The 62,448-nt window shown below is 48.8% G+C and overlaps 1 long non-coding RNA gene across 1 annotated transcript; it reads left to right on the top strand.

Moving 5' to 3' along the window:
* Positions 1-22,711: 22,711 nt before the first annotated feature.
* On the top strand, positions 22,712-26,768 carry LOC108517249 (uncharacterized). The gene is made up of 3 exons (XR_001882054.1): positions 22,712-22,763; positions 24,640-24,800; positions 26,291-26,768. It is a non-coding gene; the product is annotated as an uncharacterized LOC108517249 (long non-coding RNA).
* Positions 26,769-62,448: the final 35,680 nt, after the last annotated feature.

Raw genomic sequence — 62,448 nt, 5'->3', positions numbered from 1 at the left:
CTCTGTCACCCAGGCTGGAGTGCAGTGGTGCGATCTCGGCTCACTGCAGTCTCCGCCTCCCAGATTCACGCCATTCTCCTGCCTCAGCCTCCTGAGCAGCTGGGACTACAGGCACCTGCCACCATGCCTGGCTACTTTTTTTGTATTTTAGTAAAGACAGGGTTTCACCGTGTTAGCCAGGATGGTCTCGATCTCCTGACCTCGTGATCCGCCCGCCTCAGCCTCCCAAAGTGCTGGGATTACAGGCGTGAGCCACCGCGCCCGGCCCTGGAATAGCCATTCTTTTATTCCTCTACTTTCTTAATAAACTTGTTTCACTTTGCTCTGTGGACTCACCCTGAATTCTTTCTTGCGGGAGATCCAAGAACCCTTTCTTGGGATCTGGATCCAGACCCCTTTCTGGTAACACCATGGGTCCTACAGTCTGTGGAACCTGCTCCCAGACACCCCCACCTCACCCCCACCCAGTCCATCACCACTGCTGTCCTGTCCCGGCTTCTGGTTGCAGAGTCACACGGTAAACTGTCCGAGGAGGGGTGGTTGGTTGCTTTGTGTTTTGCAGGAAAAGGCCTGGTTGCAATTTATAAGAATCACAGACAGAGCTCTCCAGGGCTGGGACCAAGGGGGCACTTGGGGCCTGTGAGGACCAGGGACTGCCATGGCTGATGGGAGTTCAGACCCTGCGTGCCTCGCTCCACTTCCCTACCCTCGCCCCGCCACCCCTGCCTGCCTCACTCCAACCCCACTGTCCAAACTCCATCTCTTCCTGCTACTGACCCCATCTTCCAGCCTCCCCCTCCTAGCCCCAGAGCCACTATGCTCAACCCCAGCTTGACCGCTGAGCCGCACCTCCACCACACCAACCACTACCTCTGACTCTCATCCCCCTGCCTCTTCCTCTGCCCTGCCCCTTGCTTCCCACCCCAGGGCCTGTTAGTTCCTCCCACCTCATCTGCTCAGCTCTGGAGAGAAATGGGAACCCATCCCTTGGCCGAGTGGCTGCCAGTGAGAAAGAAAATGGTATTTGAGGCTTTTACTCATCAAGGAAGGGAATATCCCCCTCCTCCTCCCAGGACTTGCAAGGCAGCGCCCAGTGCCCACCCCCATCCCCCGCCGCCTTCCTGGTTTCCAGCCTCCTGTGTGGTTTCCATGGATTCCGAGATTTCCTTCCAGCACCTGAGCCCCGAAGTGAGGGGGAGGGGAGGGAGGGGAAGGGCCAGCCATCTAGGGGAGTGTGGTGGGGAAGCTGCTCCAGGACAGACCCCACAGGTCTGCTGGCCTCATCCCCTGCTCCCAGAGACCCTGAGGCTGGGCACCCAGGGGACTTGCTGGGAACTTGCTCGGGGCCCGACAAATCCCACCCTCCTTCTGGATGGCCCAGGGGAGATCATCCCATTGGGTCATGTTGGGTGAGAAGAGCTGTCCCAAATCCTGACCTTGTCCCTGACCTTGACCCCTATTACATCTCAAATCCCAAGACCTGGTCCCAGAACCCAAGCCCCGGGTTCTGACATTCAATGGACTGTGAGGAGGACAGTTCAGGGAAGGGACCAAGGACATCCCTGGGTCAGCCTCCATCCTTCTGAGTGTTTCTGGGGCTCCAGTGCTGGCTGCATATCTGGGCCCCTGAAGAGAAGGTGAGAAGGGTTTACGGTGGGGAGTTAGTGAGCATCAGGCACTCGGGGGTCTCCATCCTGTCCAGGATGGCCCCTTCCCCAACAGGTGCAGGGTGTTCACAACCTCCTCCTACTCTGCCAGAGTGGCGGGTCGAGAAACTGCGGGCACTGTCGTGGTGGCTGCCTTTCTCTTGGCGGGCAGCTGGGGTGCAGGCCCAAGCACGGCCAGGCCTGTGCCCCTGCCCAGGGCTCAGCTCAGCCAGAAAAGATTCATCATGGCTGCAGCAGAGCAAGAATCAGAGCCAGGGGTCAGGGCAGCTGCGGTGGCTGCAAGGGCAGAGCCAGTTGCCCACGGAAGAGCTCAGCCCAGGCGGAGTTCCTTCCCCAGCCCAGGACCTCACAGGTTCTGAGAGCTGCCCAACATCCTTCCGGTGGGGTCCTTTTCTGTATACACTTGTCTGCGTTCATTTTTACTGGTTGCGGTCGAGAACTCATCCTGGCCTGACATTTGCCGGTGGGTGGGTAGGTGGTCTACGCTGGGCAGTTAGGCTCTTGGAGACCAACTGAGATCCAGAGGAACCACTACCATGTGAGGACCCAGTGGTCCTCTGCCCTAGCTTCTAGTAGAACCTGCTGGAGTGTCTTAGTTAGTTAGTTAGTTAGTTAGTTAGTTAGTTAGTTAGTTTTGGAGATGGGGTCTTGCTCTGTTGTCCAGGCTGGAGTGCAGTGGCACAATCATGGCTCACTGCAGCCTTGAACTCCAGGGCTCAAGCTATCCTTCTGCCTCAGCCTCCCAAGTAGCTAGGACTACAGGCATATGCCACCATATCCAACCAATTATTTTATTTTTTTGTAGAGACGGGAGTCTCACTATGTTGCCCAGGCTGGTCTCAAACTACCAGGCTCAAGCTATCCTCCTGCCTCAGCCTCCCAAAGTGCTGGGATTATAGACTCGAGCCACAGCACCTGACCTCTTGGAGAATCTTTAAAAGCTGCTAGGAGGCGAGGCACAGTGGTTCGCACCTATAATCCCAGTACTTTGGGAGGCCACAGGAGGAGGATGGCTTGAGGATAGGAGTTTGAGACCAGCCTGGGCAACATGGTGAGACCCCCGTCTCTAAAAAAGTTTTAAATAAAACAATAAAATAAAAGCTGTTAGTGCCTGAGCTTTACCCCAGACCAAGTAAATCATAATTTCAAGGAACAGGAATGTGTGGAAACTCCCTTGGAGTTTTCATGGGGAATACTGGGATTTTTGACAGCTCCCTGGTTGGTTCCGCTGGAAGCCAGGACCAAGAAAGCTGCAAGACAGAGTCCTCCCCAACAGAGACAGTAGGTGCTGGGGGCAGGCGAGGGAAGGCAGGGGGAGCCCCTGGGCATGGCCTCCTCTCTTCCCACCCTCTGTGTGACAGCTCCCCCTTGGTCCCCATCCCTCCACCTTGCGCCTGCTTCCTAAAGGCTCCCCACGGGTCCCGCCCCCTTGTCCTCTTTGTCCCTTCATCGCTCAGTCCAGATCTTGTCTCAGTCTTCACAGTCAGCCCAGATGACTCATGAAACCTGGAAAGGAAACCATTCATTTGCAACCTTGAAACAGTGCTCTTCTTTGACCCAGAAACTCCACTCCTGGGTGTACGCTCGGCAGAAATGTGAGCCGACGTCTGCTGGCAGACACAGGCGAGAGGTAGTTCATAGCTGCACTATTCAACATACCCCCAAACTGGAAACTGCCCGAATGCCCATCCACAGTAGACTGGGTGAATAAAGTGGTGTTTTCTTCCAGCGAAATTCACATCACAAAGAGGATGGATGTCAGAAGCACGACGCTGAGTGAGATCAGCTAGACACAAAAGAATCCGTGTTGTATGACCCCATTTATTTAAAGTTAAGAAGAACACAGGAGCCAGGCACGGTGGCTCACGCCTGTAATCCCAACACTTTGGGAGGCCGAGACAGGTGGATCAAGAGGTCAAGAGTTTGAGACCAGCCTGGCCAACATGGTGAAACCCCATCTCTACTAAAAATACAAAAAACTAGCCAGGCGTGGTGGCACATACCTGTAATCCCAGCTACTCGGGAGATTGAGGCAGGAGAATCGCTTGAACCCAGGAGGCAGAGGTTGTGGTGAGTGGAGATTTTGCCACAGCACTCCAGCCTGGGCCACAGAGCGAGACTTCATCTCAAAAAAAGAAAAGGAGAACACAGGAAAAACTAAACTATGGGAAGTCAGAATCATGGCTCCCTGGCGAGCAGTGAACGGAAAGGGACACAGGAGAGAATTCTGGGGTCGGGGATGGCAAGTTTAACTCTTCTAGGTGGTTACAGGGGCATATTTCGTTTGTGAAAATGTAAGAAGCTGTGTGCTTACAGCTATGCACTTTTCAGTGTGTGTTATTCTGAAGAAAAGCTGTCACAATTAATCTAGCTGCCCTCCAGGAGGACAGGGGAGATGAGAGAAACATTTGTATTCGCTCTTTCCAAGGCAGGAAAGAAGAAAATGTAACCTGTTCCCTCCCCTCCCCTCCCTTCCTTTCCCTTTCTCTTCCTTCCTTCCTTCCTTCCTTCCTTCCTTCCTTCCTTCCTTCCTTTCTTTCTCTTTCTTTCCTTCCTTCCTTCCTTCCTTCCTTCCTTCCTTCCTTCCTTCCTTCCTTCCTTCCTTCCTTCCTTCCTTCCTTCCTTCCTTTCTTCTTTCTTTCTTTTTTTTTCTTTTCTTTCTTTTTTTTGAGACAGATTCATGCTCTGTCACCCAGACTGGAGTGCAGTGATGTGATCTTGGCTCACTGCAACCTCTGTCTCCCAGGCTCAGGCAATTCTCCTGCCTCAGCCTCCTGAGTAGCTGGGATTACAGGCATTCGCCACCATGCCTGGCTAATTTTTTTGTTTTTAGTAGAGACGGTGTTTCACCATGCTGGCCAGGTTGGAGGCTTCCATTTTTAAAGGCAGTTGGACATTTACATCCTGTCAGGGAGTTCCCTCCACTGCTCCCCCAAAAGCTTCCTTTTACTCTCACACCTGGACCGCACCAGACTCCAGGGAAGGAGAAAACCTCCACTTGGGGGCTGGGAGACGGGGGCAGGAAGAGAAGCAGCCCAGCCCAGCCCAGCCCACCTCTTTGTCCCTCAGAATCCACTGAACACCTTTCAGCCTTGTCCCGCTGGGACAGTCGGGATTTTAGGGCTCTAGGGAGCACTTCTTATTCTATTTTTTGTGTGTGGGGGGCGGGGTACGGAATCTCCCTCTGTCATCCAGGCTAGAGCTGAAGTGCAGTGGCATGATCAATTTTGTTTGTTTTGTAGAGATGGTGGCCTTGCTATGTTCCCTGGGCTGGTCTTAAACTTCTGGCCTCAAACCACCCTCCCACCTTGGCCTCCCCAAGTGCAATGCGCCATTGCACCCCGTTCATAGGCCATTTCAGATGGTAAAAGGAGCCAAGAAGAAAACAGACCAGGATGACAAAGGGACTCTAGAAAGGGTAGAGATGACACTGAAGCTGAGGGTTGAAGGGACCTGTCTCCTCCTGCTGCCCACATTGGCCTTGGCCTCAAGTCATCCTTCTACCTCAGCCTCCTAAATTGCTGGGATTAGAGGCATGAGCCCCTGTGCCTGGCCTCACTCCCTAGTTTTGAAACTGTCTCTTCCTTGCCTCCCAGGTGCCCTCACTTTCCTGACTTTGCCCCTCTGGTCAGTCCTTCTCCAGCTGCTGAGACTCAACCCATCCCTTGGGAAGACGCTGTCTTTTCCAACTGCCCATCAGGTGCAGGCAACTCCAGCAGCCTTAGTTCCAGCTCAGAGTCTTCCTTGGCTCCATTTCTGTATCACCCATGGCCCCTCTCAGTTATTTCCAGGTATATTAATCTGTTTTCACACCGCTGATAAAGACATAACTGAGACTGGGCAACCTACAAAAGAAAGAGGTTTATTGGACTCACAGTTCCACATGGCTGGGGAGGCCTCACAATCATGGTGGAAGATGAAAGGCACATCTCACATGGCGGCAGGGAAGAGAAGAGAGCTTAGGCCTGGAAACTCTCCTTTTCAAAACCATCAGATCTCATGGGACTCATTTACCATCAAGAGAACAGCGCAGGAAAGACCTGTCCCCATAATTCAATTACCTCCCACAGGTTCCTCCCACAACACGTGGGAATTGTGGGAGTTACAATTCAAGGTGAGATTTGGGTAGGGACATAGCCAAACCATATTACTAGGCAAGACAAAGTCTTAAACAGGCACAGCTTACCCATCACCCTGCTCAATGCCTTGGTATTCTGCATCTCAGCATCCACGAGGCCAGCTGTCTATATCAGAGACTGGGTGTTGCCCACTTTCAAAGGCACATCCCAGTCATCACCAAATGCTGCCTGCCCTTCTCTTAAATATTTATGGAATCCCTCCCCTCACCCAGCTCTAGTCTCCCTGCCCTGGCCAGGCCCCCTCTTCTCCCACCCCGGTTATCACTAGAACTTTCAACTAGACCCTCCCAGCTTCTGCTCAGCAGTTCTTTAAATGAAAGTGATCTGGCTGGGCTTGGTGGCTCACACCTGTAATCCTAGCTCTTTGGGAGGCTAAGGTGGATGGATCACCTGAGGTCAGGAGTTTGAGACCAGCCTGGCCAACATGGCGAAACCCCATCTCTATTGAAAATACAAAAATTAGCCAGCTGTGGTGGCATGTGCCTGTGGTCCCAGCTACTTGGGAGGCTGAGGCAGGACAATTGCTTGAACCCAGGAGATGGAGGTTGCAGATTGTGCCACTGCACTCCAGCCTGGGCAACAGAGTGAGACTTCACCTCAAAAAAAAAAAAAATTTTTTTTTTTTTTAAATAATAAAAGCAATGTTATCTTCTCTCTCCTGGCTGCTTACAAGGACACTGCATTACTCTTAGGCCATCGGAGTGAGGCCTCAAGCCTGGCTGCATTTTAGCTATGCCTGGATCCCATCCCCAGCCCCACCTGAGCCTAACTCCTGGGTGTGGGGCCTCAAACATTGGCATAACTTGACCAGCTCGTGTAGTCAGCTCCAGCCCCATCTTCCTCTGTTCTCCTTACCAGGTTCCTCAGCTTCCGCACATCCAAGACGCTGTGCCCCTGCCTCAGGCGCTGGTCCTCCCTGCCACTTTCTGGCTCCACCTCCTTCAGATATCAACTTGGCCCCTTTCTCTCCTTCTCTGGCCACCCCCGCCTCCTGCCTGCCTACTGCCCCTGCTCTATGCACTCACCCACACCTGTGTCATCCCCATCACCCCACATTCTCCTGGGCAGCCCTTTGACTTATCTGTGTTCCTGCTGGGAGATAGCAGCCAGGACAGCAGGGCTCACCCCAGCCTCCACCTGCCTGGCATGGAGTACTACACTCCTGGACAAAGACTCTCTCCTCAGCCACACTCAGGCTCCTCTGAGCCTTCTTCTTGACGAGAGCTCAACCTTGGCCTGTAAGAATTGCTGATTCAGCGGGGTGCGGTGGCCCACACCTGTAATTCCAGCACTTTGGGAGGCCAAGGCGGGCAGATCACTTGAGGTCAGGAGTTCGAGACCAGCCTGGCCAACATGGCAAACCCCTTCTCTACTAAAAATACAAAAATTACCTGGGCGTGGAGCTGTGAGCCTGTAGTTCCAGCTACTTGGGAGGCTGAGGCGGAAGAATTGCTTGAACCCAGAAAGCGGAGGTTGCAGTGGGCCGAGATCACGCCTGCCACTGCATGCCAGCCTGGGCGACAGAGTGAGACTCTCTCAAAAACAAAAACAAAAAACGAACTGCAGAGTCTTAGCCTATTTCCATCCACCAGCACCCCTGCACCCACCAACGCACACCAAGAGACTTGGAGCAACTCTAGGCTGGGGTCTATCAGCTGAAGGCTATATCCTTGGGAAGACCCAGCCCCCACTCAAGGAGAACTCAAGGCTGCCAGAAACATTTACTGTCTGTTCCTGCCGGCATCTGAAGATAGGGCCCAAATTTCAATAAGCACTGGTTAGCAAACTCAGATGGCTTAATCCCAGTGATCAACTTCTCCTCCCCAATTTTCCTGTTTTTTTTTTTTTTTTTTTTTTTCTTTTTTGACATGGAGTCTTGCTCTGTCACTCAGGCTGGAGTGCAGTGGCATGATGTTGGCTCACTGCAACCTCTGCCTACCGGGTTTGAGTGATTCTTGTGCCTCAGCCTCCTAAGTAGCTGGGATTACGGGCACACACCACCACGCCCAGCTAATTTTTGTATTTTTAGTAGAGACGGGGTTTCACCATATTTGTCAGGCTGGTCTCAAACTTCTGAACTCAAGTGATCCACCTGCCTTGGCCTCCCGAAGTGCTGGAATTACAGGCTTGAGCCACCAAGCCCAGCCCCTACCCACTTCTTATTTCACCTCCCTGACTGCACAAACCCCCACTGGTTCCACCTCCACCCCCTTTTCCCTTTAAAATGCCCAGTCACCTCCACCTGGGTTAGAGTTGAGCTGAGTTCTACAGTAAAGTCTTTATCCTACTGCAGTAGTTACTGACTGAATAGCATCCATCTTTACCATCTCTCTTTTTTTTTTTTTTTTTTTTTTTGAGTCAGGGTCTTACTCTGGAGGCTGAAGTGCAGTGGCATGATCTCAGCTCACTGCAGCCTCAACCTCCTGGGCTCAGGTGATCCTCCCACCTCAGCCTCACAAGTACCTGGGACTACAGGCATGTGTCACCATATCTGGCTAATTTTTTTAATTTTTTGCAGTCGAGGTCTCTGTTTGTTGGCCAGACTGGTCTCGAACTCCTGGCCTCAGCCTCCCAAAGCACTGGGATGACAGACATCCCAGTGCTTGGGATAACTGGGAGCCATCATGCCCGGTGTCTCTACCAGCTTTAAGTAGCATCTGGCTTTGTGTCCCTCCAACATCGTTTAGCAGTGGCTGAACGCTTGTATACAGACTGGTGGAATGTGAACAGCCTCATTCCCACCTCCCAGAGGAAGATCTGAAGTCCTGTGGCTGTTGCACTGGGCCAAGCCCACGCAGGAGGGAGTGGTACCCACTGAGCTGAGCCCCCTGCTTCTAAGTGAGCTTTCCAGGTGTCCTGATTTCCTAGGGCCGCTGTGTTGAATGACCATGCACTGGGTGGCTTAAACAACAGAAGTGTGTTCTTTAACAGTTTGGGAGGCTAGAAGTCCAAATCAAGGCATCAGCAAGGTGGGCTCCTCCTGGAGTCTCCCAGGGAGAATGCATTCCCTGTCTCTCTAGCTGGCGGCAATCTTTGGCATTCCCTGGCAGCATCACTCCATTCCCTGCCTCTGTCTTTGCATGACGTTCTCCTCTGTGTCTTCCTCGTGTCTGTCCCTTAAAAGGACACTCATCATTGAACTTAGCACCTGCCCTAATCCAGGATGATCATCATCTTGAGATCCTTTACTTAATTACACCTGCAAAGATTGAGGTTCCAGGTGGATGTATCTTTTATGGGCCACCATCCAATCCTCTACACCAGGACTCAGCAGTGGGTACCGTCCTTTCTTTCTGGCACAGATGCTGGCATCACTAGCGTGGGAAGGCAGATCCATGTGGTGGGGAGAACTGGGCAGGGATGGTCTCAGGAGTGCAGAGGGGCCTGGGATGGAGAACCTGAGAACCCCCCGCAACCCATCTTCTGGCAGACACACCCTCCTGGCCTCCTCCCCAAAGACAAACACTCGGTGTAAAGTTAAGAGACCTGGGTTCAAGGCCTGGCTTCACTCCTTGACTTGTTGAGTGATCTCTGCAAAGCAAATGCCCTCTCTGGGCAGATATGATTCCCCAGCTCCTCACAGCCCTGGCTCTGGGACTCTGAGTGGGAGCTGACAGCAGGAGCTGTATGTCTGCATCTCAGAGCCTGACATCCTGTACGTATCAGAGCACAGAATGACACTGAGGAAAGGAGTGATTGAGCAGTGGCTGGGTGTGCCTTGGGATGTGCCTGAACTGGGCATGTGGTGGGATCTGGGAAGCCCCTGAATTGCCCAGATGGTCATATCCCCACTGCAGAGGTGACGTTCCCTGCTGACATACCACTGGTGGCTCAGGGCTGGGCCGTGCCTATTCTATCACTGGAGGATCAGAACATGAGGACCAGCCGGGGTCAGGAGTCTGCAGCTGTGCTCAGGCAGTGGCTAAGGCAGGAAGGTGAGGAGAGGACCAATATTTACTCAGCTCCATCTCCTTTTAGTCTCATAATGTACCAACAAAATAGGTACCATTATATGCCCAGTCTATAGATGAAGACACAGAAGCTCAGAGAGGCCGAGCAACTTGCCCGAGGTCACATAGTTCTTGAATAGGGCAGGTTTCCAACTTGGTCAATTAGGCTTCAGAGTTGCTCCCTAACACCTCATCTTCACCCTGAGGCCAGGCCAGGGCTCTCAGTGCCCAGAATAGAATAATAAACACATCACACAGGCTCATCAACCACGCCAGGGATGCTGTCATTCTATTCTCAAAAAACATTTTTAACCATGGTTGCATTAGGGTTGTAAGATTATCAGAGCTCTTTTCTCTGTTTTTCAAATGTTTGCTAATGTGCTCATATTATCTTTATCACTAAAAAGGTAAACATTGAAAAAATCATCTACTAAGTGGCTTCTGTCAAGAGTGCAGCTAGGGTAGTTGTCATTCGGAAGAGGCTGTTCTGGGGACATGTCAACCATTTAAAGATTTTCTGCTGGGCACGGTGGCTCACACTTGTAATCCCAGCACTTTGGGAGGCCGAGTTGGGCAGATCACGAGGTCAGGAGTTTGAGACCAGCCTGGCCAACATGGTGAAACCCCGTCTCTACTAAAATACAAAAATTAGCCGGGCGTGGTGGCAGGTGCCTGTAATCCCAGCTACTCGGGAGGCTGAGGCAGGAGAACTGCTTGAACCCGGGAGGCGGAGGTTGCAGTGAGCAGAGATCGTGCCAATGTACTCCAGCCTGGCGAGAGAGCAAGACTCTGTCTTAATAATAATAATAATAATAATAATAATAACAATAATAATAATAACAAATTANGCAGATCACGAGGTCAGGAGTTTGAGACCAGCCTGGCCAACATGGTGAAACCCCGTCTCTACTAAAATACAAAAATTAGCCGGGCGTGGTGGCAGGTGCCTGTAATCCCAGCTACTCGGGAGGCTGAGGCAGGAGAACTGCTTGAACCCGGGAGGCGGAGGTTGCAGTGAGCAGAGATCGTGCCAATGTACTCCAGCCTGGCGAGAGAGCAAGACTCTGTCTTAATAATAATAATAATAATAATAATAATAACAATAATAATAATAACAAATTATCCAAGCCCTGTTTCCCTTGTTCCTACCCAGATCACCAAAAGGTGTATTTCTCTGCTTTCACACAGAGCTGTTTTTACTAAATCATGTCTTAACACTCTGTCCTCGGTTTCTGCTGGGCATCAGTAGATAAAATGTGTACGTGTAGATTGTCTCTTCATTTCCCATAAAACTGTTCTCTCAGACACTGCCTGTTGTGTCCTTCACATTTCTTGCAAAGATCCAACTGAAAAACTCCTGTTAGATTCATAGCTGGGGGAAATGCTCTCTTGATCAACCTGTAAGCTCCCGAAGAGCTCAAAGATGTCTATTTTCACCCCTGCTGTTTTCACAGCGCCCAATAAAGTACTAGGCACTTACCCTGTGCTCAAATATTGGTTTTTGAGTGGAAAAAAAAAGGCACTGATTGACTGAGAAATCCAAAGGAATTTCTTGCTTGCTTCAGGTATGGCTGGATCCAGGGGTCCAAAAGGTATCTTCAGGACTCTACCCTCCCTCTTTTGATTCTGTTTTCTTGTGCTATTGGCTTCATTCTCGGGCAGGCTGACTGCCTGTAGCAGCCAAAACAGCCACTCACATTTCCCAAAGTTCCTTCCACACACCAGTTTGCAAGCCTGGAGAAAAGAGGGCAAGCACTCAGTTCCCCAAAGTTCCAGGGAAGATGCCCATCAGCTGACTTGGGTCTGTGTGCCCATCACTGAACCAATCAGGGTGTCTGGGAGGAATGACATCACCTCATTGGCCAGGTCTGGGTCAAGTCCCACCCTTGAAGCCAGGAGGCGGCGTCAGTTGCATCCCACCCAAGGACACAGCAAGGATGGGCTCTATTATCAGAAGAGGAGGTACAGAAAGGCAGGCTGGCAGGAACCTAGAGCACTGCAGTTTCTGCAGTGTCCCAACCTGGATTCCTGATTTTGCCACCATATTGGTAAATGGTGCAACCACCAACTCTCCTGTTCCTACAGCCAGAAAGTTATAGATTATTCTTTGTTCTTTCTTTCTTTTTCTTTTTTCTTTTCTTTTCTTTTTCTTTTTTTTTTTTTTTTCCAAGACGGAGTCTCACTCTGCTGCCCAGGCTGGAGTGCAGTGGCGCGATCTCGGCTCACCGCAACCTCCGCCTCCCAGGTTCAAAAGATTCTCCTGCCTCAGCCTCCCAAGTATTTGGGACTACGGGTTCGTCCCACCATGCCCGGCTAATTTTTTGTATTTTAGTAGAGACGGGGTTTCACCGTGTTAGGATGGTCTCGATCTCTTGACCTCGTAATCCACCCTCCTCAGCCTCCCAAAGTGCTGGGATTACAGGCTGAGCCACTGCGCCCAACCTTTTTTTTTTTTTGCCACGGAGTCTCACTCTGTCTCCTGGGCTGGAGTGCAGTGGTGAGATCTCAGCTCACCGCAACCTCCGCCTCCCAGGTTCAAGCTATTCTCCTGCCTCATCCTCCCAAGTAGCTGGGATTACAGGTGCCTGCCACTACGCCCAGCTAATTTTTTGTAGTTTTGGTAGAGTCAGGGTTTCACTATGTTGGCCAGGCTGGTCTCAAACTCCTGACCTCGTGATTCGCCCGCCTCGGCCTCCCAAAGTGCTGGGATTACAGGTGTCAGCCACCACACCTGGCCAATTCTTTGTTCTTTCCTTTTACTCCCTTGCAGGCTGGTGGAAACTTGAGGCATGTGACTACTATGTCCAACCACCCTGAGGTCCAGTCCCAGCCCAGGAGCTGCTACCCCCCAGCCCACATCCAGCTCTGAGAACCCTGGAACTGAGATGGCATTACACCCATTTTATGGGTAAATGTGCCAAGGCCAAGCTGAACTAATGTCTTTCCTAAGTTCACACAGGAAGCTGGTGGCAGAATCTGGGGAGAGTCTAGGTCTTCGACTACTTGGTTCAGAAATACACTCACTCATGCACCACTCCGTATCCTATGGCCTGGTGCACCAACAGACCATCAGTGCCAACAAGCCAGGCTCCCCCATCCAACCACCCATCTCCAGCGCAGCCAGGTCCCAGGGTTCACGGCTTGAGGGCAGTGGGCTCCCTCAGCAAATGGGTGTGCAGGGGGCAAGGCTCCTGTGTGTACAGGGAACCTGTGATAGCATTCAAAGGATACCTTTCTTTAGGAGTTCCTGGCTTCTGGATGTCCAGCAGCTGGCAGGTGTGTCTGAGCATGCACTAGTCTCTCTACAAAGCAAGACCCTGCATGGCCAAGGCTTGGCGAACCTGGAGCTGAGGCCGGTTGCTGCTGGGGACATATGTGCATACCCTTGCTGTGGAATTCCTGGCACTGGGACATCATAGTCTCTGATACAGAAGAAAGGAAGTGCTGTGGCTCAGATTCCAGCTCAGCTCACACAGCCTGGGACCCCCGAAAGGCATCTGGACAAGTGCGAGGTGCAGCTCCAGGCGGCGCCCCCTGGAGTTGTCCATCCCGGCCCAGCATCCTCATTTATGGTATCTTGTTTCTTCCTCGCTACAGCTCCCAGAGGAAGACATATGGTCATCTGTGTCAGTCGAGGCCTCCAGGAAGCAGGTGCTGAGATGGGGTTGGAGATGCAACAGGTTTATTAGAGGTAAAGTCTATATGGAAGACAACAAGGGAGGAAGTGATTGGGCAGGGAGAGCCCGAGACACTAATGAGAGCTCACAAAGTTTCAGCCAACCTACCGGGGAGCTCCGCAGCAGAAAGTTCCCACAAGAGGAGTCCAGGTTAGGCACAAATGGCCGGGTCCTGGGCCCCCTGCCATGCACAGTCGCTGGCTGACAAATGCCTAGGAGAAGGCTGGCTTCATTCAGCTGGACAGCTCCTTGCACCTCAACAGCAGTTCCAGAAGGGAGGCCTGAGCACCTTCATGGCAGCCTCATGATCCATTTCACAGGTACAGACGCTGGTGCCCCGAAATGTCAATGACTCTCCCAAAGGCACACGGCTGGCACATGGCAGAGCCAGGCTGGCATGGGGGCATCTGATCCCAATGCCATGCTCCTGTCAGCCCCAGAGTGACTCTTGGCTGCTAAGACGCCCTTTGCTACTGCCGGGCGGGACTCTGGGACATGTTCCCCTTCCATCCTCCAGGGACAGTGACAAGGTGGCCTGACAGAGTGCCCAAGTCCCTGTTGAGCCTCGGCCGAAGCTCCTGTCCCTGGGAAACATGAACAGGGACGGCCCATGTCATGCCTCAGTCTTTCCAAATCTCAGGAAATTCTTGGGTAGAGAAGCCACTTCGATGTGGCTGCTTCAATTCTGGCAGGGATTCACCAATAGTCCACGGAGTTTCCCACTCTTTCCAGGCCCCCTGTCTGTCTGGGATCACCCAGGCCATCTGTCTATCAACACAGAGGTGATCCTCAGCATTTCCACACCACTCAAGCCTCCTGCCCAAAAAAACGTGGGGTTTTTTTATTTGCTATTCACCTCTTCCCTCCCTTAGACATGAGGATACTTAGGGGTTGAATGCAGACCCTCACAAGTCCTGGGGCCCCACACTGCCACTCAATGCACAGAGAGTGGGTGCCCAACCCCGACCCTCCCAGCACCTGTCCTCAGGCCCCGCAGCGGGAGGGAGTATGTGGTGAGTGCAGGGGGATAGCAGTCACTGAGTGGAGGAGGGGGAATAGGTGGCCGAGAGCCCATCCTGAAATGTGGGGAGGGAGTGAGGGGCAGGGGTTCCAAGCAACCAGCTCATGCTCCATTGTCCCTGGGGACTTCACTCACAACGCACGAGTTCAAAGGTAAAACATTATTAAGGATGTCAAGACAGCAATCGCAGAGCAGTAACCTCTAGTGCAGTAAACTTCCTTCTAAGCACAGAGCCCTGTGCAACTGCACTGGTCCACTGCCATAAAAGCTAGCTTTTTCTGGAAGGCTTTAAAAATGTCCAGTGCACCTGTAATCCCAGCATGTTGGGAGACTGAGGCTGGTGGATCACTTGAAGTCAGGAGTTCGAGACTAGCCTGGCCGACATGTGAAACCCCATCTCTACTAAAAATACAAAAGTTAGCCAGGCTGTCGGCGGGCACCTGTAATCCCAGCTACTCACGAGGCTGAGGCAGGCAGGAGAATCACTTGAACCCGGGAAGCGGAGGTTGTAGTCAGCATCGTGGGCAATAAAGCAAGTCCATCTCAAAAAAAAAAAGTTACCTTTTCTGTCCATGTGCTATGTGTCCATGTATACTCTGCCCCTCCACTCTCCCTCCCTCCACAGACCTCCGAGGACAGGGCCCTTTCTGCTTTGTTCACTGAGGTCCTCCCAGATCAGTGCTGGACACACAGTTGGAGCCCAGTAACTATGTGGTGAAGGACAGAGGTCAGGTTTGGCTTTGGGGTTGTGAGTCACAGTCCAAAGGATGACTTACAAGTGGCCCAACTGGAGAGATTCCCACAGGGCTGGCCGCAGTGGAAAGTTTCTGCCAAATGCTGGTCTCATTCCATAATCCTCTCTTGGTGCAGTAGCAGTGCACACAAGTGTCCCAGAGGGACAATGACGGCTGATTCAGCTTGAATCACAAGGGAGGAGGTAGGGTGTTGGGTACACTCAATTATCACCCCAAACCCTATCATCACTCATAATCGGCCTGAGATAAATCACAGGCAGGTAATTATTATGTCAGGCCAGGTAGCAGAGAGAAGTTCTAAAATAGCAATCAAATAACTTCCTGGTTAATTCAAATCCATCCTAACTCCCTCCAGGGGACAAAAGTGCTTTGGCTATAGAATTGACCAGGCGGAGAGAAATGCGATTGCTTAATGCAAAATGGGAACTTCTGGACTTAATGTTTCTCTCCGTCAAGTTTCAGAATAGCACACCTGTCAGAAACCCTAAATCAATGATCCACCATTCAGGGTAAATCATACTGCAGGGACGTCCTATTTTCTTGGTGTCAAAACCAACCTCCCCAGCCTGTTTGCCAGACCGTGTCCACTTCTGCTCAGCCCAGGCCTCTGGACTCACTCAGTCCTGCCTGCTTGGTTTCCCACACCTGTGCTTCTTCCCCCACCCAAACGCCACCAAGGCCCAGCTCCAGCCACGTGACCCCCAAACCTTCTATGCCCAGACTCATCCTTGGATCCAGCTTAAGAGATTCCACTTCCTGTCCCCACCTCAAAAGGCCAATGCTGGATTTCTCCGTCCCTGAACTGGTCACAACCCCAGACCTGTGGCTCTCCTAGAGCTGGGTCTCCCTGTTCTTATCCTTTTGGCTTCTGGAGCCAGCTCTTCTGCTGAGCAACAGAAACTGCTTTTGATTGACTTAAGCCAGAAGAGTGCAGGTGGGTTTACTGGAAAGATGATGTTTGTGGGGAGGTTTCTTGGGGTGCCAAGGAGCAGAACACCTGATCCACCTGGGTTGAGTAGACCCCCATCCAGGGCAGGCTGGACTCAGGTGGGGCTGGATTCAGGCACAGTCTCTGGGCTCTGGCTGACTCTGTGGATGACTTTCCTAGGCTCTTCATGGTGGCAGAGTAGTTGCTTACACCTATCCAAGTGTGGGTCCACTTGGACATGGCAGACGATTACTCCAAGTTGCTCAGACGAAAGCCCTGGGCTAGGGCCGGGTGCAGTGGCTTACACCTTTAATCCCAGCACTTTGGGAGGCTGAGGTGGGTGGATCATCTGAGGTCAGGAGTTCGAAATCAGTCTGGCCAACATGGCAAAACCCGTTTTTACTAAAAAAAAAAAACAAACAAAAATTAGCCAAGCATGGTGGTGGGCGCCTGTAGCCCCAGCTACTCGGGAGGCTGAGGCAGAAGAATCGCTTGAACTCAGGAGGCAGAGGCTGCAGTGAGCTGAGATCACGCCATTGCACTCCAGCCTGGGTGATAGAGTGAGACTCCATCTCAAAAAAAAAAACAAAACAAAAATACCCCCCTGGAATTAGTCTTCATGAGGCCTGACTATGTGGCCAGAGGCACATGCCCACCCCAGGGCCAATCCTGGTGGCCACCGGAGAGCAGTGTTCTCATGAGCAGAAGCCCTGGGTCACAGGTTGCTGCCCAGGTGGGCGGGTGCAGCTCCACCTGCAGCTCATAGACTGAGAACTTGGGAGTAGTGATTCCCATGGGTCAATCAGGGCACCAACAAGAAGGAATGGGTGGTAGGCAGCTCCAGACCAATAAACACCATGAAGCTGGCTCTCTGGATCAGAGAGAATGCTGAAAAAAATTAGACTGTCCTGGAGGCTGGAGTTTCGGGGTTTTCATCTCCCTGGGACTGGCCATGAATAAAGCACTCAACTTTACCACTTCTGGTTCCTGGAAGAGAAAATCCACTCAGCCAGTTCTGAATCACAGGCGCTGCAGCCAGGGCCTGGCCAAGTCTTGGGCACATTTCCAGAGAAGGGAGAAAGGGCTTCGAGAGCCAGGAGACATCCTTCCAGTAGCTGCTAAAATGTGATTTTTTTTTTTTTTTTTTTTTGATGGAGTCTTGCTTTGTCACCCAGGCTAGAGTGCAGTGGCGAGATCTTGGCTCACTGCAACCTCTGCCACCCGGGTTCAAGCAACCCCAGCCATCCGCCACTGCGCTCAGCTAATTTTTGTATTTTAAGTAGAGACGGGGTTTCACCATCTTGGCCAGGCTGGTCTTGAATTCCTGACCTTGTGATCCATCCACCTCCGCCTCCCAAAGTGCTGGGATTACAGGCATGAGCCACTGCACCTGGTGGGATGTTGCTACTGTTGCAATGCGAACCACCTTAACTTTTTGTTTACCCCAAATTAGAAATTAAACAACTTTCCTTTCAGTGTCACCAGTTTGTGATGCACTTTCATGACGATGGTTTATCTGAGTAGAAAATTGCCCTTGGCATCTATCCTACCCTCCCCTGGTCTGGAGGCCTGGGTATAGCTGAAGCCACAGCAGGGATGGGGGCAGGTAGGGAGTGGGAGTTGGGGAGTTGCCCATTTTCTCCCTTCTCTGGGATCAGGAGGGAAAAAAATGCCATTAATTTTGTTGTGATGAAAACCCCATCTCTACTAAAAATACACAAATTAGCCAGATGTGGTGGCAGGTGCCCCCCAGCTACTTGGGAGGCTGAGGCAGGAGAATCGCTTGAACCCAGGAGGCAGAAGTTGCAGTGAGTTGAGATAGCGCCACTGCACTCCAGCCTGGGCGACAGAGTGAGACTCCATTAAAACACACACACACACAAACACACACACACACACACACACACACACACACACACACACACACAGATAAATTGGAGAGAACTTGAATCTTTACAATATTGAGTCTTCTCGTCTGGGAAAGACCCATTTCTCTCTAATCCTCCAGGATGTTCTCAGTTCCAGCCCCTCTTCCCCACCATCCCAGGAATGGCAGTGACCTTTTGTACACACATGCCTTAGTCCCTCATCCTCCAGATACATTTAATCGCTTTGTCTCAGGCCTCCCTGCCAAGCTCCCACCTGGCACCAGCCTCGTGTCCTCTCCTCCCCAGCCTCAAATCCTGCCCTGGTTGTATCTAGGAACTTGGGCGGTGTGTTCCTCCACACCTCCAGGCTGCAGTTCACCGGCACACTCCTCCTGTCTCATCCACCAGGGATTCCTATCTGTCCCTTACATTGTTTCCCTCACCGTAGAGCCAAGCAGGAGGGGCCACATTCACCTTTCAGCTTGGTGCCCCACCCCCACCTCCCATTTGCTCACTCACATGCACAAGCTCATCTTGCTGCACCAATGAGTCTTCTGCCCCATGCTCACCCAGTCTTCCTTGGATTCCCAGGTGCTGTCCTGGGTGTGGCCAGTGGTGGTGCTCAGTAAACGCATGCTGGATGGAAGGGGAGACAGCACGACAGCACCATGGTGGGGTGGGGGGCAGTGTGTGTCCACCAGCTCTCGGTAGGATTTTTTTTTTTTTTTTTTTTGAGATGGAATCTCGCTCTTGTGGCCCAGACTGGAGTGCAATGGTGCAATCTCAGCTCACTGCAACCTCTGCCTCCTGGCTCCAAGCAATTCTCTTACCTCAGCCTCCCGAGTAGCTGGGACTATAGGCGCCCAACACCACTCCCAGCTAATTTTTGTATTTTCAGTAGAGATGGGGTTTCGCCATGTTGGCCAGGCTGGTCTCGAACTCCTGACCTCAGGTGATCCACCCGCCTCGGCCTCCCAAAGTGCTGGGATAACAGGCATGAGCCACCACGCCAGGCCTCATTAGGATCTTAAGTCAGGAATTGGGTTCATCCCTGTGGTCAGCTCTGCAGCACCCAGGGGTTTGGAGGCCCTGAAGAAGGGGCACCTGGAGAATTTGAGAACAAGACCAGGAAAATCTCCCTTGGAGCCCTTAGCACAGGGAACCATTTACAGCATGAAGAGTTGGTTGCCCCCCCTGCCCCAGCACATGCCTGAATCACAGCCTAACCCTGGAAGACCCCTGAAAAGGAAGAGAGACCTGGGAGATGTAAGGCATCTGGATGGAGAGTGTTCTTTCTTTTTTCTTTCTTTTTCTTTTTTGGAAACAGACTCTTGCTGTGTTGCCCAGGATGGAGTGCAATGGTGCCATCTTGGCTCACTGCAACCTCCACCTCCTGGGTTCAAGCGATTTTCCTGCCTCAGCCTCCCGAGTAACTGGGATTACAGGCATCCACCACCACGCCTGGGTAATTTTTTTATTTTTAGTACAGACTGGGTTTCGCCATGTTGGCCAGGCTGGTCTCATATTCCTGGCCTCGAGTGATCTGCTTGCCTTGGCCTCCTAAAGTGCTGGGATTACAGGTGTGAGCCACCATGCCCACCCCTGGATTGAGAATGTTCTAAAGACAGGAGCTTTTGGGAACGCTGCAGCAGGAGACTTGCAGGTGTGCAGAGGGCTCTTGGGGGCTTCATGAGCAGCTGGAGGTGACCCCTCTCTCCACATTCTTAAACAGGGGTTCTCAGCCAAGACAGTAAGACTGGAAATAAAGACAACGAAAAGCAGTCCAAAGATTAGAAAGCAAGAGACAATATTATCATTCTTGGCAGAGAGTGTTTATATTTACCCAGAAAGTCCAAGAGGATTCATTGCAAAACAGAACTGCTAAGAAAGCCTGGAAAAGTGGTCTGATAAAGACCCACAGCTTCCTGCACACCAGGGATGAGCTGACCGGAAAATAAAGTGGAAAAGGCCTCATTTACAGCATCAATAAAGTGATAAACGACACCAGCTTAACATGAAACAGGCAAGACCCACAGAAAGAAAACGAGAAAACCATAAAAAGGGCAAAAAGACGCGCCTTGTTAAAGAGCAATGGTTCTTCCCCAGATGGGAAGACCCACTAGCGTGAAGATTCAAGTTCTCTCCAACTTGACCCGTTTTTATTGCAATTCCAATGGGAAAATAATTCCAAAACCATTTTCACTGGTGTTTGACAGAAAAATGCTTATGTTCCTTAAAAAGAGGAGGTGCAGGCCGGGTGCAGTGGCTCACGTCTGTAATCCCAGCACTATGGGAGGCTAAGGCGGGTGGATCAGGGGTTCAAGACCTGCCTGGCTAACATGGCGAAACCCTGTCTCTACTAAAACTATAAAAATTAGCTGGGCGTGATGGTGTGTGCCTGTAGTTCCAGCTACTCGGGAGGCTAAGGCAGGAGAATCGCTTGAACCCGGGAGGCAGAGGTTGCAGTGAGCCGAGATCATGCCACTGCCCTCCAGACAGAGCAGTAGAGTGAGACAGTCTCAAAAAAAAAAAAAAGAGAGATGTGGTAGGGCTGAGGGGCATTGCCATGCCCGTGAATTACCTACTACTGTGTGCATGCCTGAAGGGACAGGGAAGGGGCTTCCTCTCCAGCTGCCTAGAGGAACATTGCAGCCAGCTCTCTTAGCAAAGCCACACAGTCACTGTGGGCTTGGGAAGTGTGGGGGCACCTCCTATGTCGTGCTGGGTCTGAGAGGCTCAGGCCTTGTGGCTGTTTCCCCCTGGTGGGGGTCCCAGGACAAATGATGTTGCCAACAGTGTGTTCGAAAACCACCATGGTGGGAGGGATGAGCGTCTCCTGCAGGTCATGACACTCCAGGCTGGTCAGCATCGGAGAACAGGGCATGACTGTGGGCCCTGGGGAAGGTGACCTGTCTTAGTCTGTGTGGGCTATTATAACAAAATGCCTTAAACTAGGTGGCTTATAAACAAGGGAAATATATTTTTCACAGTTCTGGAGGCTGGGAAGTCCAAGATAAGGCACAGGCAGATTCGGTGTCTGTTGAGAGTCCGTTTTCTGGTAGAAGGAGGTGCCTTATGTAGTGGAAGGGGTCAGGGAGCTCTTTGGAGCCTCTTTTATACAGGCACTCATCCCATTCACCTCCCACAGGCCCCATTTCTAACATCATCACATTGGTGATTAGGTTTCAACATATGAATTTGGAGGGGGGTAACGTGAACATTCAGACCACAGCAGGACCTAATTGGCTGAGCCCAGCTCACAAACTAGACTTGCGAGATGGCTGTTTGCTGAGGTGTCCTTGGCCCTGACCGGGCTGAGGGGGCTCAGTAGGGCTCTCGAGGGTCTTAGCATTGTGAAGAACTTGGGGGAGAAAGATAGGGCAGGGCAGGAGGACGGCAAGGGCCTGGCTGTTGGCCACAGAGTGACCTCTGTCCCCACCCTCTCCCGCGGCTTCCTGGGGCTGAGAGGCACAGTCTGGAGTCTTTTCTGGTCTGCAGCTCCTTTGTTGTGTGACTTGAACTATGCTTCCTCTTGGTGCCTCAGTTTCCCCGTTGGTAACTGGGGCATTGGCTGGATTTCAGGGCTCAACAGGGCTCCCTTTCTTGGCAGGTGGAAACTGCCATCTTATAAAGGGGAACCTAAATGCTGCCGGCTGGGACCACTGGGTGGACCGGGCCAGAGCTGAAGGCCCAGGAGAGATGGAGAGAGGTTCCATCCCGAGTGGGGCTCTTCTAGGCCCTGGAGTCTCAGGCCACTCATGCCACTACAGAGGGAGAGACAGGGGCTGCATGGAGAGGGCGTGGACCCATGAGGGGGTCAGGGTTCCCAACCCCGCATCAAGCTTTCCCCTGAACCTGGAGATCTCTCCTTTCCAAACGGGCCTGGAACCAGCTGTTGGCATCAAGTCCTTGCGCGCATGACCCAGAGAGCTTCCCCTCTCCCTCCTTCCAGCCTGCTGCTTCCATGCTAGATTCCGGGCCAGGTTGCCGCAGGATTCATGGGAGGGCCGAGAGGGAGCTGCTGGCTTTTCCACCTCCGAGCCGAGGTTACTCCTAGATTCATGGGAAGCCATAAACCCGTGCCCTATTTCTGCTCTAATTGAGGCGATTTGTATTGTGACTAAAATAATCAGAGACAATTTTATTGGAATATTTTAAAAAATAATTACAGCCCATATATTTAAGTTATACAACTGCAGTGACAATTTGATTGGGTTCCCCAGGGCCCCAACTTGAAGAACCTGTGCGGGAACCACCCCATCCCTGCCTCCAGCACCCTCCACCTCCCCCAAATCTCGGGCAGAGGTGATATTGACAGATGCAGCCCCTAAGGCCTGAGGCTCGGTCAGGGACTTTCCAGTAGGCATGTCTTAAAAACTTGGGGGCAGCCATGCCAGTCCAGCGACCCCAGAGTGCCGTAGGGAGGTGAGGAAGAGCTAGGGGGGTGCTCTGGAGTCTGGCTCAGCTCTGGCCTTTGTGGTGGGTGTCTGTGCCCTGCCATCCAGCATGCAGTCACTGACCTTCTTCTGTTCACCACATTCTTCTCTGGGGACCTCCTGCCTTTGTCCTCCTGCTTCTGAACGGCAGACTGTCCCAAAAGCTCTGCAGTTGACCAATCAGAGCATTGCATTCTCCAGTCATGGTGATTGGTTTAGGGCTAAGCACATGACCCAATCAGAGCCAATGACATTGCAGATGCCACAGATGGACTCCCGAGTGGTTGGGGATCCGGAGCCGCAGGCTGCCATCTTGCCCCAGGTGGGCACTGGAGATTGGGGCTGGTGTAGAGAAGACCCTGGCAGAGAGATGTGGATGGGGCAGGGTCCTGGTGGCATCATTTGAGATTCTGAACGTGGAGCTGGGGCTGCTTCCAGAGTTTTTGGATATATGAGCCAATACATCCCATTTTGGCTTCAACCTGCTGTAGCTGTAGGACTGTGGCCAAGAGTTATATTTCTATGAGTCCCTCAAGCTTGTTTCCCCACCTCTAAAGGGAGAGAGTAATCACTCCCGTGGCCTGTTATGCATCGTCATTATCTGTCTATAGTAGAGATATCTTGGTGTATAGCGCCAAGCAGAGGACTTGGACAGAGTTAACCACTCAATAAATAGCAGCCATAGCTGTCGTCAGGAGCATTGTGGAGCACTGGATGCTGTCGCTGGTATAAGGTGTGGGCAGAGGAGACAGGGAGAGGCTACCAGGCAATGTCCCAGCCCAGAAGGAGGCCCTGCCCCGACATGCTCATGGGTGGCAGAAGCATAGTTCCTGCTGGCTCAGCAGTGCCTCCTTGCCTTCTTCCATCAGGGCCCCTCCTGCTCAGCCAGGGTCCTGTACTGTGCCCAAACCAGTTCTGCATTGTCCCTCCCCAAATAGCACAGGCTGGAAGGAAGGAGCTAGGGAAGTGAGGAGGGGCTGGGGATGGTGGGGAAGGGCAGCAGCCATAGCTCCAGCACAGTAGGATCTGACTATGCCCGGGAGAGCCTGGATCACTGGGTGCTGTGGTGCCCAGCGTGGCTCCTTCCTCTTAGCGATCCCCCCAGCTCTTTGCTGAGCTGTTGGATGCCTCAGTGTTCCCAGGCAAATCCCCCTGGGGCTCTACCTTTGGAGCTGAGTCGTGTCTGGCCTGCACATCCACCAGCCCCGCACCACCACCGGGCACTGAAGGCCAAAAGTGGATTCAAACTCCCACCCGCTCTGAGCAGGTTTTCTCTCCTAGGGGCAGCCTTTACCCGGAAGCCACAGCTGTTAAAGCTGCTAGCGGGTGGTGGGGGCCTTGTGGCTCTGCTCCCAAGAAAGCCTTCTCTTCACTGGCTTCAAACCATCTTAGTCTTAGATAACTGCAAGGGCCTCGGGGATAGCCCCCAGGTCTACCTTGTGGGAATGACACCTTCCACTCTTGAAGGCTTGTCCCATGAGTCCACTAGTAAGGGAAGGGCTGAAAGGAGCGCTGGAGCGGAAACATTCAGCTGGCTCTTGAGTCCCCAGGCCCTCCTGACTGCACATTTTAGTGGAGACATACACACTCGCCCAGTTGCACACACTCACATATACACATATGCACACGCACACACACAGGCACACGTTCACATGGGCATGTCACACATACATGTGTGCGTGCTCACACCCATGCACACTCTCACATGGGCTTGTCACGCATACACACATATGTGCGTGCTCACACACTCTCACATGTGCACAATCGCACACATGCACACTGTCACAGGGGCATGTTCACACCCATGCACACTCTCACATATGCACAGTTGCTCACATCGGCATGGTTATACACATGCATACTCACATTGTGCATGCTTACACACACACACACACTCCTACACATGTCCACACTCTTTCATGCATGCTCTCACATGAACCAAAGTACTTGTCTCTTCTGCCTACAGCAGAGCAGAGGTGTGTCCGTCGGTGCCCCATGGTGTTTCTCAGGATCCATGCATTCCAAGTACTGTGTGTTGTCAGCCAGGAGATTGCCTGCTCCTGTGTGGCTGCGTTCTCTCCAGTCCTGAAGGTCTTTATAAACATTGGTGCCACCTATCTTGCAGGACATTCTCTGCCTGGCCCCAGAAGCCTCTGCAGAGGTCGCCTGATTTCAAACATTCTCTTCTGTCATTACAGCTTATGTTCCACAGATGTCTTTGAAAATCCTGCCACCTTCACAGGCCCAGACATGAATGTGCCAAGGACATCAGGACCAGCAGGACATAAAACCCTCACGGTCACAGGGAGAAAGTCAGATCCTGGGCACCTGACACAGCCACGCTCAGATCTCAACATGTGTATGGCAATGGGTGTGATGGAGGTGCCCCCTGCCTCTGGATCTGGGTTACATGCCCCCCTTCTTTGGGTCCTAGAAGGAACAGCCTGGCAGTGGGCACACCCCTTCCTCTCCCAGCAATGACCTGGCAGACTCCCTGCCCCCAGTGATGGCCTTAGGGATTCCCAGCCATCACCCCTCTCCGGGAACCCCTCATTCTGTCCTTCCATAGGGCCACCACCCAGACAGGCCCCCTCGACCTTTCCCACCACCCTCTGCACAACTAGGGTGGGCAGTGCCCCACCCAAAGCACTGCATGCTCCCCCCACTCATTGTCACAGTAGGTACAGGACATGGGTCTACTAGATCTCAGACACTACAGTCAGTACCTGCCAGTCCATTCCCGGGAAGATCTCTGCTCCCCACCACGGTGTCACTGAGCCAATTCCTCCAGCACAGCCCCACAGAGGGAGGCCCTTTTGTGTCTTGCCCATCACCTGGCTGGCCAGATCTGCTCAGCTCTTCCCTGACTCAAGAAAGACAAGAGAGCTGTGTTAGTCCATTTTCATGCTGCTATAGAGAACTGTCTGAGACTGGGTAATTTATGAAGGAAGAGGTTTAATGACTCACAGTTCAGCATGGCTGTGGAGGCCTCAGGAAACTTACAATCATGGCAGAAGGCAAAGGAGAAGCAAGGCACCTTCTTCACAAGGCAGCAGGAAGAAGTGCTGAGCACGGGGGGAAGAGCCCCTTATAAAACCATCACATCTCGTGAGAACTCACTCACTATCACAAGAACAGCATGGGGAGCCGCCCCATGATCCAATTACCTCCACCTTATCTCTCCCGTGACACATAGGGATTATAAGGATTACAATTCAAGATGAGACTTGGGTGGGGACACAAATCCTAACTATATCAAGTGCTCTGTGGTCCCAGATAAGCCAAGAAGCCTTCATGGAGGAGGTCACCCCTTCCTGTGGCCTCCAGACTCAGTGGGAGGCCTAGGTCAGGGGTCCCCTAAGGGGGCTGGCATGGATATCACATGTGCCATGGCACACCCTGAGGGTAGGCAGCCTTGAGCAGTGGGCGGGGAGCTGGGCCTGCAGGAACACAGAGCCCTGAGGTCTTGCCCTTGGATCCCTGGTCTGGGCTCCTTGGGGGCTCTGGGAGAAAGTCTTCTGTCCCCTGCTGGTGCTGGTGATGTGGTACAGATAACCTGGAAACCCTAAAAGAAGCAGGGAGGGAGGGAAGGTTGCTGAGAGGTGGTCAAAGAACCTGTTGTGTAGACCAGGGGGCCAGGGAGGTGCAAGAGGAGTCCAGGTGGGGGCTGCGGGAGGAACAGACAGCAGACTGGTTCATCCCCTGGCTCCCCTTCTGAAACCCCAGGAGATGAATAGATCCAGCCCAAAAGGGGCTTCAGGAAGACTGCTCCCAGCACCTCTGTGCTGCCAGTCCCAAAGGCACCCACCCGACCCCCACACACGCCGCATCTCCACTCCTTGTATGCAGGAGGAAACTGAGGCCCAGGGACCTGGAGATGTGTCTGCTCCAGGTCACACCGTAGGCTGTGGGGGTCCAGAACCCAGACCTGTGGATTGCGCCAGGCTCTAGCCAATGACTGCTCCAAACCACTGTGCCTCCCCAGCTCTCTGACGTTCTCATCTGCAAAATGGGACATCAGGTCAGAAGGTCTTCAATACCCCTTCCAGCTGGGAGAGAGTTTTGGGACCTCTCTCTCCAGGTCTTCATGAGTCCAGCAGGAGCTCTGGCAGGTCCAGGGTCCCCTCCTTCCTTCTGCTGCCACTGCTCAGCACCCTATCCTTTTTAAAATTAGCTCTGTGAATTACAGAAGTAATACCAGCTTGCTTGTTAACGTGTTTCAAACAGCACAGAAGGGTTCAAGGTGGAAGCTGAAAGTACTCCCCAGTCTCCCCCAAATCCCCAAGCCCATCTCTGCGAGGTCCCACGTGGCCTTTGGGGAATGTATGTACTGTCCCGTCTTCCCATAGAAGCCAGAAGGGAAGTCTGGAATCAGTGAGCCAGGTATAGTCCTGAGCCCAGGCCCAGAGATCCCACAACCATGCCAGCCCCTGCCTGCACCAGCCCCCTCCCTGTGCCAGCCACCCCCCGTCTATCTATGCGGGCCTCCTACCACCAAGCCCATCGATAGGGGCTCATTATTCCGTCCTGTCTCCCTAGGATGGGGCAGAGTGACAGCTGTTCCGTGTTTAATTACCGATGGGCTGAGGCTATGCCAATCCATGAATAAAATTACAGTCGTTCTGCAATGCAAATATTGCGGGCCTCCGTCTGAGGGTGCGTGCGGGGCTGATTTTCATTGGCTGACTTTTTTAATGAAAAAAGTTTTATTACATTTTAAAGAACATTCGTAATGATGAAATTCACACACCTCAAGATTTATACAGCACTGCAAACAAGTGGCAGGAGAAAGGGAGTTATTTATAACTTCAAATAGGCTCCTATCCTCTGGTTGCATTGTTTTAGGGTGCAGAGCATTGTTAGCTGATAATTGCTTTAATGGTAAATGCAGAAACTTAGAACCAAGTATCGGAAGTGTCTAAACAAGGAGAAGCCTCAGCCAAGATGGGGGCGAGTTGACCTTATGGGTGGGGAGGGAGAAAAAGGAGGGAGAAAAGGGAGCTCGCTCTCACCAGGGCTCCTGGGATAAGAACACATGGCAGACGTTCAGCACAGGCAGAGGTTTGCCATCTGTGGGTGCCCACTGGGCAGAGGTTCAGCTTATGGTGAATGAACTTGGAGACGTGACATCCTCCTGTCGGAGCCGCGACTGCAGGGCTTCCTCCTCCTGTGGTCGCTGTGGGATTTCCTTCCAAGTGGTGTATCCATGCTGTGTGACTGGAAATCTCATCTGAGCACAGCTGGATGGGTGATAATGCAAACTTTCGATTCCATCATCTAAATCCATACAGATAGGAATACAGGAAGGCGAGTATTTCCTGTTGAATGGGACTGGAGGTGGCATTTCCTTTGCTAAGCCTTCCCTGCAGATCCTTCCCTCTCGGGACGCAGCTGAGCTCAAGAGCAGTATAGCTGAGAGAGGCTTCTCCAGCTGGCCCTGGTCCCCATCTCTAAACAGAACAGAACCTGCTTCAACTTAACACCGTCGACACATTCATTCGTTCATTTTGCCGACATGTGTTTATTGAAAGCTTACTACGAGCCGGGCTCCTGGCACATTCGGATAAGGAGGATGTAGTCTGTGGCCTCCAAAAGCGACTGAACAGGCAAGACCTATTCCCAGAGACAACTGAGCCTCACTAAACATCAGTGTGACAAGGACAGTAATGGAGGTATAAATGCCTAGGGACAGGGACAGCACAGGAGAGGGCCTGGCTGTGTCTAGGGGTGGAGAGGTCAGAGAAGGGGCCATGCAAGCCAGCCTTGAAGGATGCAGAGGTGTTTGGAGTGGGCACATGCTTGGCAGGGCAGCAGGGTGACCATCAAAGGTACCCTCTAACTTGAGGTCTGTGGGAGGGAGGGGGACTTTGAGTGTCTGGAACATGGGGTGGTGTCTATGTTGGGGTGCAATTGGGATGTGGTGGAGAGTCAGGTGGAGGAGCCTGACCTGCTTCCTGGGGCATCTCTGCTGCTTAGAGCTGGGGTTCAGGGGCTCTGGAGGCCTCATGGAATGCCTATAGATGGTGGGGGGAGGGAGGGTGTCTGGGATAGGGATTGGGCCAGCCAGCAGGCACATGAAACAGAAGGAGAAATCAGTGACTCCTGCTTCTCTTCTCTTGGAGGTCAGCCAAGCCTGGGTGTCTCCTGTTCATTCAGCAAAAGACCTCATCCTGGAACAAGCGTGCAAAAGGAGACAGGGCAGAATTCTAAACCGGCTGCAAGGCTCCATCTCAGTGTCCTCCCCCACTTCGGCATGCCTATGCGTGCACGCTGACTTCTGTGCATGGGTTTACATGTGTGTATGTCTCTGTATATGTGTGTGTGTGTATGTACTTTAGTGTGTGTTTTCATGTGTGTGCATGCCTGTGCATGCTTTTATGTGTTTGTGCTGAGTGTACATGTGTCTGTGCATGTTTGTGTATGTGCAGGTATGTGTGGTGTGCCATGTCTGTGTGAGCTTGTGTATACATGTCCGTGTGTGTATGTCAAGCACAAGGGTGTGTGCTTGTGTGAATGTGCACTCATGTATGCATTTAAGGATTTGTGTATGTTCGTGTTTGTGGATGTTTGCGTGTGTGTGAGGGTGCGTGCTCATTAGGGGATCTGTGCCTAGACCAGACGCTGGGGTTTTTCTGTTTCATTTTTAAGATAGAGTCTCACTATTGTCACCCGAGCTGGAATTCAGTGGTGCAGTCATGGCTCACTGCAGTCTCTAACTCTTGGGCTCAAGCAATCCTCCCACCTCAGCCTCCTGAGTAGGTGAGACTACAGGCGTGAACTGCCATATCTGGCTAATTTTAAACTTTTCATAGAAAGGGGGTCTCACTATGTTGCCCAGGTTGGTCTCAAACTCCTGGCCTCAAGTGATCCTCCCACCTCAGCCTCCCAAAGTGCTGGAATTACACACAGGAGTGAGCCACTGCAACCAGCCCAGACACTGAGATTTTTAAAATTAGTCTGACACTCTGGAACCCACACAGTCTGACACCACCACTGGCGGTGATTCTAAAGTGAATCCCATACAGCCATGCACGCAGCCCCTGCCCTTGGGTGGCTCGGATCCCTGAGGTCTCCTTGGTGAGGGGAAGAAAACAGAAGCCTAAATAATAGCGGCTGCCTCATGGAGCAGCACAGGCCAGGCTCGGGGCAGTGGGGGTAAGAGGATGTCTAACGACAGTTAGGCTGGTCCTGTACTCACCCAGAGCCAGAAGTGAGGGAGCGCCAGCCAGGCCCGGGGCAGCCTCAGGGGCCCTGAAGATGGGAAGGGTGCCCAGATGCCTGTGGTACCTGGGAGTGCACATGAGTGTGTGTGTACATATATGTGAGTGTACAGGTGTGCATATCTGTGTCAGTGTGAATAAACACATCTGTGTGAGTATTTGTGTGCAGATAGGCATGTTGGTGCCTGTATATGTGCACATGTGACCTGTGTTTCCCGACCCAGGAACAACTGTCTGTTGACCAAAGTTACCCAAAGTCTCATGGAAGAGGTGGGGATGGGGGAGGGAGGACAGGGCAGATATCCCACTCTTGTCCTTCCCCACAGTGGCCCTCTGACCTGCCAGCATCACAGCCCTCAGGAAACAAGCCATCCTGCTGGCTGGAGAGAGTGGCCAGTGGGCATCAGGTATACTCCAGGGCACTCTGTGGGGTGGGAGTTCATTGTCGGCACCGGAGGCTTGTTTTATTTTTTCTTTTCTTTTCTTTTCTTTTCTTTTTTTTTGGAAACAGGGTCTAGCTATGTTGCCCGAGCTGGGGTGCTGTGGCACGATCATGGCTCACTGCAGTCTTGACCTCCCAGGCTGAAGCAATCCTCTCACCTTAGCCTCCCTGATAGGTGGGACTACTGGTGCATGTTCTACCATGCCCAGCTAATTTTTGTATTTTTTTTTTTTAAGAGATGGGATTTTCCCATATTGCCCAAGCTAGTCTTCAACTCCTGGCTCAAGCAATCTAACTGCCTCAGCCTCCCAAAGTGCAGAGATTACAAATGTGTGTTGCCAAGTCCAGCCCTGTTCTCTTCTTAATGGCTTACTTGGGGTTTCAGTGATGACAGGGTCATTATTGGGTTTCAGGAACCTTCCTTAAGCGGCTGAAACAATCTGTTGAGCTCTGCTTCCTCTTCCCTCTTCCAGGCTGAAGGAGCTGGAGGAGCTTGGGGCCTCCTTGGGGGAAGCCAGGGAGATTTGGTGATTAAGTGAATGGAATCTGCCCATTATGGTAAAAATAGCGGAGTTGTGGTTGGTGGAGGCACAGAAGCCCGGCTGAATGGACCAAGGAGTGTCTGGCAGTGAGGAAGTCCAGTTCTGATGATTTATTAAGGTGCACCCAGGAACCTTCAGAACGAAGACCCAAAGATGCAGGAAATGGTGTCCATTCTTCTGCTTAGGTTCAACAACATATGGACAGCCATGTCGAAACAGGATTGGACAGCAAAGGCTGATAGACTGAATGGCAAAACCCGGCCAGGCCTGTCCGTCTAGATTCTTCTTAGCCTCTCCAAGCAGCGTTCCTTTCTTCTGGGAAGGGGACAAGACCCTTTCTGGAATGGGGAGTCTCATGACCTACAGTCAAACAAGGTAGGTTAGGGAATTTCTTTTATTTTATTTTACTTTACTCTAAGTTAAGGTATACAAGTGCAGAAGGTGCAGGTTTGCTACATAGGTATACATGTGCCATGGTAGTTTGCTGCACCTATCAACCAGTCATCTAGGTTTTAAGCCCTGCATATCTTAGGTATTTATCCTAATGCTCTCCCTCCCCTTGCCCCTCAACCCCAACACAGGACCCAGTATGTGTTGTTCCCCTCCCTGTGTCCATATGTTTCTATTGTTCAACTCCCACTTACGAGTGACAACATGTGGTGTTTGGTTTTCTGTTCTTNGCAGTGAGGAAGTCCAGTTCTGATGATTTATTAAGGTGCACCCAGGAACCTTCAGAACGAAGACCCAAAGATGCAGGAAATGGTGTCCATTCTTCTGCTTAGGTTCAACAACATATGGACAGCCATGTCGAAACAGGATTGGACAGCAAAGGCTGATAGACTGAATGGCAAAACCCGGCCAGGCCTGTCCGTCTAGATTCTTCTTAGCCTCTCCAAGCAGCGTTCCTTTCTTCTGGGAAGGGGACAAGACCCTTTCTGGAATGGGGGAGTCTCATGACCTACAGTCAAACAAGGTAGGTTAGGGAATTTCTTTTTATTTTATTTTACTTTACTCTAAGTTAAGGTATACAAGTGCAGAAGGTGCAGGTTTGCTACATAGGTATACATGTGCCATGGTAGTTTGCTGCACCTATCAACCAGTCATCTAGGTTTTAAGCCCTGCATATCTTAGGTATTTATCCTAATGCTCTCCCTCCCCTTGCCCCTCAACCCCAACACAGGACCCAGTATGTGTTGTTCCCCTCCCTGTGTCCATATGTTTCTATTGTTCAACTCCCACTTACGAGTGACAACATGTGGTGTTTGGTTTTCTGTTCTTGTGATAGTTTGCTGAGAATGACGGTTTCCAGCTTCATCTATGTCCCTGCAAAGGATATGAACTCATCCTTTTTTATGGCTGCATAGTATTCCATGGTGTGTATGTGCCACATTTTCTTTATCCAGCCTATCATTGATGGGCATTTGGGTTGGTTCCAAGTTTTTGCTATTGTAAATAGTGCTGCAACAAACATACATATGTATGTGTCTTTACAGTAGAATGATTTATAATCTTTTGGGTATATACCCATTAATGGAATTGCTGGGTCAAATGGCATTTCTGGTTCTAGATCCTTGAGGAATCGTCACACTGTCTTCCACAGTGGTTGAACTAATACACACTCCCACCGACAGTGTAAAAGCATTCCTGTTTCTCCACAGACTCGCCAGCATCTATTGTTTCCTGACTTTTTAATAATAGCCTTTCTGACTGGCGGTTTTGATTTGTATTTCTCTAATGATTGGCTAACAAACATATGAAAAAAAGCTCATCATCACTGATCATTAGAGAATTTCTTTATGCCCAGTTTTTACACAGAAAGGCAGAGGGAAAGTTAGAGTTATATTTTAAGTTTTATGGCTGGCTTTGGGGAAGAGCTTCGGATTCTATGACCTGCCTTGGGGAAAAGGGATTCTAGTTTTTATGGTTGGCCTCAGGAGAGAACGGGACTGAGAAACAGGAGGGCAGGAGAAGGTCAGAGAAAAACTTTTATTTTGGAGGCTGTTTCTGGGGCCCTCATTTTGGGCCCGCAGCAATAACTGGGCCAGAGGAAGAGTGACGGGGGCTCACTGGGCGGACTCAGAGCTGGATTGTCCACCCGCAGAGCTCTTCTCCCCATAGACGCCCCCTACCCAGGAGGGCATTGTGAGTCCGTTTCACAGGCCAGGAAACCGAAGCTCAGAGAGGTTGTGCAGCTGCCTGGGGCCACTCAGCAGACAAAGCCAGAGCTGTCGCCTGCACCAAGACCACCTAAGCCCAAGGTGCCGTCTCCCCCATGCAGCTCTCCTTTCCTGCCACTCAGCAGGGAACTCGAGAGTCCGGAGATGGGGACTAACCCTGGGGCAGACACTGGGCAGCCGAGATGCTGGAAAATGCTCAAGGTTTCCTTTCATCACAGCCCAGTTCACAGCACCTCGTTTACCAATTGTGTTCTGAGAAAACAGCAACAACAGAAAGGCACCAATGAGGAAGCGGCTGAAGCTCTGGGCTGAGTCTGCGTTTCAGGATTCAGAGGCTGCACTGGGAAGAAGGGCCTGCCTTGGGGGCTGAAAGCAAATCCTAACTCCTACTGCATGTGATATAAAGGGTTACAAAACTAGGTATAAATGCATCTCTCTAAAGTCACTCTTCTTTCTGTGTGTATATATACAAATATTTGTATTTATTTATTATTTCTAAAAAATAATTGTGTTTACTGTTGTGTGTATTATTGTATTGTGTTTATTATTCCTTGTGTTTCATTGTATTGCATTGTATTATTTATCTATAGTGTTTACTATCTATTGTATTTATTATCTATTGTATTTATTATTGTATCTATTGTATTTATTATTCCTGAAAGAGTTTGTACTTATTATTTATATATTGGATTTATTTATTATTGTATTTACTATTATCGTATTATATTTATTATTTATTGTATTTGTTATTCCTAAAAGAGTTTTTTGGAAACTCTGTATTTATTATTCCAAGACAATGTTGTATTGTAGTTTATCATTCCCCTTAAAGGTATTTTATAGTTTATAATTTTATTATATATATATTTAACATATTTTAATATTTCATATTAGATAATCACACTTTATTATACATTTACATATTTATACTATTTATATATTTATAACATTTATATATTTTTATATTATTTTAGTAACACTAACATTGTATTTATTATTCCTAAAGAAGTTTGAGGCAAGATTAACTTGATAGGATAAAGTCAAGTACTACAATGCTGTTTTTTTGGCACCCAGAACTGGTATGCAGATCCACCAATATTCTTTAGTCAAGTTCTGACTGAAGAATCTGACTTAAGTTCTGAAGTGGAGGTAAGTGGATAAGCCCAACCCTAGGTCTCTTGTATTTTAGAGCTTGCTGTATATATTGCTGTGAATACGCAATACGATTTAACCACAGCATAGCAACTTAACCAAGGAGGTCAAGTTGTAGCAGGGATAAGAGTAATAACTTTTGGGCCAGGCGTGGTGGTTCATACCTGTAATCCCAGCACTTTGGGAGGCTGAGGCGGGCAGATAACGACGTCAGGAGTTCGACAACAGCCTGGTCAACATGGCAAAACCCTGTCTCTACTAAACATACAAAAATTAGCCAGATGTGGTGGTGGGTGTCTATAATCCCAGCTACTCAGGAGGCTGAGGCAAGAGAATCGCTTGAAACCCTGGAGGTGGAGGTTGCAGTGAGCCGAGATCGTGCCATTGCACTCCAGCTGGGCGACAAGAACAAGACTCTCTCAAAAAGAAAGAAAGAAAGAAAAAAAAAGTAATAACTTTTGGTAAATAATGCCTAAACCTCACTTATTGATCTCCACCATGGGTCAGGCATCCCAAGGCCCTCACGAGTCTTGGTTGTCTTAATTAATTTAAGCCACAGAACTTGAGGTTGGCCCTGTGATCTTCTCCATCTTTAGAGGAAGAAGCTGAGCTTTCTCTCCAAATTCCCTAGAGACATGCCACCACCCTTACACGCATACAAAATATTTTTGTCCTTATTACAATTTTGTCCCTTATTAAAATTTCACTACGAAAAATTACTCACTACGTTCCTTAGCCATAGATGTGTATGTAAAATGCATTTGCAGGGCCAGTGGTAACTGACATAGCCTGTAACTTACCAGATGTGAGATGTATAAATGAAGATGGCCATTGTCTGAAGTCAGAAGAATGGGATAAAAAAAAAAAAGAACAAAAATAAGAGAAGTCCTACTGAAACTCAGTGAAAGCATCAACTACATTTTGCAAACTTCAAGGAGTTTCTGTCAGGTGCTAGGCTGCTGAGACCACAGTGAATTTGTGGCTTAAAGCAGACATACAGCCTTCCCTCCAGGGGAGGCAGCGTGGTGTGGGAAAGAAAGTCAAAGAAATGCTAGTGGAAAGTCATGCCCTCCTCTCCAGAGTGGGCGTGCAGGGGCGGCAGTCACGGGGGAGATGGAGCCAGTGCCTGCCTTGTCTTAAGGGCCTGCAGACACCCCGGCTTCAGATACGCACGCATAGTCTTGGCTGCACCTAGAAGCCCTGGGGTGCTGATGTGAGCATTTCCTGGAGGAACCCCTTCTTGAACCTGCTGAAACTTGCAGAGGTGGGCTTGACATGAGTCAGCTGCTCATGAGCACCTTTTGTGCCCAGGAACCAGCAGTCATGAGGATGCTTTGCTGACTAGTGAAGACCCAGTATTTCCAGCAGGCAGAATTTGGTGGCCCAGGCTCTTCTCCAATGGCCCCTTCACCACTGTAGTGAGCTCCATCTGCCCTCAGGGACCCCCTTCCTGAATAAGAGATGCAGCTCACTCACATAGTGGGATGGGGATGCCCTCAACTTGACAGGCAAAAGCTTGGGCATGAGAGTGAACTCAGCCATCCAGCCCCCTGAAGAAAAGACAGATGGAGCAGAAAACCATATTGTCATGATATCAAGGAAAGAGAAAAAACAGAATTCTAAAAATATTTACTCCAGGAAACAGATGTAAGGTTTCTTTTCCAAAATGAAAACATTGAATCTGCAAACCAAGTGAGGAAGAGAGGATGAGGACAAGTTGCGGTGGAAATGGAGCTGGTAGTCAGGTAAAGCATCCAAGGATGCAAGCATCACAGCAGAATCACAGAAGAGTCAGCGATGGAGAATCTATGGGAACCCTTCAGACAGCGGACTTGGTAACACAGAGCTTAGGTTTGAGAGGCTTTTTCAGAGTACACCAAAAAAAAAAAAAAAAAAAAAAAAAAAAAAAAAAAAAAAAAAAAAAAAAACCAACAACAAAAACAAACACAAAAAGAACCAGAGAAGTTAGAAGCAATCATCGGCAGAGCAGCAGCTTTGAAGAAAAGAGATTGGAAATTCAATCAGGAGGATGGGTAGTAATGAAGAAAGAACATGACTAACAGGGAAGAAAAAAGATTCAAAAATAAAAGAGGAAAACTTGGCTGAACTGAAGACAGATGTAAATCTGCAGGTTGAAGGGTTTGCTAGAGACCAGGCAAAAGTAATAAACATCAAAAGATAGTGGTGACACACTCTAATCGCTTGGATTCATGAGGAATGAGTGCCTACAAAGACATAAACAGCAGGCTGCCTCCCTGCACTCCTCACCGCCTGCCCTCCTTGGAGTTGGGCCTCACCCTGCCTTCTCAGCATGCCTTGCCTTTTCTTGTCTTGTCTTTTCCTTCCTTCCTTCCTTCCTTCCTTCCTCCCTCCCTTCCTCTCTCTCTCTCCCTTCTTTTCTGACAGAGTCTTGCTCTATCACACAGGCTGGAGTGCGGTGGTACAGTCTTGGCTCACTGTGCAACCTCCGCCTCCCAGATTCAAGCGATGCTCCTGCCTCAGCCTCCCAAGTAGCTGGAATTACAGATGCCTGCCACCACATCTGACTAATTTTTGTATTTTAGTAGAGACAGAATTTTGCCATGTTGGCCAGGCTGGTCTCAAGCTGCTGACCTCAGGTGATCTGCCCACTTGGCCTCCCAAAGTGCTGGGATTACAGGCGTGAGCCACTGCACCTGGCCTCTCAGCATCTATTTCTCTGCCTTCTTGATCACCCCTCCCTGCGCCTCAGTCCATCATGGGGAAATCCCAGGCGAGATGCACTTGTACTCCTAGTATTACAGGAAAGGGATCCCGATCTAGACCCCAGGAGAAGGTTCTTGGATCTTGCTCAAGAAAGAATTCAGGACAAGTCTGTAAAGTAAAAGCAAGTTTATTAAGAAAGTAAAGGAATAAAGAACGGCTACTCCATAGACAGAGCAGCCCCAAGGGCAGCTGGTTGCCCATTGTTATGGTTATTTCTTGACATTAAGCTAAACAAGGGTGGATTATTCATGCCTTCCCTTTTTAGACCATAGAGGGTAACTTCCTGAAGTTGCCATGGCATTTGTAAACTGTCGTGGGGCTGGTGGGAGTGTAGCAGTGAGGACAACCGGAGGTCACTCTCGTCTCCGTCTTGGTTTTGGTGGGTTTGGCCTGCTTCTTTACTGGAAACTGTATTATCAGCAAGGTCTTTATGACCTGTATTTTGTGCCAACCTCCTATTTCATTCTGTGACTTAAAAGGCCTTAACTGTTTGGGAATGCAGCCCAGTAGGTTTCAGCCTCATTTTACCCAGCTGTTATTCAAGATGGAGTTGCTGTGGTTCACACACCTCTGACACTAGTAGTCTCACCCCAGAGCTGCTGAGCTGCCTTAGGTACTGGGCTAATCTGCAGAGACCAGAAGCTGGCAAGGCTCACAATATGAGCCTTGGCTGCTCACACCTTTCCCCAAGAGAATCCTATACGCAGATGGGGTTTGGATAGGCAGAGGGGAAAGACCCCTCCTTCTGCAAATTCAGGCCAAAGATGGGTCAAGCCCTGAACAGCAAAAGCCACATAACTTTTGGACCACACTGCAGACCCGGTGGGTAACCTGCTCTTCTCAGCCAGCAGGTCCACTGGGGCTCACCCAGGCTAAGCTAGATGCCCTTTGGCAAGGTTGCCAACTGCTTGACCTCTACCTAATGACCCAGGGAGGGGAATGGCTCGCCAGCCCATCCCTTCTGCAGCAACTGTGGTGGGAAGGACGAGAAACGTAATTAAAATCTCAGGCGTCTTTTCCCAAGGGTCATTCCAGCTGAAGAACCTAAATATCATAAGTGTATGAATGAGCTGCACTTATTATTTTCACCATGGAGACGTCCAAGAAAACTGACCTTTTCAGCTTCAATAAAAACGGATTTTGCTGTAGGTCCTTTGACAACAGCTGTGATCATGAGCTTGGCTGAAACTTAATATTAAACACCAAAGACCAGGAAAAAGATGCCTTCCCAAGGCCTAGGAGAGTTACTGACACCCGTTTGCTGCCATTGACTGTCATCTCTTCCTCTGGGTATAGGCTACCATGGTCACTAGAAATGGTGGGGCAGAAAGTTGGCAAGCTTTTTGCCAACTAGTATGGCCAAGTCATGGCAGGAGGGTCAGCCCTGGGCTGTGCTTAGGGGAAGATGATCCAGAGTGCGATGTCTGGGGCTCCAGGTCACATGACAGGAGGAGATGCTGAATCCAAGCAGACCAGAACCCAGTCCTGCTAAATTCCAGGGCAGTCTGCTACTGCAGCTTTGCTCTGAGTCCCGTGCTACGTGCCTTAAACCAAATGCATAAATAATAGGTGGCTTTGATGCTGAGTGGGTTCCTGAGCCATCTGGATCCAGGAGGAATGAGTGAGCCTCTCTGAGCTGGGCTCAGGCTGCCATGAAGACTTTGTCTGTGACCAGTCTGATTGGTTGCAAGAGGGGACCAATCAGAGGTACTTTTGGTTTTCATCTGCAACGCAGAAAAGGGGTGGGGAGTTGCAAAGGGAGTAGCTGCTGATCCTTTTGTTACTTGGAGGTGGGGTTTTCCTCTTGATTCAGTTCTAGGAAGTCAGCATGGATCAGCCTAAGGTTCTCTGCCTCCAGACTCTGTTCTCCTGCCCCAAGAGCCGCAGTTTTCAAAATAGCCAAAAAGGTGTAAACAACCCAAGTGTCTGTTAATGGATGAATACGTAAAAAAAGAATGTGATATATATATATACCTGCAATGGAGTGTTATTCAGCCACAAGATGTACTGAAATTCTGACCCATGGTACAACATGGAAAAATCTTGAAAACACTATGCTAAGTAAAAGAAGCCAGACATAAAAGGGAAAACACTGTATAATTCCACTTGCATGAAGTATCTAGAATGGCCAAATAAATACAGACAGAAAGTAGAATAGAAGTTCCCGGGGGCTGGGGCAGGAAGGTATGGAGTGTTATTTTTTAATAGGTACAGAGTTTCTGTTTGGGATGATGAAAATTTTCTGGAAATAGATAGTGGTAATGGTTACAAAACATTGTGAATGTACGTAGTGCCACTGAATTGTACACTTAAAAAGGGTTAAAATTGGCAAATTTTATGTTGCATATATTTTGCCAAAAATTTTCAAAACCAGAGGAATTGGTGAAAAAGCTGTAGATTGAGCTTCTGAAACCCCAGAGTCTCCCTCCTTGCTCTATATCTGGGAGATTAGAGGCTGGAGTTTCATTTTATTGGGAAATTGAACCAAGGAGTTGAATTTTAGGGCATCAGGCATAAGAAATGTCTGGGGAACAGTAAGGACTGCTAGGCCTCCTTCACTCGCCAGATAAGGCATTTCCCCAGTCACATACCACCCACCCACCACCACCCACCCCCCCCACACGCTGCACCACATTCCACACACCATGCAAACACACTCCATGTTCTTGGCTAGAATATCAGAAGGTTCTTTCTGGAATAACCGGGCTGTCCCTGAGAGAAGAACCCCACACATTGCATGTGTAATCTGTCCAGTAAAAAGACCAACGTGTTGCTTGTTCAGCCTCCCAGGAGTCCAGAAAGAGAAGAAATATAGAAGGCTCAGTCTACCTGGCCAACAGGAGTCCACAAAAGACAACAGAAAAAACAAATGGGAGGAAATTTAAAAAAAATACTATAAGGCAGTTTCCCATGGTTGAGGGACATGGTTCTCTTCAGCTCACCAATTGTCCAGCACCAGAAATGAAGTAAGTTTACTCCAGGGTTCATCAAAGTCATTTTTTTTTTTTGAGATGGAGTTTCGCTCTGTCGCCCAGGCTGGAGTGCAGTGGCACGATCTCGGCTCACTGCAAGCTCTGCCTCCTGGGTTCACGTCTTTCTCCTGCCTCAGCCTTCCAAGTAGCTGGGACTACAGACACCCACCACCAAGCCTGACTAAGTTTTTTTTCTTGTATTTTTAGTAGAGACGGGGTTTCACCGTGTTAGCCAGGTTGGTCTCAATCTCCTGACCTCATGATCTGCCTGCCTTGGCCTCCCAAAGTGCTGGGATTATAGGTGTGAGCCTCCGCACCTGACCAAAGGTCAATTTTTAAGTGACAGAAATAGGAAGAACTAAAAGCTTTCAATGAGAAAAAAGTATAGAACCTGTGATGTGCCCCTCTGATACCACTTCAGGAAAACATGTGTTGTCCCAGATGTCAGCAGGTGGCTTCCAGATCTCAGCCCTTCGGGGGTCTCTACATGTTACAGAGAGGCACCTCGCCCCAGGTCATGCCTAGGTGATCCATATCCAATGGCTGTCTGTCAGATGTTGGAGCATTAAAGGTGAGGATATCTTGGTTCAGTTCAGGACCCTCTGAAAAGTCATTCTTGCTCCAGACCTCTCCTGGGGTCAAGGAAGGCTATCTCAAGCCTGCAGTGCAATACAACATCTCCTTCTGCCTAAGCCTGCCTCCTTTCTCTCTCTTTTATAAATGTTAACCACAGGAGAATCTTTAGTAAACATCCTGCGTGCTAAGTCTGCTTCCAAGGGAGCCCAGCCTGCAACAGATGTTATACACAGAACTGGGAATTAGAATGGCATCTGACTCCTCAACAACAACACTAAAAACTAGAACACAATGGAGCAATGCTTTTAAAATTCTGAGGAAAAAATATTTTCAAGCTAAAATTCTATACCCAGCTAAACTAACAATCAAGAATCAGAGCAGAATAAAGGCATTTTCAGACCTTCAAGTACTAAAAATATTTACTTTCCAAATACCCTTTCTTAGGGAGCTGACGAACAGGGAACTGAAGAACATGCTTCAGGAAAATGAGAAAGAACAAAAAGGTGTCACGAGACCAGGAAAAAGAATATCCCACACAAGAGAAAAGCGAAGCCTGCTCATCAGGTGGAAGCTTCACATCTGATTGCAGTAAGAGGTAGAAGGTTCCTGGAGGGAAATCCTCAGGAGTGAAACAGAGCTAATGGGTTAGAGCAGAAGCTCCCGATTTTTCTTGGTCCATGACTTCCTTGATGTCTTAGTAATTTTTTGTAGAGATAGGGGTCTCACTACAAAATGTTGCCCAGGCAGGTCTTGAACTCCTGGCCTCAAGCAATCCTCCCACCTTGGCCTCCCAAAGTGCTGGGATTGCAGGCATGAGCCCCTGCACCTGGCTAGTTATTTTTATTTTTTGTAGTGACGGGATCTTATTATGTTGCCCAGGGTGGCCTCGATCTCCTGGCCTCAAGTGATCCTCCCACCTCAGCCTCCCAAAGTGCTGGGATTACAGACATGAGCCACCATGCCTGGTCTGATGGTTTAGTAATTTTTGTATTGCTGTCTTCAGGCTAAAAGAAATATCTAACAGTTCTCTTTATTAAATAGTTAGATCCCCAAAACTTAATAAGTATTTATACCCTAACGGCTTAGTAGCCATTAAAAAAATATTATGCATAAATGGAAAGAAAAATAATATTTTAATTTTTATTTTATTCTTACATAACCACAATTACTTCCTGATGGGATGTGTGTGCCTGTTGGACATTGGAGTTTCTCAAACCTTTGCATCAGATTGTGCACCTCTAGCTTCATTTTCTGTTTCACTATGACATTTGCCCAATACTCACTTGTTATCATAGTAACTGCTGAAACCCAGCTTTGCAAAGATATAGCATTATTGTAAGAAATGTAGTTCAGGGGCCAGGCGCAGTGGCTCATGCCTATAATCCCAGCACTTTGGGAGGCACAGGCAGATGGATCACTTGAGCCCAGGAGTTTGAGACCAGCCTAGGCAATATGGTGAAACCCCATCTCTACAAAATACAAAAAACAAACAAACAAACAAACACAAAATCAGTCATGGTGGCGTGCCTGTAGTCCCAGCTGCTAGAGAGGCTAAGATGGGATCTCTTGAGCCTAGGGAAGTCAAGGCTGCAGTGAGCCATGATGGTGCCACTGCACTCCAGCCTGGGCAACAGAGGGAGACTCTATATGAAAAAGGAGAAAAAAAGAAAAGAACTGTAGTTCGCTCTAGTATTAGAACAGTGAACTACCTGTGCTGATAGTTTGTGTTATCTAACAAATATTGAGTATCATTAGGAAAATTCAAAATATCCTATGGTACATCTGTGCTATGCAGTGAATGAGCTATGAGGTCCTGGAACTGACTTGGTACATTTTGGAAACTGTGATATTAGAGAATGTAAAAATATTGTTAATAGACTTGTGGCAGACATTTTGAAACATATGGAAAAAACTAATGATAGGTATATGGAAAACCAGACAAATAAGTTGGGCACAGTGGCTCATGCCTTTAATCCCAGCACTTTGGGAGGCCAAGGCAGGAGGATCACCTAAGGTCAGGAGTTCAAGACCAACCAGGGCAATATGGTGAGACTCCATCTCCACAAAAAATTCAAAAATTGCCTGGGTGTGGTGGTGCCTGCCTATAGCCCCAGCTACTTAGCAGGCTGAGGTGGGAGGATTGCTTGAGCCTGGGAGGTCCAGGCTGCAGTGACCTGATCATCACTGCATTTCAGCCTCAGCAGCAGAGCAAGACCTTGTCTCTGAAACACACACACACAAAATGAAATCCAGGCTAATAAAAAAGTAAAGTAATTATTGAGTCTAGAAACAAGGTTGGACAAAAAAGGAGATGACATGATATACTTCTGGACTTAACAATAAACAATATTTTTATAGTCATGGTAACATAAACACTGACCATAGTTTTAACCAAGAGTGTGCTGGGGATGGTAAACAAAAGTAGAAACAAGCTAGGAACTTGTTCACACCGTGGAATAGCAATATAGAAAATGACAAAACTTGGCCGGGCGCGGTGGCTTAAGCCTGTAATCCCAGCACTTTGGGAGGCCGAGGCTGGCGGATCACAAGGTCAGGAGATCGAGACCATCCTGGCTAACATGGTGAAATCCCATCTCTACTAAAAATACAAAAAATTAGCCGGGTGTGGTGGTGGGCGCCTGTAGTCCCAGCCACTTGTGAGGCTGAGGCAGGAGAATGGCATGAACCCAGGAGGCGGAGCTTGCAGTGAGCGGAGATCACGCCACTGCACTCCAGCCTGGGCGACAGAGCGAGACTCTGTCTCAAAAAAAAAGAAAATGACAAAACCAAAGAGTGAAGATAGGACCGTGTAAAAGTGGGATTTGGAAACACAGAGGTAAATACCAAGGAAGCAGCTATAAGAGGTAAAAGTATCACCGGGAGCAAGATTGGGGTATAGGGAAGTAAAACTATTGCCCTTATTCTAAGTCTTTTGGTAATATTTGACTTCTCAAACAATGTGCATGCACTGCTTTGATAACCACATTTAAAAATTAAGCCAAATAGTGTTGAAACCTAACAAACACAACCCGTCTGCCCCTTCTAATCTACATAATATTTCACATGCAACCAAAAGTCTCAGAATTCTCCTAAGGTTTCTGCAAATCTGAGCCTGAGAGTGGAGGGATGAATTATATTCTCACGGCGCTGCCAGCCGGCTGCTGCCTCTGTGGGATTCTTGTCCTCTGCAAAGTATGGGGCCTCTGTGATTTACTCATCACACTTCACCTGCCCTGGCCTCTCCAAATCAGCTAAAAAGAAACGGCTGAGGCCCAAGAGGTTGGGGGCCTCTGCGGAGGGGTTCCTTATTAGGCATCCCTTTTTCTGCACGTCAGGCTTAGACTCCCATCTCTGTCTGAGGCTTCTAATTCCTGTCCCTGTCCCAGAGAGACCCTAGGAGTTACCTGCATTTACTCTCACAGTTGGCTCCAAGCCTAACACACCACACACAGACATACACACACACGCATGCACACACACACACGGCGGGAGGGACAGCAGCAGGAGCAGAGCAAATGGCACACCCTCTTAGAAGAACAGCAGAGACCCTCTTCTTTCCTTCACCAGGCTTCATCTTTCCAGAAAAGAGTGGTGGGTTTAAGTAGCAATTTCCCCCTCCATTATATAACATTACCCGCCCCCCCACCCCCCCCCCCATGTTGACAAGCACGGGAATCACAGTGACTATGCACCATGACCGCCACACAGCAGTCTGAGGATGTGACGACCACAGAGCTCCTTCTTGGGGACTGGCATTTCCATGCTCTACATGTGTGTGTGTGCATATCCAGTGTGGTCAGGCCACCACGTGTCTTAGCAGAACGGTAAGACGAGTGAATAATGCACTGATCCCAAAGAACGCGAGTGGTAGTCTCCTAGTAGCAAGCCTGTGAGCAAATGTTTTCAGGTGTCAAGAGTTGTGCCTCATTCATCCAGAATAACTGAGAGAGGACTTTGGGTCCCCTTTACAGCCCCTGAGGAGGGTCCCTTTCCCAGGTGGGCCAAGGATCCCAGTTTGACAAAGCTCACCTGCCCTGCAACATTATTCTAAACCCTCAGAGAGCAGGTTCTGCTTCCTTCCCCATCTTCCCTGCAGCATTTACCACCGCCTGGGGGAGGGAGGTATTATGAGCCTACACCCTCTTTGTGGGGTGACACTGTCTGCACAGATATTCCGGGGAGAGGCTACCTGATGGCGACCCTCTGACCCTCAAGTTGGCTGGCATGAGGATGAAGCTGCAGGTCTCGCTTCTCCTCTGGGGAGAGCTGGCCAGGCTCTCCACGATGGGGCAGCCTGCAGGAAAAGGGGCTCAGTGCAGCTCGCCACCCCCTTGCCTTTGGGCTGCATGTTGAAGATGTATATTGAAGCTGCATAAATGACGTGTATTTGTGTAATCCTCTTGACTCTGCCCTGGGAGTGCGGCTGCAAAGAGGAGGCTGTGGAGAGCGCAAGGGAAATGTCCAGACTTCCAGCAATGGCAATGAAGGGCACATTCTGAGTTGAGCATGCCACAGGGGGCTACTCCCTGTAACTGCTGTCCTGGCCCCATGGCCTCAGCACCCCAGGCCCAGTGTGGACATACGGCCCTTCCTTTGGTGCCCCACAGGACGATATCCAGGATAATGGAATGGGGAAAAAAGCCAGAGCATCCCAGACAGCTAGGACTCCCTCTTGGGGCCTGGTGGGCATGGGCTGCAGCTCCTGGCACCTCTGACAGCTTCATTATCTTGAATCCCATCCTTGAGAGGTCCCCTCTCAAGGCTCTGTCTTCTTCAAACCTACCTGACCCTCCTGCCCAGGCACGTGCAACCTTCTCCACCTGCCCCAGTTGCTGAATGAGGCCCTGGCAGTCACTGGAAATAGTTTTCACCTCCAGCAAGACTTTCCCACCATGCCCCAACTCAGCAAGGCCCCTTTCTAGAAAACCCAGCTGCTGCAGGCCCTGAGAAGGGGAGCCAGGAGTGATTGAGGATGGAACGCCAAGCCTCACTACATCTGAATCTCGGATAGTCCTCCTGCAGCAAGTCAGCTTGCAAATGTCATCAGAAACCCAGCCAGCCAGGTGCAGTGCCTCATGCCTGTAATCCCAGCACTTGGGGAGGCTGAGGCAGGAGGATTGCTTGAGGTCAGGAATTTAAGACCATCCTGGGCAACATAGTGAAACCCCCATCTCTACAATAAAATAAAATATAATGATTAGCTGTGTGTAATGGCATGCACCTGTAGTCCCAGCTACTTGACAGGCTGAGGAGGGAGGATAGCTTAAGCGCAGGAGATCGAGGCTGCAGTGAGCTACAACAATACTACTGCACCCCAGCCTCAGTGACAGAGCGAGACACTATCTCCAAAAAAGTAATAATAGGTAGGGTGCAGTGGCTCATACCTGTAATCCCAGCACTTTGGGAAGCTGAGCAGGCAGATCACTTGAGGCCAGGAGCTCAAGACCAGCCTAGCCAAGTCTGAAGTCCTGTCTCTATTAAAAATACAAAAATTAGCAGAGTGTGGTGGTGGGCACCTGTAATCCCAGCTACTCAGGAGGCTGAGGCAGGAGAATTACTTGAACCCAGGAGGTGGAGGCTGCAGTGAGCTGAGATTGCGCCACTGTACTCCAGCCTGGATAACGGAGGACGACTCTGTCACAAAAAAAAAAAAAAGTAATAATAATAAAATTTTAAAATACAAAAGAAACCAGGGGCACGTGGCTGGTGTCCAGTCTTTCCTGTTCTCCCACCAGAGGTGGGACCGGGCTCTGGACATACCTAAGCTGGTTCACTGATTGCTCTCCTGAGCTGCATGCAATGGGTCATTCTTGTCCCCTCCCCAGAAAACCCCCTCCCCTGACTCCCAAGTCCATGCCCCTCTCCACTCCCTTGTGCTTGGGACCTGAGTTTGAACTCCAAACGCAGCAGCAATGACTGCTTAAGCAGGTCCTCGTGAGGAGGAGCAGGGCTGCTGGGGGCACACACACTGTCTTGAGGACATGCTCTGCAGCCATCGAAACTGTTAGTGTCTGCCAGTCGGGAAACTCTCACCTTCGGCAAGCCAGTCTGGCTCTCCATGGCTTCCGAGTCACTGCAGCCCAGGATCAATACTAGTGTAAACAGAGCTTTGCTGTGAGTTGTTAGTTGTCTTTCCTGGTCTGGGTTGTAATTCATAATGTTGGTTCCTGGCGCCTGGCTCCCCAGGGGCTGGTAGCGGTACTGGGGAGAGGGGTGTGTGGTCAGGGTGAGAGCACAGTGCCCTGGGGGGCAGTTCTGGGAGAACAGTGAGAGCCTCTCCAACAAGGAGCTGGAGGACACACACACCCCCTCCCCAAGCACAGGGGCCTGGACCCTCCCCAGATCATGTCTCTGTCTGTCCAGCTTGTTGAGGGCAATGTGTTAAGAATTGTCTGCTCAGCTCATAAAGAGGCTTGGCCCTTCCGCCCCGGCTGTGGTCGGGGGTGTTTCAGGGAAACAGGCTTTCCAGGGATGCTTCAGCATGACCGTGCCGTATCCTGGCAACCAGACCCAAAGTCACATCCTCTTGAGAGGACTGGGCAGGGTGGGGAAGTGGCCACTGCGTGGGGCTGTCCCCACTGTCCACTCCCAGCTGGCTCTATGACGTACCCTGAGCTGTGCAGGAGTCACGCCCTCCCTGAGTGCCACACCCTGTCCCAACATGGCCTGGGGCATTCAGAGGTGCTATTTTTCACCATGGTCTCCCTGGGCTCCTGGGAAACTCCTTGGCCATAACCTCAGTTTTCTCATCTGCAAAGTGAGGTGGGCTGGGAGCCACCACTCCCTACCATAATCCCAGTGCTTTGAGAAGCGGAGGCAGTTGGATGGCTTCAGGCTAGGAGTTCAAGACCAGCCTGGGCAACATAGCCAGACCCTGTCTTAAACAAACAAACAAAACTTAAATGGGTGTGGGTGATACTGTCTTTCACAGACCCAGGGCTCCCCAGCTGCCCACGCACCTCTGCCACTTCTCCTTCCTGGATAATTGATTTCAAAGCAACACCAGTTGAGGTGACTGGGTTGGGGTCTGTGCCGTGCAGCCCTCCGTACACAAACCCACTGCCCTTGAGGCACCTCCTTATCTCCAAGCCAAGCCAGGTCTAGTCATCCTGGGCTCCTCGCTCTGTTCCCCTGATCCAGGAGCTAGAAAAAGACTCATGGCATACTCCCGGCCATCCATAGCCTGCTCAGTCCAGAGAACTACAGATGATCACCGAAGTCCCCCTCATTCAGGCCTGCTGACCACCTTGTCAAACCACCTCTCCTCCTACAGCAAAACTGTGGGGAGACAGGCCCCAGGCTGGAGTGCCCCCCAGTCAGGGCCTCACCTTCAACCTTTAATGCTCCCCTTGCCAGGTTTGTGAACATATCTGCAATGATCTGAATGTGTCTCCCAAAAAACAAAATGTTGGAAACTTAATCCTCAATGTAAGTGTTGAGAGGTGAGGCCCAAAGAGAGGAGATAAGGCCATGATGGCGGGTCAAAGGATTAATGCTGTTACCGAGGAAATGGGTTTGTCACACAGCGGGAGTCTGGCCCTCTCTTACGTTCACTGTCTATCCCTCTCCCCCTCTCTTTGCCCTTTAGCCATATTATGAAGCAGCAAGAAGGCTCTTATGAGATGCTGACCCTGTTGATCTTGAACTTCCCAGCCTCCAGAACCGTGAACCAATAAATTCCTGTTCATTATAAATTACCCAGTCTGTGGTATTCTGTTATAGCAAAACAAAATGGACTAAGACAGTCTTCTCTGCTGTCTCTCCCATAGGCAGTTCTGCCAGATCCCCCAAAGCTCACGCATCCCCTCACCCCAGGGCTCCAGAAGAGATTATATCCTCTTTGGAGGTGGACCCATCCTGAGGGCCTTGGATCTGTGGCTCTCTGGGCCTCCCATCAGCCCCTCTTTTTGGAGAGTCGCTGCAGCCAGGAGCTCCAAGACTTCTCAATTCCCCCATAGTGGACACTGTGGTGCTCCACCCAGTTCCCCTCTCCAGGGCTGATGCCACTGTGCTGGTCAGGGTTCTCCAAGGAGACAGAGCCAACAGGGTAGGTAGATAGATAGATAGATAGATAGATAGATAGATAGATAGATAGATAGATAGATAAGCACGCATGAGAGAGAGAGAGATAGCAGAAGTCAGGCACAGTGGCTCACACTTATAATCCCAGCACTTTGGGAGGTCAAAGTGGGAGAATCGCTTGAGCCCAGGTTCAAGACCATCCTGGGCAACATAGTGAGACCCCTGTCTGTACAAAAGAGCTGTATGTATGTATGCATGTATGTATGTATCTATTATCTACATTATATTTTTTAGGGGAATTATCTCATGTGATTATGGAGGCTGAGGTTTCCCATCCTCAGCCACCTGCAAGCTGGAGACCTGGGTATGCTGGGAGTGTGACTCAGTCCAAGTCTGAAAGCCTCAAAACCAGGAAAGCTGGTGGTATAACTCTTGGTCCCAGGCTGAAGGCCTGAGAACCTGGGCTGGGGGCCACTGGTGCAAGTCCTAGAGTTCAAAGCCTGGAGAACCTGGAGTTCTGATGTCCAAGGGCAGGACAAGAGGGATGTCTGTGCTCCAGGAAAGAGTGAATTCACCTTTCCTCTGCCTTTTCGTGCTATCCAGGCCCCCAGCCAAATTGGTGGTGCCCACCCACACTGAGGGCGGGTCTTCCTGACTCAGTCCTTTGACTCACATACCAGTCTTCTCTGGAAACACCCTCTCAGACTCAACCAGAAATAATGCTCTCCCAGCCGTCTATGTATCCCTTAGTACAGACAAGTTGACGCCTAAAATTAACCATCATGGCCATTATCCCCATGGGAGGTGGGAATATCCCCGCATTCTTCCCTGGGAATTCTCTTGGCACCAGGAAGCACCTCTTCTAAGGTTATGCCTTCTCTGGGGTGATCCTGTATCCAGTGACTGGCTGATGTGGGAGTACAAAGCCCCCCCCCCAGTTTGGGGCAACTCTGAAGGGGTGTCCAGCTCCAGGGCTCCCCGAGGCCTGGCTGAGGCTTCAGCAGTAACTGCACTGGGGGGTCGCCTTCCCTCTCTGCCCACCCTCAGCCTTCCCGCTTCCCTATAGGGGGTCTCTCCTGAGAGCCATCAGCGTAAACCTCCTGCCCTAAACTCTCCACCTCAGCTGCTTCCAGAGAACTCAGCCTAAGATGCCTTTGGGCTCTGGGACCAGGTGGCTGTGGGCAACGGGGGCATGGGCTTGCATCCTCTTGAAATTTTTGCTGCAGACTCAGAGTCCTGACTTTCACAGATCTGGCCGTCTCATGGGTCTGGCCCCATAGGCCTTACCTAGCTCAGCCCTTGGGGGGGAGATTCCCTCTGTAATAGACACTGTGGCTCCTCTTTGATGCCCTGTTCCATACTGGGTACCTTTGCCCTGGATTCCACCATCTGTACCTGCCACTCCTCAGAAGATCACCCAGGGTTAGGGAGCTGCCCTGCCCACAGGTACAGTTAGTCCTAAGTGCCTGGAAGCTGATGAGAGCCTGGGCAGTGCTTAGTCAATGACTGACAGGTGCAGGAGTAGGAAAGCCCAGCTCCATTGCCTCAAGGTGAGGACAGCTGGACTTCGCCTGAGATCCCAATCTTGACTGACTTCTTCCTCTTCCCTGGCCTAATCCCCGCTACCTTTCTAGCATCTGGGACCAGTTTCATGGAAGACATTTTTTCCATGGATGGTGGGGGAGGGGGAGGCAAGGGATGGATTGGGGATAAGTCTGTTCCCTTAGATGATCAGGCATTAGTTAGATTCTCATAAGAAGCATGCAACCTAGATCCCTCACATGCACAGTTCACAAAAGAGTTCACACTCCTATGAGAATCTAATGCCACTGCTGATTTGACAGGAGGCAGAGCTCAGGCAATAATGTTCACTCACCTGCCACTCACCTCCTGCTGAGGCCATGAATCAGTACTAGTCCATGGCCCAGGGGTTAAGAGCCCCTGCTTTATAACTCATTTGCCCCTGGATGCTGATCTCAGGTTCCTCTGGGGAACCCCACCCAAGACACTTCTCTCAACAAGAGAAGAAAGCATATATACACACATTCAAGCCCAGGGGGCTTGCATCTTGTAGTTTGCATGTTTATTTCAGGCCAGGAAGGACTTTCTCCCACCCAAGGATCTGCCATGTGAGAATCACTTATCCACATTTTCTTCCATTATTTTTGAGAGCTTCATTTGTTATGATTAAAGCTTTAATCCACTACTTGGAATTTATTTTGGTGCATGGTGTTGAGAAGGAAACCAATTTAATATTTTTCATAAAACAGTTAACTAATGATCACAACACCATTTATTTATTTATGTAGTTTTAAATTAAAATGAATTAGAACATGAAATGATTGCCAAGATATTATTAAGTAAAAGAAAACAAAGTGCAGGATAGTGCGTATAATAAGCTCTTATTTATTTATTTATTTATTTTTAAAATACATAAAAGGAGGCTGAGTGTGGTGACTCATGCCTGTAACCCCACACTTTACCAAGGGGGAGTATTGCTCGAACCCAGGAGTTCAAGACCAGCCTGGGCAACCTAGTGAGACTTCTGTCTCTAAAAAATAAAAAATTTAAAAATTTAAAGTTGTACATGCCTGTAGTCCCACTTACTAGGGAGGTTGAGACAGGAGGATTGCTTAAGCCTGGGAACTCAAGGCTGCAGTGAGCCATGATCGTGCCACCGCATTCCAGCCTGGGTGACAGAGTGAGACCCTGTCTCAAAACAAAACAAAATAAAACATACATATAAGGCTGTCTATAGGCATGGACAGTTTCTGTAAGGTTTTGTGGAAATTGTTGATAGTGGTTGCCTCCTGATAGTGGTTGCCTCCAAAATAAATTCCAAGTAGTGGATTAAAGCTTTAATCATAACAAATGAAGTGGAAAGGAGAACTACTTCTCACTGAGTATTCTGTGATCTATTTGAATTTTTTGTCACATTTGGTCATTAGCTTTTTGGTAAAATTTAAGTGAATTTTGAAAATTTAAGACTCTGTGGGTTGCAAGTAACACAATACAACTGAAGCTAACTTGAACACAAAGGGACACATGTTTTGAAGGATGCAGCCCTAAGCCAGGAGGGCAGCCAGTGTGGAGATGCCTGGAACGAAGGATACTAATAGGATACCCCCTCCTGCCTGTCCAGCTGTTCCCATCCTACATCAGAGGACTTCTCTCCCAGCAGAAAATGCCTGAAACCCACCTGTCCTGCCCACTCTCGCCAGGCAGGGATAAGGTTCGTCTTCTTAGAGCATACTTCTTTTTTAGAGAAAGCAGGCCACTCCACTCCATCTGTGCCTGCCTTCCGCGTTGTGCCACCCGTAGGCTGAATGATAATGAAATCTTCCCCAACACACCCCATGGATGGTAGCCAATTTCATTTAGAAGAGAGAACATGTTAAGAGCCTTCTAGAATAGAACTGCACCCTACTTGGTTGCCAGTCCAAAGCAAATACCATTTCTTCCTTCCCGAACAGAATAAGGCAGTGATGGTTCCAGTGAATTCTTACCTTCCATAATTCTTTGGTGGCTTGTTTCCATAACCAGCAGTCACCCCAGGGTCTGCTTGTAATGGGGGGAATTCCCTATCCAGTGGCCTGTGGGGACACCCAGAAAGGAGCACTGTGGGGGATTCCCTGAGAGGGCCGACCGCCATGATGATTTATTCCCACTTAGAGCCTGAACTCAAAACTGTGACTTTCTTGAGGGACTGAGAATCACAAGCCCCTTGTTAGCCAGATTTTCTTTTTTCTGGTACTACATCTCTTATAAAAACCTGAGCTGTCTGACTACAGGGATTTCCTATAGCCTTACTCTCTATTGGTCCCTACTCTTACAGCCAATAAGCCCATCAATTTCTTTTTTTTTTTTCTTTTTTTTGAGACGGAGTCCCGCTCTGTCGGCCCAAGCGCTGGAGTAGCAGGTGGCACCGGAATCTCAGCTCACTGCGCAAGCCTCGCCTCCGCGTTTAAACGCCATTCTCCTGCCTCAGCGCTTCCAGAGTAGCCGGACTACAGGCGCCCCCGCATCGCCCGGTCCTAGTTTTTTGTAAATTTTTTAGTAGAGAGCGGGGGTTTCAACCGTGTTAGGGCCAGGAGTGGTCTCAAACTCTTGACCGTCGTGATCCACCCGTCTCGGCCTCCCAAAGTGGGCTGGGATCACAGGCTTGAGGCACGCGCGCCCGGCCAAAAGCCGGCAGTCTTTCTTTTTTCTTTTCTTCTTTTTCTCCGCAGCGCGCGCACCTCTCACTGTCACCAGGCCTGGAGTGGGCAGCATAGCCGCCGATCTGGGCCTCCACCTGCAAGACCTCCGCCCTCGCTGGAATCTCATCAACCACGCCGCATATCCTGACGCACCCCCGGCCCGACTCAGCCTCCCCCTAGTCGCATGGGACTCACAGGCCGGCCGCGCCACCGCGAGCGCTGGCTAAAATTTTTTGTATTTGTTAGTTAAAGAGACGGGGGTTTCACGCGTTGGTCTCGATCTCTTGCACCTTGGTGATCCGCCCGCCTCAGGCCTCGGCCTCCCAAAGTGCTGGGATTACAGGCGTGAGCCACCGCGCCCGGCCTACATTTCTAATATATAAATGTGAAAGAAAATAAATCTTGGGCCCCCAAAATCACTAAGCTAAAGGAAAAAGTCAAGCTGGGAACTTCTCAGGGCAAACCTGCCTCCCATTCTATTCAATGATCTGAGTGTGTCCCCCAAAAAGCAAAATGTTGGAAACTTGACCCCCAATGCAAGTGTTGAAAGGTGGGGCCCAAAGAGAGGTGATAAGGCCATGATGGCAGAGTCAGAGGATTAATACTGTTATTAATGTGAGCACCCCTCTGCGCACTGAGATGAATGCGTATCTGATTGCCTTCTTCAGAGAGGCTGATCAGAAACTCGAAAGAATGCAACCATTTGTCTCTTATCTACCTATGACCTGGAAGCCCCCTCCCCACTTTGAGTTGTTCTGCCTTTGCTTCGAGTTGTCCCACCTTTCTGGACCAAACCAGTGTTCGTCTTACATATGTCAACTGATGTCTCATGTCTCCCTAAAATGTATAAAGCCAAACTGTGCTCTGACCACCTTGGTCACGTGTTGTCAGGACCTCCTGAGGCTGTGTCACAGGTACACGTCCTCAACCTTGGCAAAATAAACTTTCCAAATTAACTGAGACCTGACTCAGATATTTGGGGTTCACATAACCTGGGGGGATATTTCTCAGTGTTGGATGGGAAAGCTTCACTAGTGACTTATTTCCTTACTCCTATCCTGTCTCAGATAGTCTTTGAGGGAGGAACAGTTTACTCATAACCCCACTTCTGGTACCAAAGTTCATCTTTGTTAATATTCTTCTGATTATTTCATTCAACTAGAATAGGCTTAGACACAAATATGTTGTTGCTGCTGTTGTTGTTTTTTAAAGTATGCAGAATCTGTGAACAGGAATCCAGCGAGGTTTCAGGAAAATCTGTGACTCAGCCTAGATTCCCATTACCACATGACTGAGAACATGGTTGGCCCCTTTCCTGACTATTTAAGTCACTGGTTTAGCCACAGGAAGGGCTGACTTTCCCAGCTCTATTCCAAAATTCTGGTCAGGGGAATCTCTGTTGGTCAAGTTTGGGATAATGACTATTCTTGGTTCAAACTTCATAGGCCAGGATGGAGGTAGGGTTAGGGTTAGGGAGCAGGTAGGATGATATTGTACAGATTGGACACCAGCACAATTGTCAAAATAAGGGGCTGGGATTAGAGACTTGTTTGAACAAAGAAGACATCTCCAAAAGGTAAACAAAAACCTAAAGATATACAGGCGCACCTCATTTTATTGCATTTCACTTGATTATGCTTCACATGCATTGCATTTTTTACAAATTGAAGATTTGTGGCAACCCTGTGTTGAGCAAGTATCTTGGTGTCATTTTTTCCAGTCACATGTGCTGACTTTGTGTCTCTGTGTCACATTTTGGTAATTCTTGCAATATTTCAAACTTTTTCATATTATTGCATCTGTTATAGTGATCTGTGATCAGTGATTTTTGATGTTACTATGCACACGTACATAGTGTGTGCATAGTAACTATGTACATATTACTATGTAAGTGTACATACATGCCCATATGAGACAGCAAACTTAATTGATAAATGTTGTGTGTGTTCTGACTGTTCCACCAACTGACTATTCTCCCCTCTCTTCCTCTTCTCAGGCCTCCCTATTTCCTGAGACACAACAATATTGAAATTAGGCCAGTTAACAACCCTACAATGGACCCTAAGTGTTCAAGTAGAAAAAAGAGTTGAACATCTCTCACTTCAAATTAAAATCTAGAAATGATTAACCTTAGTGAAGAAGGCACATCAGAAGCCAAGATGGGCCAAAAACTAGGCCTCTTGTGCCAAGTAGCTGGTCAAGCTGTGAATGCAAAGGAAAGATGCTTGAAGGACATTAAAAGTGCTAATCCAGTGAACATTCGAATGATAAGAAAGCTAAACAGCCTATTGGTGATATGGAGAAAGTTTGAGTGGTCTGGATAGAAGATCAAACCAGTCACAACATTCCCTTATGCCAAAGCCTAATCCAGAGCAAGGCCATAACTCTCTTTAATCCTGTGAAGGCTGAGAGAGGTGAGGAAGCTGCAGAAGAAAAGTTGGAAGCTAGCAGAGGTCGGTTCATGGCGCTTAAGGAAATAAGCTGTCTCCATAATATAAAAGTGCAAGGTGAAGCAGCACATGCTGATGGAGAACCTGCAGCAAGCTATCCAGAAGACCTATCTAAGATCACTGATGAAGGTGGCTACACTCAACAACGGATTTTCAGTGTAGACAAAATAGCCGTCTATTGGAAGAAGATGCCATCTAGGACTTTTTCAGAGCTTGAGAGGAGAAGTAAATGCCTGGCTTCAAAGCTTCAAAGGACAGGCTAACTCTCTTGTTAGGGGCTAATGCAGCTGGTGACCTTAAGTTGAAGCAAATATTTGTTTACCATTCTGAAAATCCTAGGGCCCATAAGAACTATGCTAAATCTACTCTGCCTGTGCTCTGTAAATGTAACAACAAAGCCTGGATGACATGTGTTTACAGCATGATTTACTGAATATTTTAAATCCACTGTTGAGACCTACTGCTCAGAAAAGAAGATTCCTTTCCAAATATTACTGCTCATTGACAATGAACCTGGTCACCCAAGACCTCTGATGCAGATGTACAAGGGATTAATGTTGTTTTCATGCCTGTGTAGTGGAGTCAGAGATCACCTTCGACACTCCCTTGAGCTCTTATGTGGGCTCTTTGGCTGGATCTAGAAACCAATGGACACCAGGCAAATTAACAAGAGGAAAGCATATAAATGTTATGAGTTTTACATGTACATGGGGATCTTCACAAGAGAGTGAAGTCTGAAGAAGTGGCCAAAGCAAGATCTTTTCATACTTTTTAAATAAAGAACAATGAATTTGAGAAGAAATGACAGGAAAAAGAAAATTTGGCCGGGGCAGTAAATTTTCTAGGGGTCACTAGAAGATATGGGGAGGGAAACTAGTGGAAGGTAAGGGTTACTTTGTTAAATCTATTTATTCAGGTCCACTGTAGCCACCAAACCTCAGTCTCTGTCGATCAGGGCTGTTTTCTTGCCCTGGTATAGGTGAGGGTATCTGTCCAAGAGGTATCTTTACGGCTTGCTGAATGCAGAAAGAGACAGGTCAGCTAGCCCTTTCTGAAACCACAATGTCTCTGATGTTTTCAAAATAATCAATATACCAAGACAATTGGTAAAATACCAATTTTACCAATTATCTTGGTAATCAATATTTTGAGATGGCATATCCTTTGCTCCTTCATCTATTAACACAACATCCATTCTGCAGCCCATGGATCAAGGAGTAATTTTGGTTTTTAAGTCTCATTATTTAAGAGCCACGTATTGTAAAGACACAGCTATCACAGGCAGTGGTTCCTCTAACAGCGCTGGGCAAAGTGAACTGTAAACCTTTTGGAAAGAATTCACCAGTCCAGATGCCAGTAAGAACATTTGTGATTTATGAGAAGGAGGTCAAAATATCATCAACGGGAGTTTGGAAAAAGTTGATTCCAGTCCTCATGGATGAATTTGAGGGATTCAAGACCTCAGTAGAGAAAATAACTGTTGGTGGGGTGGAAATAGTAAGAGAACTAGAACGAGAAGCAAAGCTTGAAGATGTAACTGAATTGCTTCAATCTTGTGATCAAACTTTTACAGATGAGGAGTTGCTTCTTATGCATGAGAGAAGAAAGAGTGATAACTCAAATCTACTCCTGGCGAAGATGCTGTAAACATTGTTGAAACGACATAAAGGATTTAGAATATTGCGTAAACATAGTTGATAAAAGCAGCCACAGGGTTTGAGAGGATTGACTACAATTTTGAAAGAAGTTCTACTGCGGGTAAAAATGCTATCATACAGTGTCGCAGGCTGCAGAGGAATCTCTCATGAAAGAAAGAGTCAAATTGATGTGTCATATTTCATTGTTGTCTTATTTTAAGAAAGTGCCACAGCCACCCCAGTCTTCAGCAACCTTGACCCTGATCAGTCAGCAGCCATCAACATTGAGCCAAGACCCTCCACCAGCAAAAGGATTACAGCTAGCTGAAGGCTCAGATGATCGTTTGCATTATGAAGCAGTAAAGTATTTTTAAGTTAAAGTATATGCACTTTTTTAGATATAACGCTATTGCACACTCAATAGACTGCAGTATCATGTAAATATAACTTTTATATGCGCTGGGAAGCAAAAAAATTCATGTGACTTGCTTCATTGCAATATTTGCTTTATTGAGTTGGTCTGGAAGTGAACCTGCAGTATTTCTGAGGTATGCTTGTATAAGATGTGTTTTCTATTTCAAGAGAAATATCTGTAAATGACAGAAAAATCAGATTCAAGGAAACAGGAAACACCCTTGATCCACCTTCTCAGACAATTACTATCAACACCTTGGGTTTGGGGGTGGTTTTTTGTTTTATTTTTTAGAGATTGGGTATCGCTATGTTGGGTAGGCTGGACTTGAACTTGTTGTTAACCTTCCCGTTCCCTCCTCCGCGTCATCTTTGGGTACGCATCCTAACAGTCTTTTTCCTTCATTTTTTTTTTTAGACGGAGTTTTGCTCTTTTGCCCAGGCTGGAGTGCAATGGCATGATCTCAGCTCACCACAACCTCCGCCTCCTGGGTTCAAGTAATTCTCCTGCCTCAGCCTCCCGAGTAGCTGGGATTACAGGCATGCGCCACTACTCTGGCTAATTTTGTATTTTTAGTAGAGACAGGGTTTCTCCATGTTGGTCAGGCTGGTCTTGAACTCCCGACCTCAGGTGATCCACCCACCTCGGCCTCCCAAAGTTCTGGGATTACAGGCGTGAGCCACCCTGCCCGGCTATTTCTCCCTGTTTTTGTAGTAAATTTTACATATATGTGGCAACCAAATATAAGTGCTCACCTTGCTTTATTAGAGACTGGAAACTATTTGATCTTTCTTCTCTTTTCTGTTGCTTTAGCGAGACAGAATACAAATATCTCCTCTCTCCTCCTGGGAAGCTTTGCATAATTGAGCCCTTTCTGCCCTGGAGGGAAAAGGGTAACCAGGTTTTTGTTTTTTTTTTTTTTTTTTTTTTTTTTTTTTGAGACGGAGTCTAGCTCTGTCACCCAGGCTGGAGTGCAGTGGCGCGATCTCGGCTCACTGCAAGCTCCGCCTCCCGGGTTTACGCCATTCTCCTGCCTCAGCCTCCCGAGTAGCTGGGACTACAGGTGCCCGCCGTCTCGCCCGGCTAGTTTTTTGTATTTCTTTTTAGTAGAGACTGGGTTTCACCGTGTAGACCAGGATGGTCTGGATCTCCTGACCTCGTGATCCACCCGTCTCGGCCTTCCAAAGTGCTGGGATTACAGGCTTGAGCCACCGCGCCCGGCCGGTTCTTAACTGATAGGCTGAATAGCTCATCCAATCAGGCATATTGTGAAAGAACAAGAGAAGATGAGGAGTCTGTTGGCATTTGAGGTGTGCAATAAACAATACTGTTCCCTCCCCACCACGTTTTGAACTGATTGAAAAATAAAATACAGTAATCAGACAGATGGAGATGAAATTGTCAGCACTGATGAGGCCAACAGGATCTGCAGCCCCTGTTGCCTGCTGGGCTTCCTAATATATATATTAGGAAATATGTATAAAAATATATTTGTTATATATAATAAATGGTTGTATATTATATATATACTTTAATTATGTATAATAATATATAACTTCATATATGTAATAAATGACAAACATATACCTTATATCTATATAAACTTATATATGAAGTTTATTATGTATATATTTATATTATATATGAAGTTTATTATATATGTTTATCATATATACACAGGAAGTTTATTATTAGATGTAATAAATATATGTATTTTATTACACAGGCAGAGTCTCACTCTGTCCAAACTTGAGTGCATGGTGCGATCATAGCTCACTGCAGCCTTGACCTCCTGGGCTCAAGCCATTTTCCCATCTCAGGCTCTTGAGTAGCTGGTGCTACAGGCATGCAGCAGCACACTCAGATAATTAGAAAAAAATTTTTTGTAGACAACAAGATCTCACTATGTTGTTCAGGCTAGTCTCAAACTCTTGGTCTCAAGTGATCTCCCCACCTCCCAAAGTGTGGGGATTACAGACCTGAGCCACTGTACCTGGCCTGAACTTCCTAATATTACACCCCACCACCAACTATCTCCTCACTAGCTGGGACAATGGTTAGCGACAACCCCCTGCATACGTATGTACAAAAATGGGTCATACCATATTCACTTTGCCACACTGGTGTCAGGAAGTTGGTAATAACTCAGAATTTAGCTAACAGCATTTGAAAGTTCTTGTTTTTCCACATGCTCATAAGCATTGGCAATCCTCCTTTGTAAATATGATAGACCAAAACATTGTTTTAATACAGGTTTCTGTTGATTACTGAAGTTGAATGTCTTTTAATGTTTATTGGCCATTGCATATCCCCTCTTTTGGAATTGCTTGCATTTGTCTTTTCAGCTTCTTTTATTGATTATTAAGAGCTCTTTATATGTTGAGAATGAAACCACCTTTGCAAAAATTATGACAGTAAGAAAAATCTGGCATAGCTTACTCCATCTTGCTTCTAGCCTTGAAGTTGTACCTATTCATTCCTGGACATAGGCCAAGCTAACTATAGAAGGCAGTTAGTTTATAGTTTAACTTTGAAACAAAGACAATAACAGCCCCTTCCTAAAACTAGCCCTTCCTTGCTTTGGGACCAAGATTGCCTTTGTAAAACTAACAGATTAGCCACAAGGTTAACATATGGCTAAGACACATGTAGCCAGGGGCCACAAGACTCCTAACCTTCCCAATTGCCCCTACAGATTACATCACTATTGTAAAACCTAAGATTGGTGTTTGAGGTATTTTCCAGACCCTGAATTCTGATAGACCAGTTGCCACCACCCAGACTGGTAACCATACCAAGTAACTGAGTCAACTGAAGTCAACAATCATTCAACCCCGTATGATTTCATCCCTGATCCTACCAATTAGCATTCCCCATTCCTCTGGCTCCTTCCCACCAAACTATCCTTGAAAAACTCTAGCCTCTGAATTTCCAGGAGGATTATTTGAGTAATAAATTCGCATCCTTCCACTTGGCTGGCCCTGCAATTATTAAACTCTTTCTCTACTGCAATACCGCTGTCTCAGTAAATTGGCTTTATCTGTGCCACAGGCAAGAATAACCCTTTGGTCTATTACAAGGACAATGATCTTTTTCTCATCATAATATGAGCAAATATATATGAGCATAATATGAGCAAATACAAAAATGTGAGTGCTGCAAATGACTCTCTACATACACTGTCTTGGTAAAATTTTGTGTTTTGGTTTTATGGATGATATATAGGAATCACCTGGAAAATTTTCAACATACACATGCTGGTTAAATACATTGAATATTTAATATATTCCAGACACTCCTCTAATTGTCTCACATACATTAATTTATCTAATTCTTGGCCGGGCGCAGTGGCTCACGCCTGTAATATCAGCACTTTGGGAGGCCTAGGCAGGTGGATCACAAGGTCAGGAGATCGAGACCATCCTGGCTAACATGGTGAAACCCCATCTCTACTAAAAATACAAAAAAAAATTAGCTGGGCACGGTGGTGGGCGCCTGTAGTCCAGCTACTCAGGAGGCTGAAGCAGGAGAATGGCATGAACCTGGGAGACGGAGCTTGCAGTGAGCCGAGATTGCACCACTGCACTCCAGCCTGGGGCACAGAGTGAGACTCCGTCTCAAAAAAAAAAAAAAAAATTATCAAATTCTTTCATCCTCACAGCAACAGCTCTGACCTGGGCACTGAGAGGTTAAATAACTGCCCAAAGGCACACAATCAGTAAATGGGATCCAAGATCATTGACTGGTCACGGAATCCTTGTTCTAACTATGTCCTAATGCCACATGTATTGACCTGAAACACTGGAGAGTCTGCAAAGTTTCCTTGGGATGAGGCTGGTATGTGCATCTTAAAAAACTCCTCAGGCAGGCTGGGTGTTGTGGCTCATGCTTGTAATCCCAGCACTTTGAGAGGTTGAAGCAGGTGGATCATGAGGTCAAGAGATCGAGACCATCCTGGCCAACATGGTGAAACCTCATCTCTACTAAAAATACAAAAATTAGCTGTGTGTGGTGGCACGTGTCTCTAGTCCCAACCATTTGGGAGGCTGAGGCGGGAGAATCACTTGAACCCAGGAGGCGGAGGTTGCAGTGAGCTGAGATTACGCCACTGCACTCCAGCCTGGCGACAGAGTGAGACTCCGTCTCAAGCAACAGCAACACCAAAAAAACAAAAACAAAAAAAACTCTGCAGGCAGTTTTGACATATCCCTAGGATGAGTACCACTGATTAGTAATGTTTTGTTTGTGTTTTGCCTAACAGAAGTTTTAAATTTTTAATGTAGTCAGATTTGTCCTATTTCTGTCATTTTATTCTTTAGTACTGCAATAAGAAAAGAGTCTTCCTCAGCCCAGATGCATCAGTTATCTATTGCTGCACAAGAATCTGCTCTCAAAACGTAGTGGCTTAAAACAATAGCAGTATACTACTTGTTTCAATTATCTGGATGGCATTTAGGTGGAGCTCAGCTGGGTGGTTTTCCTGCTGGTTTCACCTGGGATCACTTACACAACAAAAGCTGACAGCTTGTTCTGGCTTTGGGTTGGGGCATGAAGGAGTTCTGGAAATTCCACCCCAAAAGAAGCCACTTTGGACTTCAAACTGAGGGCACTTGGGGAACAGCAAATGCAGGAAGGAGATTCCTCTGAGCTTCCCTCATCTGCCTGAAGACAGAGCCTTCTAAAGAAACTCAGTTGTCATGAATTCCCTCCCCAGGAATCTCATCAGTCAAGGTTGTTTAACTCAGATCACAGGAGAGGAAGCTGCAGGTCAACAGTATGTCAACACTTTGTCCCAGGCTGTCACTTGTTCTTCTGCAGGATCATCCATCATTCCCCAAAAATCACTTAGTCTCCCCTCCACTGCCTACATCCCCTGTTCCCTATGATGAGGGTATATATGCTTCTAGATCTCACTGGGTTGGAGAATATTCACTTTTCCTTCCTGCAATGCTCCCATGCATGTAATAAATTGATAAACCTTTTTTCCTGTTAATTTGACCACTGTCAGCTTATTTCATAGACACAGTTACTGAATCCTCAGGAAGTAGAGACATGTTTTTCTCTCTCCCCTATAGGCACCTCGGTTCTGCACCACATGGCCTCTCATCCTCTAAGAGGCTAGACTGGCCTCCTTGTGTCGTGGTGGCCTCAGGGCTCCAAGAGGGCCAGGTGGAAGCTGCAACATCTCTTAAGGTAGAGGCTCCAGAGCGGACATGATATTGCTTCTTCTGCACTATATTGGTCAAAGCAGGTCATGAGGCCAGTCTAGCTTCAAGGGATGACATCTTTGTTGACTTCACTTCTTGATGGAAAGAACAGCAAAGCCACATTGAAAGGGGGATGGGGATGGTGTGACTCATTGGATGCCATTCTTGTAACAATCTAACACACCAAGATGTTAAATTCACTCTTCTATGAAGTCTTCTAGTATTTTTTTTTTTTTTTTTTTTTTTTGAGACGGAGT

Source organism: Rhinopithecus bieti, unplaced genomic scaffold, assembly GCF_001698545.2.
Source record: "Rhinopithecus bieti isolate Rb0 unplaced genomic scaffold, ASM169854v2 scaffold_39998, whole genome shotgun sequence".
Taxonomy (NCBI): Eukaryota; Metazoa; Chordata; class Mammalia; order Primates; family Cercopithecidae; genus Rhinopithecus; species Rhinopithecus bieti.
The sequence above is the reverse complement of the archived record's forward strand: the minus strand, read 5'-3'. Positions and strand labels throughout refer to the sequence as shown.